The 72,089-nt window shown below is 40.2% G+C and overlaps 1 protein-coding gene and 1 pseudogene across 2 annotated transcripts; both read left to right on the plus strand.

Moving 5' to 3' along the window:
* Positions 1-338: 338 nt before the first annotated feature.
* Positions 339-31,241, plus strand: FAAP100 (FA core complex associated protein 100). 2 transcript variants are annotated; one of them, XM_056817339.1, is made up of 11 exons: positions 339-491; positions 2,068-2,262; positions 3,016-3,134; positions 4,705-5,663; positions 7,664-7,820; positions 8,936-9,729; positions 10,415-10,551; positions 12,530-12,646; positions 20,635-20,721; positions 29,265-29,408; positions 30,201-31,241. In XM_056817339.1, exons 2-10 carry the CDS (start codon positions 2,098-2,100, stop codon positions 29,394-29,396), a joined length of 2,667 nt encoding a protein of 888 aa, XP_056673317.1. In that variant the 5' UTR covers positions 339-491; positions 2,068-2,097; the 3' UTR covers positions 29,397-29,408; positions 30,201-31,241. The 2 variants fall into 2 exon arrangements, with proteins under 2 accessions (XP_056673317.1, XP_056673318.1); XM_056817340.1 differs by lacking the exons at positions 20,635-20,721; positions 29,265-29,408; positions 30,201-31,241 and having other exon boundaries at positions 359-491; positions 10,415-10,562.
* A 25,043-nt stretch (positions 31,242-56,284) lies between these two features.
* On the plus strand, positions 56,285-61,906 carry LOC103102159 (ligand-dependent nuclear receptor corepressor-like protein; annotated as a pseudogene).
* Positions 61,907-72,089: the final 10,183 nt, after the last annotated feature.

Genomic DNA, 72,089 nt, shown 5'->3' on the forward strand with positions numbered 1-72,089 from the left:
TCCCTCATTTTGCAAATGATGAAACTGAGGCCAAGAAAAGTCTTGTCAAGAGTCATACCAATGGTAAACAAGATTTGAATTCAGGTCCTCTAAGCCTGAAGAGACAGGTACCCTTTTCAATTTTGAGCTAAGTTCATAAGGTCCCAATCTAGCTGTGTGACCTTAGGGTAAAAAGCAGAGGCCTGACTGCATGACTTCATACAGTCCAGCTGTGTAGAGCTTTTAGAAGCCCAGGGAAGGGTGGGGGTGGGAGGGAGAAACTCCGGGGAAGGGGCGGGGCTTGTTCCTCCCACCTGCTGTGGCTATGACCCCGCCCCCGCCCCCGCCCCCAACGCTTTACGGCCCGCTCTAACTCCCGCGAAAAAAGATTCTTGTCGTAAAGAGGCGCCTCCCTTCTCCCCATCCTCTCCCTCATTCCCCCTCCCTCCTTCCAGCCGCCCCGCTCCGCCTGCGCGGCCCCGCCCGCTCCTCTTCTTCCTCCTCCTCCTCAGGTAATGGCCCCAGCTGCAGCCTCGAGCCTGGCCAGCGGTGGGCGGGCGGGGGGGAGAAGGTGGCGCGGGGGAGCGCTAGTCAGGGGGGCGGAGGAGTGCCGGGCGGGAGGCGCGAGGTACGAGGCGAGCTGCCTCCCGGGCCAGCCTCGCGAGGGGTGAGGGTGGGTGGGGGCACCTGGAGCGAAGTCCTTCTGCCTGGGACTGCGGGACCTCCCGCCAGCCGCGCCTGCTGCTCTCGTCCATCCCTGAGCCCCAGCTTCGCCCTCCCTCTTCTCTCAGCTCTGGACCTCCCCTTCATCTCCTATCTCCTCATCCCCCATCTCTCGTCCTTATCGTCCCCTGATCCCCTTCTTCCCTTTCTCCTCGTCCCCTAAATCTTTTCATCCCTATTCCGCTTCCTTTATCCCCCATTCCCAATCTTAAACTCCTAAATTCCCTTTTCATCCCCTGCCCCCTTCCCTTCACCCCCTGTTTTTATCACAACCCTCTTCCCCCAAACCACCCTCTTTCTTTCGTATTCTCTTGCCCTTCATCCCCCATTCTCATCCCTCTTCCTCATTCTTCTAAGCCCCTAAACCTCCCTCTTCATTTCCAGCCCCTTTTCCTTCATTCCTCCATTATCACAACTCCCTTGCCCCCTTGTCCCATATCTTCCCTTCATCCCCCATTCCCCTTCCAACCCTCTTGACCCCCTCAGTCCCTCAAACCTTTCTCTTCTTTCATAGCTGTTCCCTTGTCCCCATTCCCATCCTTCTACCCCCATTGCCTAATTCTGCTATCCTCATCCCTCTTTCTTCTCCCTTCATCCTCCCTCTTCATTCTTTTCAACTTTCCCCTCATCCCCTTCTCATCCCTATTCCTTTCTCTTCACCTTTCTATCTCCATCCTTCTCTGCTGTATTCCTCCTTCCCACATTCCTTAATGCTTCCCTTCCTCCTTCCACTCCATCCTTCACTCTTCATTCCGTTATCTCCCTCTTCATTCTTCACCCCCTTTTGACCCCCCATTCTTTGCCTCCTCCTTTATTACCTTCCTCACCCCTTCTTCCTTCATCTAATCCTTCTTTATCTTCCCATTCCTCTCTTGATTCCTTAATCCTTTTCCCTCACCCCTATCCCTTCCTTCCTTCCATTCTCCTCATTCCCATCTCTCTCTCTTCATTCTCTAAACCCCCTTTTTATCCTCAAATCCCCATCTTATTCCTTCACCCCATTCCTTTCCCCTTACTTATTTATCCCTTTTTCTTCAACCACCATACCCATCCTTAGCCATTCCTGAATCCCCCTACTCATCCCCTCATTCCTTTATTAATCCTGTTCCCTTGATTCTCCCTCATCTCACTCCCTTTATTCATCCCCTATATCCCCCCCCCCTTTTTCTCTTTTTCTCTCCCCTTCTTCCTCAACCTCTCCAGCTCTAGCTCCTGCCTCAATAGGAAAAGCTGGCTTTTTATGCCAAGAGATGCCTGAACAAAGCCCAGCCCCTGAGCACTTGCACCAGCAGCCACAGAAAATATAGGAGACAGCCGCCACTGACACCTCATGTCCCATGCTTGTGCTTTCCCTTCTTTCCCTAGGTTAGCATCAGGCAGCTGTATGGCAGGAGGATGGCAGAGGACAACCAAAGGGTGGATTATCTGGCTGGGTTTTGCTGCCCAGTTGGGGGTCTGGCTGCAGGCAAACCCCGGGTGCTGTGCCATGAGTCAGAAATCTACCTCTCCAATGGGAGTGAATTTGTCTATATCTACAACCAAGAGGGAAAATTGCTAAATGTAAGTATCCCAAAAGTTCTCATGCATCTTCAGGGCTGATTATGTGTTCTTTATAGAAGCTTAGATTTAGAGATGGAGGGGAACTCAGAGTCTGTCAAATTTAACCCACCCATTTTATAGATGAGGAAATTAAGGCCCAGCGAGGTTAAGTATTTTGCCCAAGGTCATCAACTAGTCAATGTCTGAAGCAGGATTTGAACCTACATTTTCTTACTTAAATTTGATGTTTTTCTCCATTGTACCTTGCTGCCTTTCAGTGACTTTGGGAAATATGGGTAAAGTTTCCATGTTTATATAGTGTAAAGATGAATATGGCTTTCCTGGTCATTGCTGGATTAATATCTTTCTACTAGTGAGTCATAAAGTTATCTTAACTCCTTCTGTCCCTGTGACCAACTGCATTCCTAACTCATGTGGCCCCTAGAGGTGCATTGAATGCATGTTTTGTTTTTGTGCAAGCATCTGTGGCATGTCTGACTTTAAACATTGGTGCTCTTAACTCTTTCAAAGAGGAAAAATTCAAAGTAGGTTTTGTTTTTTTTTTGTGGAGGAGGGAATTTTTGTCTTATCAAACATTGTTAGAAGAATGACTTAACCTAATTTCTTGCCTTAGAGGATAACAGGAGAGAGTTGTATTGAACTTCAAAGTTAATAAGGTAGATTTTGGGGGGGGACTGAAAAACCATTCAAGAGTTTCAAGTCTGGTTATTTGTGCTATACATTGTCTAATGGGCTCGTTCTCTTCACCTCCAGGCTGTGTATAGGTTTCCTGATCAAGTCTGGCATCTGGAGCTTCTCGCCTTACGTAGGGAGCTCTATGTCCTGTGTGCTCGAAATGGCATTTACTGTTTGTCATTGGACCCTCAAAGCAGGTGAGGTATAGGTGTATTCCAGGAGTCATAATGGTCTCTGACCTAGCCAGAGAATTTAATAGCAGAGGTTGATTTTTCTGATATACACCTTATAGCATGTTTGAAATGATATATGATATCATTCACCCAACTGAGATAATGATTGATTTGCCCTCTCTAACTCAGAAACATGACTTAGTCACTTAGGATCACCAGTGGACTCCATATTAGATCCTCTCTGCTCTGACATCTTTAACTCCTACTTTTTGCAGATATTCTGCCTTCCCTCACGATATGGCTCAGATTAAGAACTACATTGGGCACTCTCAGGAAAACTTATTTTTTACTCTTGAGCACCAGTCCAAATCTCAAGTGTTTTCAGCCTCTGCCCACCTGACTATCTGTACATATTTATGTAGAACTTTTCCCACTCCTACCTTCTGGGCCACCTGTGACAGGGGCAGCTCTTTTGGTTTTCCAAGGTACCTTTATTCTACCCAAGAAGTTTAGGAAGTGTCATTCAGTTCAGTAGAGGCTGGAGAAGGTGAACAACTTCATAGCTGCATCAGACTTCTCTGTCTTTGGCCTGATGGTTTCTTTACTTCTCTGGAATTAGTCTGATGACTGTATGATATGTCTTCAGCAAAATGGGGTATGTAATTAAAAAAAACAAACTTCTTGCAGCTTTTGTAGTCTGGTAAGTCTTGTTGTGAGAACTGAGGCCCTGACATGGGAAGACAAAAACCATCGACTTAAAAAAAAAATTGAATCTTTGATATCTGAATTGTTTGAGAAGAAGATGAGCTATTTACCAATCTGCCATTTATAGGATAACATATTCTCTGAGGAATCAATGTGGGAGAATGGAAATACTTTCTTATTGTCATAAACAATTGATATGCCTCGAATTTTTTTATGGCTAATTTAATTGAACATTTTCTTTGTGGGTACATGTTTTGTGGAGTTGATAATCATGAGAGAAAAGGTAGCAGGGAGCTATTTTTTTTTAACCTTACCCTTCCCTTCCCTTTTAGAATCAATACTGTGTATTGACTCCAAGGCAGAAGAATGGTTAGGGCTAGTCAATGGGAGTTAAGTGACACTTGCCCAGGATCACACAGTCTGGAAGTTTCTAAGGTCAGATTTGAACTCAAGACCTTCCAACTCTAGGCTTGACTCTGAATCCACTGGACCACCTAGCTTCAGGGTCTATTTCTTCTTAATAAATAGGTAAACTGTCATTGACATCAAAGGTTAGCTATAAATTCAGTTTCCTGAACATTTGCCCACCCACATGTAACATGTCCATTAATGAGCCCATAGTTCTACTGATTTCAAGGAGAAATGGGAAGCTAGTTTGACAGAGCTGCTCATGGGGTTGTCATGCTTCCAGAAAAGGTTGCTCTATTGCCACTGTTTCACCCAAAAGACTCATTCAGAAGGGTTCTCTTCATAAAGAGTCCCATACCTAGACGTGATTGATAAGGCATTTCCAAGTACTGCGCTTTCCTCCTAGCTTGTTAAGAAAGTGTGCAGGCTGCACACTTCAGTCCTTTGTCTTGACTGAAAGTTTTTCCCTGTTTGCTTGAAGGTTGATGAACCAGGCTGATGGTGAGGACAAAGAAGGTGATTTCCCTTCAAGTGTGTTTCCTGTGGATTCAGACTCCTGTGTCTTCCCTGATGCTACTCTGTGTGCATTCACGGTGCTGAATGACATCATCATCACTCTGGCTCAGGGCCCATCCAAATGGAAGATGAGACTATTTGAGCAGCCCCAAGGCTCAGATGAGGACCCCAGGCCAGGGAGCCAGTTCAGTGAGGTGGAGTTCTCTACCTGCATCTTGCCATCAGGGAGCAATGGGAAACCCCTGGCCTCTCGCTTTCTCCCAGTCCTGTGCTGTGCATCCCCTTCAGGGACCAGTGTTCCTCACATACCTTGGCATAGTTCTGGAGGTTTTGTGCTAGAGGAGCCCCTCTTTGGTTTGCTTTTTGGAGCAGATGCTGCCCTCCTAGAGTCTCCCATGATCCTTTGTGGTTTTCCAGATGGTCAGCTGTGCTGCGTACCTTTGAAGGCTCTGTTGTCTCCTGAAGTGGCTCTTGGTGGCCCAGAAACTCCAGTCAAGATACTTCATCACTTAGAAGAGCCTGTGGTCTTCATTGGAGCTCTCAGAACAGAACCAAGAATTCTAGAAGACATGGATGAGAAACCACTAAATGAAGACACAAGCTGTGACTGTATGGTAGCTGTTGGTCACTACGGCAAAATGATGGCCGTTAAGTCCAGTCAAGAAGAAGGAGGAAACTTGGTTCCAGAACTCAGAGAATACTACATTAGGGGACCTATCCTTTGTGCTGCCTGTGGTGTTGGAAGCCGCATGTATTACAGCACCCATTCTGATCTCTCTGTGGTTGACCTGGCTTGTAACAGCAATCCCTCAGACCCTGAGAAGATAGATAATGCCCAGGGGGTCCTACCTTCAGTTCTTACTCCAGCCAGTTTAAGTATCTGTAGCGTTGTGACCCTTTCTGTATCTTCTAGGGCACCTAAAGGTACTGGCAACTATTTAAAGATAATCCAAAAATCTTGGACCCTAATCTACAATTTTACTATCTCCTCAGTGAAGTTGTTGGTAGATCTATCTTTCACTTGCTCATTCTATTCCATTCCTTCCTGAAGCTCCAATTTTAACACCACCATCTTTCACACCTTTGTTGTTAACTCACTTTTGTTACCTGAGACAGTGCTGACTTATAAGATTAAAGAAAAGTCTGGTTGCATTAAGTATAGAGTTTGAATAATGTTAACGAACTCCTGCAAAACACTTTTCTATGTGTTTTAATTCTCCTTTTTGTTGTAGGAGAAGGGGCTTTCTTTGCCTGATACTGACTTTTGGCCACTTGACAAGTTACTCACCAGGTTGTTGTGCAACAAATAGTTTAGGTTAAATTCAATTTGGCCTAATCAAAGCTTTTAGTTTTCTTTTGAGAGTTGGAGAAGCAACTGGTCTAGGCATCAAATGACCTGCCAGTAAGCCATTCTGAAGTAAAGACTATGGAAATGAGGACTTCCAGCTTTATGGATATTTTTTATACTAGACAAAGCTGGAGAACTATGCTTTGAACTATGCTTTCCTGATGTGAGGGGGGAAGGGAATAGAGTGATCATTTCCATTGTCACATTTTCATTAAGGTACCTCCTGGGTATGCTAATAAATTCCACCCTGGAAAGCATTTTATATGAAGAATACTCCTTTAGAGATAAAAGCCAAAATTGTCTCTACTACAGGGAGAGGAAAATGAATGGCTAGAGAAGAGAATACTAAACTAGTGAAGATATATGTATTTGTAATCTGTTAGTATACCTTTTTTACCTTTTTAACAATGAAAAATAAGGCTGCTAAAGATACAGCAAAACAGCCTTGCTATAATACGCTGTTTGCTTGAGGAAATATGCAAAATGTAATTTATGAACTGAAAGCTTAAGTATACAGAGGGATACTTCTGGAAAACTCAGAAAAATAATCTATTTGAAAATGTCTTCTTCCTATTGACTTCTTGAAGAAGTCTCAATCAAAAGTTTCCTGTTCCCTTTGACCTTCTTTGACAGCTATCTTCCTTGGCATTCCTGTGTCTTATACCACAACCATCAAATGAGATTTAGGGCTGGAAGTAGAAAGAGGGCCAGGGGACCAGCAATTTCTTCAAAAGGAACAAGATCTTATTTGCCCCAAAGCATCCCTGACAGACAGTAAAGGCAATTGAAAAGGAAGCAGAACTATACTAAAGAGACAGAGCAGCTTTCAGAAAGTCACCTGCCCCTGACTACAAAGGCTGATGGGAGGCCCTCAGCAGGACTCCCTGCTGTGTCTTCTCTATTTCTCTTTGGAAATGCTGCAACATTGTTCTCTATAGCCTGTCCTACATTGCATAGCACTGTCACTATGTTGTGTTGTATGTTATTGTTTTCCTTGTGACTTTTCTTATCTGTTTTTTTTTCTGTGCATGGTAGCTAGATTAACATCCTTATTTCTATTCCTCTACTAGAGTGGCTTTAACTTTTCATGTGGGAGGGTGCATCTATAATTTCTAGAAATTTCTCTGAATTTCTTTTCAGCAAGGATTGTTTGCATAACAGAAATCTATACCTAGTATATATCTAGCATTCTGCCTGGGGGTGGGAAATGTTTCTTCCTTTCTCTAGGCAAGATACCCTTCTCTGTCCCAGAAGAATGGCCTCCCTTTCATATTAACTTATTTGTCTCCACCTCCCTAACCCCAAATCCTTTCCTTCTGTCTTAGAATCAATGCTATATATTGGTTTCCAGGCATAAGAGTGGTAAGGGCTAGACAGTGGGGGTTAAGTGACTTGCTACATTTGAACCCAGGACCTTTTGTTTCTAGTCCTGGCTCTTAATTCACCGAGCTGCCTAGCCACTTGAACTTATTGGTATTTGGTTAGCATGTATCCTGGTGGTCAAGAATTTTGGGTGTCTGAGATGTTGCTTCCTGTCTGCTTATCAGGTCCTAACCATGTGCATGTCATATGTCAGGTGAAGCAGAACTATTGGCCCTGTCTGCCAAGGGCCGACTAATGACCTGCAGCTTGGATCTGGGTTCTGAGGATTCTCGACCAGTAAGGATGAACACAGGAAAAGTGGGTCAAAAAATTAAGGAATTACTCTCTGGAATTGGCAATGTCTCTGAGAGGTAAACATGCTATCTCCTTAGATACTGATGCAGATATGAATGTTAGTCTATTAAAATGTATCCTAGGACTCATATTTATCATTTAGGCCTGTTTTAACGCACATCAGTTTTGCCTGTGGCTTAGTGTTTAGAATATTGAGCATGGCTGGACAAAATGCTGCATAAATTTGTAGTTTGAGTAGTTGGGAAATCAAACTATCTCAGGAAGACAAGAATTCTTCTCCCTTTCATAGATAATAGCCACACATCCTTCCCTTGGTAGGAAAGAAGGGAACACTCTTAAACCCAGCTAGTATTTCCTAGCAATTCTTTCATCTGGTTTGCAGGTGACTTGCTAAAGGAATATGTGCTTTAGATGAATTTCCTTATCTGTGACTATTTGCATATCTCCCTTCCTAGTTTTGCCAGGGTATTAGACTAAACAAACCACAGATGTAATTGTTTTGAATTATTTCCATATCTTCTCATTACTTTCTTTTTAAAAAGCTCCAAAACCTTTCCTTTTTTTTATTATGAAGTTAAAATATCAACAAAAATGAACATTTCTATTTACAAAAAAAAGCAAAAAGATTTGTACTCTATATGAAACTGAAGTTCTGTTATGTACAATTTTTTCCCCCCATATTATATACAAATTGTTGGATTTTTAAAATATAATTCAAATTTAACATGGTAGTTTCAATACTGCCCTGTTTGTCTGTGTCTGTTTCTAAACTTCCTTCCCACTACTTTCAGTGTTGCTACTTGTACAGCTTCAAAAAGTAAATGGGCCAATTGGGAACATTTTGGTGAACATCAGGGTGGAGGATGAAACATAATTTCATCCCCATTGAAGGTGTTAATTAACATCAGAGTTGCTAGTTAACTGGCCGTACATGGGGGTGGTGGTGGGGGTGTGTGTAAAATTTGAACTCGGCAAATCTGGCAGTAAGTGCTGAATAGTCAGAGCAAAAACACCAGGCTCCCTGGTTGTTGTTTTCAATTATGTTTTGTATGGGGACTTTCACTATCCTTGTTTAGGAGAAGAGGACATCTTATGTGGGAGTTGAGAGCTTTTTTTGGTAAATTGATTAGAAAGACTTTGTGTAACAAACGAAGTATTTTTTTCCCTACAGAGTGTCTTTCCTGAAGAAGGCAGTTGATCAGCGGAACCGTGCCCTGACGTGCCTCAATGAAGCCATGAATGTGAGCTGTGCCCTGCTGTCCAATCGGGAAGGACCAAAGCCCATTAGTTGTACCACCACTACTGCCTGGAGCTGCTTTCAACTCCGGGATGTGCTGACAGCCACTTGTTTGCTTGAGAATAGTAGTGACTACAATCTAGACCAGGGGTGGACCTTTTGCATTCAGGTGTTTACTAGTTCCTGTGCCTTAGAAGTGGACTCTGTTGGTTCTGCCATCACTTATACCATTCCAGTTGATCAGCTCACTCCTGGCAGTAAAAGGGAAGTGACATTACCACTTGGTTCCAATGAAAATGGCAAACTAGACCTACCTGTGACCATATCCTGTGCACTATTTTACAGCTTGAAGGAGATTCTGGGCAGTGCTTTAACCTCTTCAGATTCTCTGGATGCCCCCTTTTTTGATGAATGCCCCCCTGATATCCTGCCTGACCGGGATGGTATCTTCTTGCCCCTGGGTGAATACACTGTGGACATGCTACAGTGCCTTCGTTTCCCTAGCCTTGCGGTGGCTGAAGTGCAAGTTCCAGGCCTGCCCAGTCCTACCAGTGACCCAGTGAACACTTTTTTAGAAGCCTCCAGAGGACAAGTAGAGCCTGAACATATGAAAAATATCGAGCCAATAGGACCAGATTTCCTTAGAGCCAAATACCTTCCACCATCAGTGGCCTCAGTCAAGGTATCATCTGAGCTGCTCAAAACTGCCCTGAAGGAATATTGTTCAGGTGGGTGATAGTGACTGGTAGCTCTCTCCCTAACTCTGAAAGAACTTCAAAGCCTAGGAAAATTAGATCCATTTAGTCTGTCATCTTTTCTCACCACATCTTTTCACACCACATCATTCTTTATTTAAAAAAAAAGTCTTACCTTCTGTTTTAGAATCAATACTAAGTATTGGTTCTAAAGCAGAAGAATGGTAAGGCAATTGGGATAAAGTAATTTGTCCAGGGTCACACTACTAGGCAGTATCGAGGCCAGATTTGAGCCCAGGACCTCCTGGATCTTTAGGTATGGCTCTCTATCAACTGAGCCACCTGTCTCCCCATCATTCTTTATTGCAGCAATTGCTGCTCCTCTGGTGTGATTAAGGGTTGGACTGCTTCAGAGTATTTTATCTAAACCCTTTCACAGACAGAACTCTATGCCTTATTTCTCTCATCCTGAGCACTCCCAATATCAAAACACTTTCTAAAAAGTATATTTTACTGTTTAAATACTCTGTCTTCCATTTTGAAGGAAGGTTTTTAAACTTCTAAAATTTCTCCAAGTCTTAGCATGACTAATAGGACAGTAGCAAAGAGAGAAGGTTTTGACTTTGTAAGCTATCCTTGGTAGATATTGGCCAGTAAAGCAATGGGGAATATATATCCTTCTCTAAAGTGATAGGTATTCTTTTTTCTATCTTTCCAGAAATCCCCCTGTGTTGTGCTACTCTGCAGTGGCTATTGGCTGAGAATTCCATAGTGGACATAGTGAAGACACAAGTGCTGACAGAAGTCCAGGGGGTGGCCCCAGATGGAAATGACATCCACCTCCTCGTCCGAGAGGCAAGGAATGGGTTAGCTCACCTGTTTCTGCAGGGAAACCTTTACCAGCCCCCCTCCCTTACCCTGTTCCACCCTAATTTATCTTTATAATCTCTCAGTCAAATCATGGAACAGCTGGGGAGAAGCCCTAGGTGGGGCCTAGTATCAATAGCTCATGCCTTGATTGTATGTGAGGCATGGTGCTAAGCCTTGTGGTTACAGATAGTTTGAGAATCACAATAACATACTTCTCTAATGCATGGACCACTGATATGAGTTCTTTACTTCATCTACTTCCACTTGCCAACATGAAATAACTCACTGACAGAATAACAGTGCTTTTCATGAATGAAATGATGCCTTTTTAAATTAATTATTGTAAGTAAACTATTAATGCCAGAAAAAAATGTAGGCCACTTTTATTAGGAGAGGCAAACCTTCAGATTTCCCAGAGGGCTCTTATAGATTATCCTTTGAGAATAAATCATTTGTTTTTTACTCCCCTTTTGATGCCAGCCAAAAGCTAAAATGTGATGGTAAGTCTAACAGCTTTCTCTTGGGAACATCTAACACATGTCCTTGCAGAATTAAAAGCCTGACAATGCTTTTATACAACCGTTCTACCTTGCTTTCTTCATTCCTTCTCAACTAGCAGTGCTGTATACAACAAGATGAGAGCAAAGGGTATTTGTGTTCTTTCTCTGGCCTCTTTACCCTTCTTTGAGAAAAGGGCAGATTATATGAGGTCAAGCCATCTTTTCTGAACTCAGATCTAGAGAACTTTTAGGAGACTTTGGTGGTTTTGAAATATTGATCTTATCAGGGAGACCTCAGAAGCCTGCCTCAACTGGTTTAGCTCTTGGAGATCTCCTGGGATCCCTAGATTGTTTCAGTCTAAAGTAAACTTGAGACTGGACCAAAAGCAGCATAGCTTCTAGGTGCTGTTGTGGTATTGAGAACTTAAAGAAACAACTAATAATAGTCCAGTCAGGACCATTGGTCATTTGGATGTCCAGCAACATGCACTTCCCGTAAGATCCAATAGAAGGAGCTAATGGTCTCAGAAGGAGCAAAATTCTAATTAAAAGCCCTGTCCTGGAGGGTGGCCTGTCCTGTGTGCTAATTACAAAGGACAAACCATACTTCCCTGGCTCTTTGTGTTTCCTCAGTTTTGCTTGATTGTCTCTCTTCTTGAAAGTACAAAAGGAAAGTCATAGCTACTTCTACTGCATTCTTAAAAAGATTGGATAAAACTTCCTGGAGAGGTGACTGACCAATCAGAAGATATAACTTTCCTTCAGCCTTTCATGCCTGAAAACACTAATACCAACAATGTGATTACTGGCAGCTTTAGTACAGCCCAGGACTCAGCCTTCTGGATTAAGTCTATCAGTGCAGCCATGCACCTGTTGTTCAGTGTTGGGATATAGGTCTGTCTCATTAACATGCTTTTGGTGGCAGTGGACTGACAAGGTTGGAGACTTATAGTTTCCATGGAGGCCTGATTAAACTAGTCACCTCAGATTCTTCTGTTGGAGATAAATCTGGCTTAAGGCCCCGGAGTGATTTCAGCAGGTCTTGATTTTAAGGGGACAAATGTTCCACATTATCAAACTCATCCTATATTGTTGGGCCCCACTGGAAAGATCTATTTAGAAAATAACTAGCATTGATTTCTGACAGGTAGCTGGTCTGTCAGGCTTAGAACTAATGCTGTTAGTACAGTAGCCTATGCCACAGTGATTATACTCTATGTTCAAGCTCTGCTGGCTTCTAGCAAATAAGTAGCATGGTGATATTAAGCCAGGTGATATGGGGATTCCTGCCATGTACATGGCTTTTGGCTCATGCCAAAAGATTTCATTAGAGATAACCTCAGTGAGTGAGGGAGTGACTACATCAGAGGTTTTGAAGAAGGCCTGAGTAGAGTCCCTTCATCCCCTTTAATGAAATTCAATGATACGCAAAGTTTGCAGTAAGGATCTCTTTTTTGTTGCAGGTGGCTGTGACTGAGCTGTGCCCTGCGGGACCCATCCAGGCTGTGGAAATCCAGATGGAGAGCCCCTCTCTGGCTAACATGTGCAGGGTGCATCATGCAGTGATCAGACGCATCCAGGTATTTAAAAACTCATCAGTGAGGCAGCAAGACCCATTAATCTATGAGGCATTCTGCTGAGAGCCCCACCAGCACAGCCCCAAACAGAAAGGAGCAGGAGTGGTTTTAAATAGCTCTATGGGGTCCCTGTGTATTCAGTTTAGTTGCTTATAGCTGAGCTACAGTTACCATGCCAGGATGTTGCAGGAAAATCTATCTCAGTCTTGTCTATTCTGCTTCTAAATGCATCTGAAACCGTGCTAAGTTTCTCTGTAGCCAAAAAGAGTCTGGTATTGTGTGCTCTTGTTTACCATGGAAACAGCCATCTCTCACAGCAAGCAGCCAGGCCTCTTTCCTTTCAGATGCCATTCTTTCCTGGTGTGTGTCCTTGAGCTACCTCTGTGAGGTCATTTGGGTGTTGGGAACGGTATATAATTCCTTATGGCTTTCAGATAAAAGAAATAAGTAGTATTAGTCATACTAACTACACAAGAAGGTTCTGTAGTTCACCTACCATAATTAGAATTTAAATTTCCAACTTTTGCTACGTCCTTATTCAAGGTCCCCCAGCTCCCATCCCAGACATGCAATGAACACCTGATCTATAGTGTATAATATGCCATTGGGGGTGTTGGAAAATTGGTTTGAAGCAGAATAGAAAGGAGAAATCCAGTGGTTTGTATATTGTTAATTTAAAATTGGTTAGTGGTTTTCTGATATGCAGAGACTATTTCTGAAATGGGTATTAACATTCCTAATGCCTATTGGATAGGCTTTGGTTTATGGAAAGTTTCCTCAACTTCCCATTTCCAAAATCTTTTTGGATCATACATTTGGATCATATATATGGAGTCAGTATAATATAAGAGAAAGAGCATTGGCCTGGAGTCAAGTGACCTGCATTCAAATCCTGCCTCTGACACAATTACCTTTGGCAAGTCATTTAATTTCCCTCAAAGTCCACCCTGTCATTCATGTCATGGATGGGGGACAAGCTGCTACAGTAGTGTAAAGGGATGTTAGCCAGGGTGGAATACTCAGAGTGTCTTGAGACTTCTATAATAGCTGCGAAGACATGACAAGAACCCTGAAATTCTGTCCGGTTAGGTACCTCTGATTGGATTTACACCCAAACAGTGTGATAAAACTATTCCTATGAATCTAAGAAATAGGCATAGGGTTGCCAGGCTGGCATTACTCAAAACCATGATGATCCTCTTGGCATGAAGGGCAGTAGAAGCAGTTGTGTTCCTTCATGTTCTGAAATCACAAGATGGCAAAATATGTCAGAACAAACCAGAAATACCAATATCCACCTGTTTGAAATGATTTAATGCAGCTAGTACTGACTATGAAAGCAGGCAAATGTTAAATGTGCACAAAGTGAACTAAAGATATGAATATTTTTATTTTGTACCAGTGCTGAATAGCATTATAGAATTGGAAGCATAACTAGACAACATACTGCTGATTTGTGCGAAGATAATAAAAAATAATTTATCATTAAGGCTACGATAGATGAAATAAGAGCTGAAATTGAGAGACTACTTAAATCTGAAGAGGGAAAGTTGATGACATTGAGGTCATTGACAATCTGTACTTAATAAAAGATTCTAGAAATTATATCTAAAACAAATGATGAAACATTCTACCTGACTCTTGCCTGAAAGGTGATGGACTTAGGTTGCAGTATGGACCACGGGACATGGTATTATGAAAATTTGTTTTGTTTGAGTATGCATATTTGTTGTAAGGGTTTTTTAAAAGGGGAACTAGGGCAGTTGAGAGGATAAAAACACATTAAGACAATTCCTTCATATTATGGAATCCTTACCTAGCAAGATATATCCAGTTAGCTAGAATTATACGTCAGAAGCTTGCTATTTTTAATGGACTGACTAGATGACAAATTTCTATGCTACAAATACAGAATTCTGTTGTCAATTATATATATATATATATTTTTTTTTTAAGCCCTTACCTTCCGTCTTGGAATCAGTACTGTGTATTGGTTCCAAGGCAGAAGAGTGGTAAGGGCTAGGCAATGGGGGGTCAAGTGACTTGCCCAGGGTCACACAGCGGGAAGTGTCTGAGGTCAGATTTGAACCTAGGACATTCCATCTCTAGACCTGGCTCTCAATCCACTGAGCCACCCAGCTGCCCCCATCAATGATCTAAATTGAAACCAGATCATTACAACAGCCTGAACTACTGCCCCATAATAACCTGAACATCATGATCATGAATCTGTAAAAACTGAAGAACAACATTCTTATAGATGTCACTATACTAAAAACATATCTCCAACCTGCATGGAACAAAAAGCTTTCAATTTTGAGGTGTTGTTCAGTTGTGTCTGACTCTTCATGATCTCATTTGGGGCTTTCTTGGCAAAGATACTGGAGTGGTTTGCCATTTTCTTCTCCAACTCATTTTACAGATGAGGAAGCTGAGGAAAATGATTAAGTAACTTGCCCAGGATCACACAGCTAATAAGTATCTGGGGCCAGATTTGAATGCAGAAAAATGAATTTTCTTGACACTAGGCCCAGTACTCTATCCACTGTGCCATCTAGCTCCCCTAACAGAAATAAAAAACACATTTAATCAGGTTGTCAACAGGATAGGACCTGTTGTCTTATCTGCTACTGGAGTGTCAGAAATGTGCACCAGAATTGCTTTCAGTGAGCCTACAAGAGATATCCCAACATTCTTTTAAACTAAAAGGGCAGTTATTTTTTTCCTTCTACACAAGAGTCTGTAGAAGATTCACTATGAAAAAATAATAGAGAACTGCTTCTATCTCAATTTCATTGAAAAAAACATTTTAAAAAGGAAATAATAAGTGAGTGACAGTTATATATGACCCTAAGGTTTACAAAGTATTTAAGTACATTATTATAACCTTAAAACCTTTTTATTTTATGGATGAGGAAACTGAAGAAATGATTTGCCTAAAAGTATACATGTAGTAAATAGTAGAATTGAAATCTGATACTTTTCCCCCCATTACACTAGAAAACTGTCTTACTGAAGAATTATTTTTTAAGTTTCGTTTGGGATCTGTTGAGCCTATTTAAATAGTATAGGAAAGTGAAAAATCAGTAGAGCATTAAGATCAGGGAACAAGTTGCATCAAGATTTGAGTTAGGGTTCAGGGATGTGGACAGCAACTGCCTATGATGTGGTCCAGTAGTTCTGGTGGTTTGTAGTTTGTAGTTTGTCACTCAATGTTCACAAAGCTGAGTGCTTCAGGAAATTCCTGTCCTTGGCCCTTAACTGGTGCCATATCTCAGAAGTCTTATAAACTGGGACCCATAATTCTACATTTTTGGATCTCAGAACAAGGCTTCTCCATATAGCAAGGGGCAACTGACCAGGTTGGGAAGGTGTCTAAAAAAAAAAAAAAAGGAGCAGAGAGCATCTGAAAAGCGATAGGCAAAATGATAATAAGACTCTCATAGTTCCATTCTATGGAGCTAGTTTGCATGAAATTCTAGAACTGTTTGCATTAAAAAGAATGACAAAGTCTGGGAAAGGTTTGTTTTAATTGGTTTAAGATCTAAAATGAGTTTTGCTGATGGCAATGATAGAAGAGAAGCTGTATTGGCCACGTCAGTTCAACAGATATATTACTATTGAATCAGTGTGAGTTCAGCATCTCATATTTATCTTTGACTTCCTTCCTCTTTATCCCTCATATCCAGGCAATTGCCTAGTCTTGTCAATCTGCCTATGAAACATCTCTCATATCTATTTCCTCTTTTACTCACTACCACCATCATAATTCAAGCCATCACAATTTTACCTGAAATTTTGTTCTTAATATCTGACTGGTTTTCTTGACTTTATTTTTTTCCTTCTCTAATCTGTAGTTCATAGGATTGGCAAAGTGGTTTCCTCTTCCTAATGCATTGGGATGGTCACTTCATTCCTATATTCAGAAATCTTCAGTGATTTCCGTGAGGCCATTATCAGTGATCTTCAAAGGGATTTTGTGTCATTATCAGTAAAAAGTTTCTGAGTATATACCGTCAATAATAAATGTTTGTTTATAAATTATATGCTACACATAATAAGAGATTCTGTACATTGTCAAATGTATTCAAAAATAGACATAAAGATAAAATATTTTCATTTTATTAATGGCACAGAAATTTTTGGCTCTAAAAAGTTGTTAATATTTTTTCAGGCATTATTATTTAATATGCTTCATTTGAAAAATAAATCTTAACTTTGTGCTGTAGAAATGCTTCTAAGTTCACTTCATTTTGATGTTCAGTCTTACTGGCTGTCACAGCTGACAAAGATACATCACAAAGACATGTTCCAAAAGGGAAAAGTGCATCTTTGGCTGTACTTGCTAAATCATAATGGCTAATACCATCCACCAATTATGCAAAGGTTTTTCTGATAACTTGGGTAGTAAATTTTTATCTTTCCTGCAGCCATTCACTTGTTTTTATAAACTAATTGGAAAGTGTTGCCTTTTTTACATTTTTAGCAAGTGGGTTCAAAATCCACTGAAATTCTTTGGAAGATTTTTAAAGAGGTTAGAAAATTCTGATTCCAAGTTGCATAAGGGTGTATATATGAGTTCTTATAGGTGACATGCATAGTTTTCAGCAACAAAAATTTATTTTTTAAATGCCTTGCTAATCATGGTGGCTTCTTGTTTTCATTAGCTAGTATCTCTATTATATTGTTAACCATAATAAATAAAAATCCATATTCAGCTAATCTTGACAAATTCAGATTTTTTTTTACCTACTTCATGTCAGATCTGATCAGTTTATCACTTTTTATGCCTATAATGTAGTTAACAAAATACTCATGTGAAGGGTAGATGCATCATTCCTGCCATTTTCTTCTTTTTCACTTGTGTAGCATTATTAGTATTATTGTCAGTCCATGGTTTCTTTGCAGGAATCTTTTTGAGCCACTTGACCATTTTGAGAATTAGTTAAATTAAAACCAGATAACATAATCTATAAATCCACTTAAGGATGCTGACACAAAATGTAATACTTTGAAATTTGCCGAAAGGGGAGAAATGAATGAGAGTGGCATTGTCAATTTGTGAAACTCAGACTTCTCTTTCAGTTACCTCATGTTCCATATCTCCTTCTTAACCATTTCACATATGGATCAAGTAGTAAGGGCAGCAGCAGCAGCTTAGATATTAAATAATAGCGAAGCCTAATTTCTTTCTTTTTTTAATATAAAAAAATATAAAAAGAAGTTCTAAGATTTTCTTCCTGTACTTGCACCCCAGTGGATCTTCTTGTATACCCTTTGTGGGGCACATAACCCATTTTGGAGACAACTGACCTATAGGAAAAAATACAAAATCCTTATCAGCTATATTAAAATGTAAGTTCGTTGAGGTAAGGGACTCTCTTTGTTTTTGTATTTGTTTTCCCAGTGCTTAGCACAGGACTTGGCTTGTAGTTAGCATTTAATAAATGCTATTTCATTCATTAAGTCATTCAAAGCCTTCCACAATCTGGCTTCAGCATACCATTGTAGCTTTATTTTGCACTCCTGTTATTCATGTGCTCTGTTCCAGAAAAATAGGACTACTAGCTTTCGAGCTCTCTTTCTTCTCCATGCCTAAGTGGTTGCCTCATGCCTGAAATATACTGCCTCTACATCTGCCTGTTGACATTCTTCCCTTCAAGGTTTAGCTCTGGTGCCACCTCCTCTGTGATCCCTTTCACTAGCCCCACCTCAGAATTGATCAAGCAATAAACATTTAAGTACTCATTGTGTGCCAAGCACTATTCTAGGCCTTGGGAATTCAAACACAAGAATGAAGCAATCCCTACTCACAAGGAACTTATATTTTAGTGGGGAAGACAACAAGTATTTATATAAATTTATATGGAATAAATATAATGAGAAAAAACTCCATTGGTCCCAGTATTCTTTTATTATACCTTATACCAAATCCATAATACCCCTATATATTCTGATCTTGTGACATTCATTTCCTCAACACTGGGCATTTTTACTGGCTGCCTCTCATGCCTGGAATTCTCTCCCTCCTCATTTCTACCTCCTGCCTTCCCTGGCTACCAAGTCCCAACTAAAATCCCACTTTCCATGCAAAGCCTTTTCTGAGTCCCCTTAATGCTAATGCCTCCCTCTGTTGATTATTTCTTATTTCTCCTAGATATAAGTTGTTTATACAGTTGTTTGCATGTTGTGTCTTCCATTATTTTGTGAATTCCTTGAGGGCAGAGACTGTCTTTTGTCTTTCTTTGTATCTCCAGTGCTTAATAGAATGCCTGGCATATAGTTGGTGCCTAATAAATATTTACCAATTGGCTGACTAAATACAATTAAATATCAAGTTAAACATAAGGTAATTTTGGTAGAAGAATGCTAGTACTTGGGGAGTTATGTAGAAAGAAAGGTGTTATGTAGAAGGTGGTACCTGGTGGAGATGAGAAGATATCTACTCTTTCCCCATCCTCTCATGCTCTCTGACCTCTTAGTTATTGTAGCATAGTTATTTTTCTCTCCCTTTTTTATATCTTTTTCTCCAAGGCTGAACATACTGCTTTGCCCATAGTAAATATTTAATATGTGCTTGTTGAAATTGAATTGAATGCCATATGTGTGTTAATTTGTTTGAAGGTGTTTTCTCTCTCTCTCTTTCTCTCTCTCTCCCTCCTTTCCTCTCTCTCCCTCTCCCTCCCTGTCTCCCTTTCCTCTCTCTCTCTACCTGATATACACACATCCACACTCATACACATAGAAAATGGAGCATAGGGAAATGGAAGATGGTTCTTGAAGTGCCTAAATTGATTTGGGTAGCAGTGCCTCATATATCTAATGCTCATCCAGCTATAGTCCCAGCTGATGAGTCTCCCTAGATCTCTTTGGACTCACATCATAGTTAGGTAAGCAGATTGGGGTTTTGTGAAACTTTCAGAAAGCAAGAAGCCTGGGAGGTGTATGTGTGTGTGTGTGTGCGTGCGTGCATGTGCGCGCGTGTGTTAACACTACAACCATAAATTAGACCAAGTGGAGTGAATAAATGGGACACTTCATTGGAGGCTTCAGCATGAGACAACTTCAGGGGATTGAAGGCAAGAGCAGGTCTCACCAGTGTCCTTATCTGGAAGACCGTGGGATTAGAGTTGCTCAGATGGGAAATGTCTGAACAACTAAAATTAGAATTAGGCCCAAAGGTGAGAATAGGAGAAAAAGAGAAGGGATAAAGAAGATGAGCATGGTGGAGCAGAAGTTTCTGAAGGGAAATGGGGGAGATAGGAAGATTAGTGGTTGAGAAAGGACACCATGAAATTTGTTTCAGAGTCAATAATCATTGCCCTCTAGGTTTCTATGTAAGAGTATCAGCAAGAGTCCTAACCACACAAGGAACAGAGAAAATAGTTCATGTGGATGAACAGGAAAGGAGAAAACCCAGTGAAGAATGAGCAGGAGAAAGGTCTGAGAGAGGCATAAAACAGCAGGTACTACAGAGGCTTGGGAAAAATACAGAATGGAATTAATAGAGTGTGAAAGTGGGGAGGGAGACTGTAAAGATGAAGATCTGAAAAAAGATTGCAGAAGATAAAAGGAAAAAATGTCAAGCTCACATCCACAGAGAACCAGTGAAGAGATGAGTTTGAACAGGGTTCATTTCTTTATTCTAAGAAGGAGCTGAGGAACAGATGCCTGAAATGAATCTGTAGTCCCTCCTGGGAGAAACACATCATCCCCAGAGATTCTAGGTATACATCAGGACAGCTGTTGGAAAAGTAAACATGGCTGATAACTATCAGAGGATAGGTAAAGGCTAGTACAAGCTCAGAGCAGGAAAGGAAATGGTTAAGGTGTCCAAGAAAGCAGCTTAGAGTTCTTTTAGAAAACAAATAGTAAAACTCTTTGAAAGATTTCTTCAGGCCACTCTAGGAAAGGATAATAGAACTTGACCACTAGTTTTTAAATCTGTTTTGATTTTTATTTCCTCCTCTACTTTGCTCTCTCTTGTGTAGGTAATGATCATGGACCAGGCTGCTCAGGGTTCTAACCCACCTGATCTCCGGGTGCAGTATCTTCGTCAGATCCATGCCAATCATGAGGTGAGTGACAGCCTGCAACCTCCCCTCTAGAAAACCTGGTATTGTGTCATAGTACTAGGTTTTAACTGGCCTAGGGATGAAGTGATAATTTGGGAGGTACATTGCATTCTTGTCTATGTCACTTTAATAAATGTTTCTGTTTAGTTAGGAATGCCAGCAAGTAATCTTAGATACACATTCATTATATAAGCACGTAACTAGAAGGGAGGAAGGGTTTATAGCTATCCCTTTATGGTGCTACAGATGTTTCCTTCCTTTATTCCAAGAACTGCTCAGTGCTAATGCTTATCCCAGTGGGGCAGGCTGCTCTGCTCCTGGAGTTGAAGCCTGGTTGATGTCTGGCCACCAAATGAATCAGGCACACACTTTCAAGCCAGGCAGAGCCCAAGATTCCAGATTATTTGTTCTACATAGTTTAAGATTTAACCAAAATTGGAAGGGGCAAGTTAGCTGATTGCATATGTACATAATATCAATGAGAACAGGTAACAGAAGGAATGCAAAAGGTGACATGATCTTAGAAGAATAACATAAAAAGTACTAAAGCCCAGAATGCAGAGGATATTCAAGAAAGCTGAAGAAATTGACAAGTTTTTTTTTTAGTTATATTGGGGGGAAAGAGGCATCAAAGAAGGAATGGACCCACTACTTAGAGTAAATGAGAGAGAATGGTAGACAGTGGAGGAAAGTCAGAGCTACTTAATCTTTACTTTGTTTCTGTTTTCTCTACCAAGGAGAATAACCCTTGAACTAGAAGGGAGAGAATAAAAATGACTAACGGAGTTGATAAACTGAGTTTGAGGCATAATAGGAAATTATCTCATTGCTCGATGATTCAAGTAATTGAGCTCAAATGAATTACATTTCTGGGTACCACATTGATAAGTTGGGAAATGTCTAGAAGAAGGTAACCAGGATTATGAAGGGACTTGAGATCATGATATATATATATATGGAACAATTATAAGAAACTAGGGGTGAATATTCGATATAAAAGAAGACTTGTGTTCAAGTATTTGAAGGGGTGTCAAAGGAATTGGGCTTTCTGCTTAGCTCCAAAGGATAGAGGACTAGGAGCAAGGGATGGAAATTACAGAAAGACAAATTCAAGCTTGATATAATAAAAAAGATTTCCTGATAATTAGTTGTCTAAGAGTGGAATAAATTGCTTTGGGAAGTAGTGGAGTACCCCCTTGAAAGGTCCTCAGGCAAAGACTGGAAGACCATTTGTTATGTTGTATGAAAAATTTTTCTTCAGGGATGTGTTGGAGTAGATCAGTCATAGTGAACCTTTTAGAGATGGAGTGCCTGGCCCCACCCCCCAGAGTGTGCCTTCCCCATCCCATACTGGGAATGTCCTGCCCCCACCTTCAAACACAGGGGAGGGAGGAAGTGCTCCCATTGGTCTTCTGGGCAAAAGGGTGGGTGAAGTGGAAAAAAAGGTCCTTAGTGAAGAGGGGGAGGGGAGTGGCCCAAGTGTTCTGCTGCCTATGAGTGGCCCACTTTACCCCCTGTATCCTCCCATTGGGCTGCTGGACAGAGGGCGGGGGATATGAAAAAAATTTCATGGGGCAGTAGGGAACAGCTCTGCTGGAGTCCCTCTGCCTTTGTAGTAATGAACTCTGGGGTTGAGAAGGGAGGGTGGCTGAGTGCCCCCACAGAGGGTACTCTGCATGCCATCTTTGGCACCCATTCCATAGGTTCACCATCACTGAAATAGATGGTCTTGAGGTCTTTTTGGCTATGAGATTCAGTAATCATGGGCTTCATTTCTAGTCTGGGACATTTGGTTTCACTGAGAAACTGCCACCTTTACCTCTAGCTAGCTTTTTTCCAAGTGGTAACAAGAATGACCAGGTGAATGTGTAAAGATATCACCAATACTTGGAAAACCACTCACAAGTGCTTTGCCCTACTGATAATGAGTATCAGGCTTTCTCTTATCTGGTGTTTTTGCTTTTGTGTTCCATCTCTTCTTCCATTAGGCTTATTCTACTTGGCTCTAAAGACAAACATAACTCTTGTACCTGCTATATACTAATGCTTCTGATACATTGGGAGAATGTTACATTCCCAGAATTTTCCTTTGGGGAATCAGTGTTCCCTCCTCTCCTTTCAAACTACACTTGAGGCTTATCTCTTCCATGAAGCCTTTCCAGACAGCCCATGCCCTTCAATCTTCTAATCACTCTTTATTCCTAATAAAAACAGCTAGGGTTTATACAAAAAGTGTTTTGCAGCATACAAAGAATTCTTCTTACTGGTTCAACACTTTGTCCTGCTATTGTTGGTTGTATATGTGTTTTTAAAAAACATTTATTATTGTGCTTGGATCACTATTCCTATTAAATTTAAAGGTTTTAGTTCCTAGACTATATCTAGGAAGGTGTGTAAAGGGTGAAATTATGGTTGAGACTGAAAAAAATCAAAATTTAAGTGGTCTTTAAGGAAAATCCCAAATAATAAAATACCCAAGTCAGCTGCCAAATTTTATGATGATTTAATTGATATAGTAGAGAAGATTTTAAGAAGAAGGAGGAAGGAAGGGGCTAGTACCGGGCAGGAAGATAGGAGATCTAGAAAGTAAGGTTTTGAGTGTGAAGGAGGAAAGAATCAGCTTGACCTCCAAAGAGGCTTAGCTAAGGTGCCTGAACCTGAAATCAGCTCCAGGGCAAACTCACCACCCAACACTCCAAGATGTCTGAATGCTTAGCATGCTGCCAGCCATAGTCGTCTCTCCAGGAAAAGAGAAAGAGGCAGAAACTGATGTGCCTTATATGTATGTTTTTACATCACTTTTCTGCATCTCATTGGTACCAATGAGGACTTAGCTTGACTTAGGACAGCCCAGAGGTCTGTCCTTTTTTTTGCACATGTATGTTGAAGGCCATCTCCTCAGATAATTAAATCTTAAGTTTGATGCAGACCTTTCAAAATCTTGTTAAACTGAGTAGTGTAGAGAATGTGGAGTTTCCAAGACCTGATTCTGTTATTCCAAGTATCTCCATTGTTACTGATCAGGAAATAGCTAAATCAGATCTTCTAAAGAATGGTCTGATTAGGGTGGAATAGTTCTAAAATTCACAGGTGATAGTCCTGCTCTACTCTACCCTGGTTAGTCAGTCAGTAAATATTTATTAAGGGGCTGCTATGTACTAGACACTGTTATGCACTGACAATTCAAAGAAAGGCAAAAGACTCTTTAATGGAGGAGACAACATGCAAACAGCTATGTACAGATAAGCTATGCAGAAGATAAACAGGAGATGATCAATTCAGAGAAGATACTAACATTAATGAGGATCAGGAAAAGCTTCTCACAGAAGATAGTATTTAGCTTGGACTTAGAGAAAGCCAGGTCAGACTGGAAGTAAGGGTGAGGAGGGAGAGAATTCCAGGTCTGGGGATAGCCAGTCAAAATATTCAGAGTCTGGAGATGGAGCACCTCGTTCAAGGATAGCAAGGAACTCAGTATCAAAGAGTACATGGTAAGGGGGTGGGGTAATAAGGTATAAGAAGCTTGGAGATTATAGGGAACCACTGGGGTTATTGAATAATGGGGATGACATGGCTAGCTCTGCTCTGAGAAGATTAATCTGATAGATGAGTGGAAGATGGAGTGGAGTGGTAAGAAACATGAGGCAGGGAGGCCAACCTGCAAGCTATTGCAGTAGTTTAAGTCAAAGATGACAAGGGCCTGCACCAGGTTGGTGGCAGTGTCAGAGGAAAGAAGGGAGCATATATTAGAGAAGGCACAAGGTAAAGCTGACAGGACTTGGCACCAAGCTGAATATAGAGAATGAGAGTGAGGAGTTAACGAGGACATCTAGGTTTTGTGCCTGGTTGTCTAATGCCCTCAACAGTAATAAGGAAGTTAGGAAAAGGAAAGGATTTGGGGATGATGACAGAGAGTTAAGTTTTGGACATCAGTGTGATACATCTAATAGGCAGTTGGAGAATGTGAGTGGAGGTTAGGAGAATCTTCTGTGTAGAGATGATAATTGAATCCATGAGGAGTTGATAAGATCACCAAGTGATCTTATATAGAGGTATCTGGTATAGAGGGAGAAGAGAAGGGGCTTAGGACAGAGCCCTGGGTCATACTTAAAGTTAGTGGACAGCTAGATGGCTCAGTGGATTGAGAGCCAGGCCTAGAGATGCGAGTTCTAGGTTCAAATGTGACTTCAGATACTTGCTAGCTGTGTGACCCTGGGCAAGTCACTTAACCTCCATTGCCTAGCTCTTACTGCTCTTCTGCCTTAGAACTAATATACAGTATTCATTCTAAGACAGAAGGTAAGGGTCTAAAAAAAAAAAAACTTAGAAGGGATCAAGGGAAAGAAGGTAAATGATAGTATTAGAGTCTGAAGTGAGGGGGCCATGAAGGATAAAGATGAAAAAAGGCCATTAGATATAGCAATTTAAGAGATTATTAGAGCAGTTTCAAATGAATGGTTAAGTTAAAAACTATACTATAGAGGGTTAAGAAGAGTGAGAAGAAAGGAATTGGAGGCATTGTGTATGGACATTCTTTTCAAGGAGTTTCCACAAAAAAGAAAAGAAAAATGGAATGGTAGCTAGTGAAGAGGATGGATCAAGCGAAGGTTTTTTGAGGATAGGGGAGAAGTGGGCATGCTTATAGGCAGTAGGGAAAGTAGACAGGGATTGACTGAAAATAAATGAGAGTGGGGATGATAAGGCAATCTTCTGGAGAAGACAAGATGGAATACTCTCTGAGGGGGTTTTCCTTGGCCACTTCTTCATGTGAGACAAGAGTAAAGAAGGAAATAATGGCAAAAGGCATTTGGATGATGTGAAATGAGGAGGTGGGAAGAAGAGGGAGAACTCAATGAATGTCCTCATTTTTTTTCCGTGAAATAAGAGGCATGTTTCTCACATGAGAGGGTGGAGATGGAAAAATATGGTGTTTGTTTCTGGGTACCACATTTAGGGATGACATTGAGATGAGTCAGCAGTGTGATGATGGCAACCAAAAATATACCATCTTGAGCTGAATTCAGAGACATACCTTCCAAGAATGAGGAGGTGGAGATCCCACTATACTTTGATGTCAGATCAGAGCTTTGGTCAGTTCTGGGAGCCATGGTTGGAGAAGGACTTTGATAAAGCTGGAGGCTGGCCAGATGTTGGCAAATAGGATGGTAAAGTCCCTTGTTTCCATGCCATTTTGGGATCATTTGAAGAAACTAGAGGAGATTCTGGAAGTGGAGGTAGAGGTGGGGTATGTAAGGGACCAGACATAATTGATGACTTTATATGTTTGGAAGGCTGCCCATGGAAGATGGATTAGATTTTTCCTGTTTTGCCACAGAGGTTAGAATCCAGAGCAATGAACAGAAGTTGCAAAGAGACAATTAGACTTGATGTTAGGAAATTTTTTCTTAACGGTTAAAGCTGTCCTAAAATGTCATGAGCTGCCTCAGGAACTAAGGACTCCCCCCTCTTTGTAGGTCTCTGAACAGATGAAGACTTTTCAGGCATGGTAGAGTTGGGGTTCTCTTTGTTCTTGGCTGCCAAGGTCCTTTCCAGCTCTCAAAATTCTGTGATAATCTGGAGAGTACTAGAGAAAGGTAACCAGGTAAAGATGCCTCTATATGAAGATCTTTTGAAGACACTGGGATTATTTAGACTGGAGAAGAGAAGACTTGGGATAAATAAGAGCTCTTATTTGAAGAATTGGCACCCAAAATTAGACTTGTTCTTGATCCCAATAAACAGAACAAGTAGTTTGTGTAGAAGTTGCAAAGGGGCCAATTTAGGCTTCATTGAAGTAAAACCTTCCTACCAGTTCTCTGAAAGTGAAATGGGTGACCTTAGGGGATGGTGGGTTTTCAAGCAAAGGAAGTAGCATGTTGTAGTGGGAAACAGTGATTTGGGAGTCAGATGATTTGTGTTCACATTCCAAGTTAGCCAGATATTTTGGGACTTTGAGCAAGCCCTGATAGGATTTGGTGATTTTGTAGCTCTTACTCATAGGATGTTAGTAAAATGATGTGCTGTGGAGGCATTCTGATTCCCCTGCTTTCCTTTGAGATGGGAGAACTCTCCATGGTAACATTTGCAAAAGCCAGCCCTTTCCTTTTAGGAACAAACAATTACTTTTAAAATTATTGATATCTTTTGTTTTCACATCACCTTCATTTCAATTTCTAAATATGTTCTTTCCTCCCACCCTGTAGCAAGCTATTCCTTGTAGTGAAGAATTAAAGAAAGGGGGAGAAAAGCAATTCAACAAAACTAACCAGTAGTCTAGTGGCCATAGTCTCTGGAATGGAGAAAGAGAAATGTATTTTCTCAGCTCTTCCCTAGGGTCAAGCTTGGTTTTTATAATTACCTCATAAAGTCCATATGTCCAAAACAAAATTCATTACCTTTACTCTCAAACATGTTCTTCTTCCCAAACTTCCCAAACCTATTACTGCTGAGTATACCATAGTCTTCTTGGTCACCCTGTCTTGCAACCACAATGTCAACCTCAACTCCATACTTGTACTCAACCCCTACATCCAGTCTGCTGTCAGATTTTGTCATTTCTGCTTTTACATCCATCATATATATATATATATACATATATATATATATATATATTATTGTTCTCTCCCCTCATATAAATGCCCTTATCACCTTTCACGTGCTCTATTACAAAAATCCCATTGGTCTTTCGACCTCAAGTCTCTCCTCTACTTTCTGTCTTTCCAAGAGCTGTCAAAGTGACTTTAGATGGAAGGTCTAGAGTTGAGAGAACCTCTATTCAATTCTAGCCTCAGTCTTGTCCTAGCTGTGTGACCCTGGGCAAATCACTTAACCCTAGTTGTCTAGACCTTGCTGCTCTTCTTAGAATTGATATTTAGCATCTATCAGATAAGATTTTGTTTCATTTTTTTAAAGTAATGTTCCTGGGGGCAGCTGGGTAGCTCAGTGGATTGAGAACCAGGCCTAGAGATGGGAGGTCCTAGGATCAAATCTGGTCTCAGACACTTCCCAGCTGTGTCACTTAACCCCCATTGCCTAGCCCTTACCACTTTTCTGCCTTAGAACCAGTACACAGTTTTGATTCCAAGATTCAAGGTAAGGGTTCAAAAAAATAATAATTAAAAAAATAAAGTAATGTTCATAAAGTGCTGGTTTGACCATGTTGCTGCCTAGCCCCACCCCAATCCCTCAAAAAACAACCCAGAAACAAACTCTTATTAATTATTACTGCTAAAATCAAATATGAAGGTACTTGAAGCTCTTCCTGCCTCCCCTTCATGTCTGCCTGCTAGTCCTCAAGCATAACATTCCATGTGCTGATTTCATCCAAACCTTTGCACTGACTGCTTCCCCCACTTCTCCCTTCCTGGGATATTCTCCCTCTTCACTTCCACTCTTGGCTTCCATGGTTTCCTTCAAGACTCCACTCAAATTCTACCTTCTTGAGCAGGCCTTTCTCAGTCCCCACCTTCTAAGATATCCATTCTGTCTATATTTTGTATGTAATAGTACTTTGTTAGTCCTACCTATTGTTTTCTTGGTTCTATATTCTTCACTTTTAATTGGTTCATCTCCTTATGCATTTCTAAATTCTTCATGCTCATCATTTCTTTTTTTTTAAACCCTCACCTTCTATTTTAGAATCAACACTGAGTATTGGTTCCAAGGCAGAAGAGTAGTAAGGGCTAGGCAATGGGAGTTAAGTTGCACAGGGCCACACAGCTAGAAAGTGTCTGAGGCCAGATTTGAATCCAGAGTCTTCCATCTCTTAGGCCTATATCCACTGAGCCACTCAGGCTTGGATCCCATATTCATCATTTCTTACAATATAGAACATGATAGTTTTGGTTTGTTTTTTTTTTACTTAATTTTTGCCTTCAGTTAATGAAAATCTGCTTTCTCTCCCTACCACTCCTCTTTGGGAAAAATAAGTAATATGTAATGATTTCTGTATTATAAATTATTAACATTTCAAGTTATAAAAAATTCATATGGCACTTTAAGGTTTGCAAAGCACTTTACAAATACTTTATTTTATCTTTACAACCACCCTGGGAGATAGGTGCTTTTATTATCCTCATTTTATAGATGAGGAAACTGGGCCCAGAGAATTTTAAGTGACTTACCTAGGATCACACAGTAAGTACCTGAGGCTGGTTTTGAACTCAGATAATAAGTTTCTGATTCCAAGTTTTTCACTTTATCCCAGCTGCTTCACTGATAGCTAGTATTTACATAATGCTTTAAGATTTGCAAAGCCTTTACAGAAAATTACATATGTTAACTCACTTGAGTCTGAAAAAGAAAGAAAAATAAAACCCTTGCAACAGATATGTAGAGTGAAGTATAACAAATTCCTTCATTCATCATGTTCAGGAAAACATTTGTCTGAGTCTTCCCCTTGAGATGTGTCTTGTCTCTCAGGAAGTGAGCATTGTGTTTAATTACGAATCTTCTGGCATCGAGGCTAGTTAGTTACTGCATTGATAAGTGATTTTCTTAGCATTTTAACATTTTTCTCCACCCTGCTTTCTTTACTCCCCTTGTAGATGCTACTCAAGGAGGTTCAGGCACTGAGAGACCGTCTATGTGTTGAAGATGATGCCAGTGCCAGTGCTGCTGCAGAGAAACTCCTACAAGTATACAAACAGCTGCGCAACCCGAGCCTCATCCTGCTGTGACCGCTGGCACGGGTAGGGCCTTACATCAGAGGCTCCCCTTTTCTGAGGGAAAAGAGCTCCAACCCCATCCAGGCTTCCTCTAGGAAAGTCTTCATCTTTTTGAGTAGTTTTCCATTTATTGTCTACTCTTTAAGGCCTGACATTATATTGGCAAGTTTGTAAGATGGACTTGTCACTTTGGGGGCATCTGACTCCAATGTGTACCATATATTCCAGATATTTATTTTCCCTAGATATAATCCATTGAAAACAACATGTCTCTAGTTCAGGTTCTTGCCTAATAGAATATACAGTATAGGTGTACCTTGCTTTCATAATGCTTATGTACCTCCCTTTGCATACCTGAAAAGTAATGTGTAAATCGAATCTTTTTGAAGATACTAGGAAAGCTATTTATGTCTGTGTGTGTGTGCTCATGATGGGAAGGGGACTCACTTTAGGAAATATATGTATAGTTAAATATTAAGTCCAAATGAGCTGTAATTTCATCCTTCCATTGACTTAAATCCCAATTTCTCTGTGCCTTGGTATAAGGCTCCATGAGTTGCTCTGGCCAAAAAAAAAAAAAAGGCCTCCTGGTGGTAGCCTTCTGGTGATAAGCCTCTGCAAATTAAATGAACCAGACCTCTACCAGCAGGCAAATAGTCCATCACCAGGCTGTTCTTAAAGCTTTTCAGCTTGGTGAGACCTTCCTGAGAATTCACTCTGCCAGAATAGCATTTATTGGCATAACCTCAGGACCTAGGCTCAGTTCCATAGAAGTCTGTATATGTTAATTTATTTTTTTTTCTTTTCCTGTTTCAGGTTCTTCTGTTAAACAGCTCTGACATTTTACCTCTTGACTGCTAGAAAATCTTCCACATGATCCCTAAGAGTGGGATTGAAGATATTTCTCCATTGAGAAATAAGCAGTGTGCAGGGATAGAGGCTGTGGAAATCTTCTGACCCCACCTCCCCCAGGATGGGGACGTCTAAGCCTGATAAGGGCCCTTTCATGCCAGAGAAAGGTTTCGAGGGGTGGATCTGTTTTTAACATTTTTGATATTATAGAGCACCAGAGAGTCAGCTAACTGCTCCGGAACAGGAACCTCTTAGCCTGCCTAGAGCAGGACTCATCCTCATTCCCCCTCACACCTCCCATTCCCTGCCCATTTGCTTCCCCTTTGGGTAATTGAGGCTGAAGAGCAGTGAGTGTTTCTGTCATTCTTAGGATAACTGCCCCATGCATGAATGGTTCTTGAGCCTTGTACCCGTGGCATGATGAGAATAGGTGACGTATATTTTGTGTGTTGCCCGTGAGTGCTAGTTTAGCTTCTGATGTTCATAGCTCAGCAGTGGCTTTGTGTTTCACAGTGGAAAGAACCTGTCATTTCAACCCATGTTCACTGTCCCCTGTAAAGATGGCCAGAATACTAAATAACTCCACATTTAGTGATGTAGAAATCTAGGTCTCTAGAACTCAGTCATTTTTCTGGGAGTCTCCTAGGGGCAGTGCTCTGGCCAAGTGAATGACCAGTCTTTGGCCAGTCTCCTCTGCCTCCCTATACTTACTTACTATAAGCCTCAGGCAGAGTACCTGCCTACTATATCCCCTGGCCCTACACACCTCCAGAGTCCTAGGTGCAGTGTGGGGTGTTTTTTTTTAATTAATTACTTAAAATAGAAGGGGTGGGGAATGGAAGGGGGGGGGGGGGGGAAACAGTGTATTACCTTACCTGCATTTTTTTTGCATCTTTCTCTAGTGGTGGTTTCAGTTGGATTCCTGTTTAAAGTGCTGTCTGTAACAAGAAAATTACTGTGGCTGTTAACCTATGATCTGTCATAAGAATGATTCTTTTCCATTGAGTTTCTTGAGATCTTCCTTGCCTTTCCACCTTGTTCTTTTCTTCCCTCTCCCTTCCCTCTACTCCAATATGTGGTATTTGGCTGCTCAGCCTGAATTTCCACTTTCCACCCTCCCTTCTTTTCTCTTAGGCTTCCCTTTGAGTTCTGTGTGACTGGCTGCCTGAAAACTTACCACTCTGCATGAATAATTGAGCCCCTTTGCTCTGTTTTCAGTGGCCCTGGGGGCCATTAGGGAGGCTTCTAGCACTTAAGGATGAAGCCTAGGCAGAGGAAGTGATCACTCCAGTGCCCTCATTGTATTGTGCATTTCATACCCATAACCATAAATATTAGTGTTGAGCTACTTGCCTCCCAAAGTATCTAGTCCCTGGGGCCCTGGCAGATTAATGTTACATGCTTCCCCTACACCCCACAACTCTGAGAATGTTAGTGGGGGTAGAAAAGGTTTGAGGGCAATCTGTGTTCCTGGCTAAGAAGGGCCTGGTACCATAGCTTGAACTGGAGTGAGAAGTTTCTCTCTCATCTCTGTCTCACGCTGGTGGCCAATGCCTCCCCTCTCCAACCCTGTCAGGCTCTCTGTCCAAAACTTTCTCTGCCCAAAAAATGTTTTGGGGGAGTCTTTGAGTAGATATTCACCATCCCCAGCATCTACCTGGTGGTTTAGCATAATGGGGGAGGGGGAAGAAAGGAGCTAGGTCAACTAGAGAGAGACTAGAGTCATCATTCTGACCCAGATGCAATTACAGAATAATGTGGTTCTTCTGATATTTCCTTATTCCACAAATGCTTTGGAGACTGCAGCTGGCAGAGCAGGACTTCCGACTAGTGAAAAGAGCCCTCCCCATTTTTGCATAGGCTCAGCTGCCAGCATTGGCTGGTTTTGATCAGAACCATGGAGGGGCTGTATCTTGCTTCCAAGAGGTTAGGACCATAAGGAGCTTGAACTTTCAAAGTCAACCCATTTCCACTCTGGATTTAGGTTAAGCTTTTCCTTGAGGACAACCTCCTGTTGGCTCAGGTCTCCAGACTGACCACACACTTAATCCCTTCTGTTTGGACATATCAGAAATTTTGCTAAAGAATAGATGTTCTTAACTTTTTTGTGTGTGTGGCAGACTGTTGGGACTGTGGGGAAGCCTTTTCAGAATAATTTTTTTTAATGCTCAAAATAAAATACCCAAGATTATAAAGGAAACCAATTATATTGAAATATGATTATAAAAAGTTTAAAAAGCAAGTTTGTGGACCCAGGTCAAGAAACCCACTATAGAAAGAGAAGAAGCAACCAGGAAGAACTGCCAAAGGAACTCAGTCCCTTAAACGAGGCAGGTGACATCCTCCCACATCTGAAAAGATTAAAAAAGATTAAAATTTGGGGGGCTGCAGTTGGATCTGTCTGTGAGACTTATCCACCTCACTGCCTTTGGTCTCTTCATAATGCATCTACATTTGCCAATTCAGGCAGTTTGGAATCCCAGAGCTGACAAATCTAGGTCTCTGGGTCTTTTCAATCACCCTGCAGGGCTAACCTAATTGGATTTCAGTCAACTGCCAGGCAGATCGGAACTCAAGAGCCTGAGGAGAGACAAGCTACATGGAGCTGCCTAAGATATAATTTGCTGGTGCCTCCTATATGTAAAGTGTTCTGTGCCCTTACAAATGGGCTCTCTCTCTTGTTAGCTGTAGCAGCAGACTCTTATCAACTGGGAGAACATCACACTACTCCCATCAGCAAACTGCACTGCTAATGAAATACTCAACACTGCAGGAGGCTGAGACAAGGGGGAAGGCAATATGATGTGTGAATAATCTGAAGCATTGCATTGCAACCAGAGCAAAGTCCATAGGGTGATCACCTGGTCCTTTGTAATTGCCAAAACAACTTTGGTTTGAGATGGGGGGGGGGTGATTCCCCAGGATGCAACCACACACCAATGAGGTTCAGGAAGTAATTTTCCCCTAAGCCAAGAGGGGGAGCACAAGTGAGAATGAGGTGGCCTCATCAAGCAGGGAAGGAGACTGACTCCCGGCTTCATTGTCGTCCTATCTTCACTACCACCCGACTCCCGCTGGACTGCAATGGGGAGCTTACTTGACAGCTATTTGCCAACCGAATTCCTGTCCAAAGGCAAATGAAATTAAGGGGTCCCCTTAACTCCTGGTTGGTAAGAAAACCCAAGTTAAAAGTCCTGCTTCTGAATATATGTAGTGAATTACTTAAACTCTGTGTTCTAGGCAAGTCTCTTAAGATTCTTAAGTTGTAGAAAAAATGTTGACTCCGGCTAGTAGAGTTTTCTCACCTGGGAATTCCATTCATTTGCTGAAATCATAGGCCAAGACGCTATTCATACAGTGTACTACCATACTAATACTTATTATAAAATGCAAAAAGAAGTTTAAAAAGATGAGATATTGATGAAATAATATATAATCCTAGAGTCAACAGGAAACCACTAGAGTTTGACTAGAGAAATGACAGCTTAATCTCCAGCTGTGGAGCAGCTTGAAAAGAAAAACTAGGGAGGAAGATGAGTTAGGAGACTATTGCAAGAGTTCAAGTGAGAGATGGTGATGAGGGCTTGAGTTAGAGTGGAGGCTCTGTGAATGCTGGGGAAGGAGGCCGGTGAGGAAGATGGAGATGAGTGCCAACACCAATTTTATGCCTGGGTCATTAGAAAGTTGGCCCCTCTTCAGTAATAGGGAGATTGAGAAAAGGGTGGGCTGGCGAGGAAGATAGTATAATGGGATCTGTGGTGCAGCCTGCTCACTGCACACCTTCCTCCATCCCACTGAAAATGGAAGGGTTGAGGAATCTGGTGCCCGCCTCAGCTGGGACTGCAGCCAGGAGGTCATCAGGGGGCACAGTCCTGGGGGAGCAGCCGTTACAGCTGTCATGGACCCCTGGGGCCTGGTGAGGTATAAGAGCCTGGAGGGTCAGTGCCAGGGGGAACCAGGAGTGTGAAGAAGGAGCAGTGGGGCAGTGTTGAGTAGCAATGGGTAAAGGGGTGGTGAGGGGGTAGAGGGAGATACAGAGCCTGGCTCCCTATTGGCTACCACCAGGAGGGCTGCCCATGTCTGACTGGCCAGCCATATTATGCCCCAGAGTTTACTTGGGACACACTGCTGCTTCAGAAGTATTCTGGCAATAAGTGCCTCCTGTCCCCAAAGCCCACCCATCGGAGGGGCTTTGTTAGCCCCCAAAAGGGCAGCGAACTCTAGGCTGAGTTGTTTGATCCTGGTAACAATCTTTTGAATTATGTTCCACAGATATCCCTGCCTTCCTTCCCCACCAATATAGAAGCCATATTAGTTTAACTTTCATGGACAAATACAAGTATTCAAAAGTGTAAATAAGCAAAAGAAATTGGCAGCATCCCCAAATGATTGCCAATGGAAGGACAGGAACAAGTGTCCACCAGGACATGTCTCATGAGGATCTCGTCTTCATTTACAGAGCCAGGGTACATAGATTGTTTTGGTTCTGCTTTGCTATCATTTTATGTTTTCTCATTTCTGTTTTCTTTTCCAGACCTCCCAATATTGTAACTCCTTTCATAGATGTAGATTAATTCATTGGTAGTTTAGGATTGTTCAGTCTGGAAGGAATTTTGGAGGTCATAGAGTCCTACCCCCTCATTTTACAGATGAGGAAAAGAAGGTTCAGGGAGCTCATTTAACTTGCCTGGGCTATGTAAACAGTAGGACTCACAGTTGTAGAGTTTTCCTGGGGGTATTGAGAGGTTGTAGCATCCCTGTGGTTACCCGATTCAGAGGAAGAATTTGAATCCAAGTCTTCCTGACTCCGGCAGAACTTCTATCTACTAATCAAAACTGCTTCTCATATTTCTTGCATTATTCATATTTGCCATTCCTTGTGGCTCATTAATTCATTATATTTATATACCATAATCTGTTCAACTTCCCCAATCAGTGGATAATCTGATTCCAGTACATATGCCATTAGAAATGTTTGGGATGGTTTTATGTCTGTGTGTGTGTGTGTGTGTGTGTCTGTGTGTGTCTGTTGGGAGGGTGTTCTGCCTGTAACCTATATGCATAATGTATAGGTTTCTGTTTCTATGAGGCACTATGGAAAACGTACTAGATTTGAAGTCAGGAAATTTGGGTTTGATACCTGTCTCTGATACTGCTGCCCAGCCCTGAGTAGGACACTTAAGCTCTCTGCGCCTCTTCACTTCTAAATTGAGGGGTTTTAACTACATAACTTCTGAGGAGTCTTCCTGTGATAAAGATAGGATTCTATGACTTTACGGTATCCAACCCTAAACTATGCAAATGCTTTCCTCCTAACAATCTTATTAGGTCGGAGACTCCTAGACTTAAAGCTGGAAACTACTTTAGAGTGTTTGTACATAGTGCCTCCTCTGAGCTCTCAAAGGTGGGGGGGGTGGGGAGGATGTATGCCCCACCCCCACATTTAAAGGACTCTGGGCAGGGCAGCTAAGTGGCTTAATAAGAAGTCAGCCCTAGAGATGAGAGATTCTGGGTTCAACTGTGACCTCAGATACTTCCTAGCTGTATGACCCTGGGAAAGTCACTTAGACCCACTTGCCAAGTTCTTGCTGCTCTTCTACCTGGAGTTATTGATTTTAAGACAGAAGGGGAAGGTTTTTGTTTTTGTTTTTTAAGTACTCTGTGGGTCCAGACTAGTGCCAGGCTACACCCATGCACTTACCTCTTAATAGACACAATTAGCTCAAAACAGGTATTTCCTGAGATAACATCTTAAAAACAACAGTAACAAACCATTCCTGCCATTAACCTGGGGGCAAACTCTCCCAACAGCTCTGCAGGGACAGTAGGACAAGTGGGCACACACAGAGTACACTAATGGAAAAGCACATGTAACTGGAAAATCATGCTTCCGATCCTTTACGACATGATTTGCTTTTTCTCTGCATGGGGCATCTCTGCTGGGCATGCCACTCCTCTGAATCTGCTCATTGCTAATGGGCTCACAGAAATTGCCCCTGATCCTACCAAGAGTTGGGTTCTTCCATAGCTGGCTCTCTTCTCTCCTGCCAGGGCTCACGTTTCTCAGCTTCCTCCTAGATCCAGCACCTTTCCAACCCCCTCCCCCCAACAAACCTGCTTTTTAGGTCTGCAAGGTCAGTTCTTAGGCCAATGGCATATCCATCTTCATGCCATCAAATTTGACAGGAGGACGTTTTTACAGACCATAGAGACAATTTGGGTAGACACTTTAAATTTCATTTAAGACTAAAATACCTTGTTGTCTCTGTTAGCTGCCCCTTACCTTCTGTGGTTGCATCAATGCACCTTGAGGGAAATAAGTTGCCTATGCGTGCTCTGACTAGTTCCTCCCCACCCTCCTGAGACAGTCAAGTTTACAATGTGCCCGGCATTGAACTAAAGGCTGGGGTACAAAGAGTTTATATTCTAAGCTACATACCGGCGAACTAAGGCCCATAGAGATCAAATGGCTTGTCTAAGGCCAAAAAGTAGTAAAGTAGCTGGAGGTCCCCATTTTATGGATGAGAACATGGATTTGATTTTAAGAGAGATCCTGAACCATGTTTTGTGAGTCAATTAGATAAGGCTAACCAAGACAGACAATTACAAAGTAATGAGCGTGGGGTAACTAGGTGGTTCAGTGGTTAATTGGAGGAAAAAATCTTTACATTAAATATCTCATGATATGTAGGGAATTATCATAAAAAAAAAAACAACAAATGACCAAGAGCCACAGCAGTGAGTATAGAGAGCAGTGAAACTGTCCATCTCCTCAACTCACAACCCCTTGGTATCATTCTCAACTATTCATTTATTCCAGTCTAATTAAAAAGTAACCCTTTTCCTCTCCAAGGCCCTCTGCATGAACCTGTGATTTCTTTCCCTCCTGTATTCTCCAGCAGATTATCCCTGCTATTACCACCCTCACTCTCCATCTTCAATCTCTTCATACCGCTGCCTATGAACATATCCAAGTGTTTCCCATGCTTAATGCTCCCTAGATCTACCATCTCTTCAAGCTACCTGCCATCTTGTCTCTGTTTCTCAGATAAATTTCCTGAAGAAACTGCTTACCTTCATTGCCCTCTGTTCCTCTTCTTTTACTTCTCACTCCATCTCACAACTGTAAGGGCTGCCTCCAGAATTACCAAATGTACCAATGTGCCAAAATAACAATCTCACCTTTCTTGGACTTGGTGACACAGGACCCTATTCACCAAGCCTAGATAGCCTCTTTTCTCTTAAAAACTGAAAAAGATGGTACCCTGGCCAGGTAGCCTGTTCCAGGTATTGTATAACAAGAACAGAGCACAACAGGACTTATCACTTCTCTTGTTCTGGACAGCGTGTCTCTGTTAGTGTAACTTTTAACTTAAGATCACATTAGCCTTTTGGGGCTGCAATGTCACACTGTAGATTAATCTTGTAGTCCATTAAAACTCGCAGATCTTTCTTTTGTAAGCTGTTATCTAGTCATGCTTTCTTCCCCTTTCTCATACCCTGTTATTTCTTACTTTTCACAGACCCATTACAAAAAATAAGTTAGCATTTATATAGCATTTTAAGGTTCACAAAGCACTTTACAAACATTTCACTTAATCCTCAATGAAGTGTTATGTTTCCCCCTAACTTTATAGTTGAGGGAACTGAGGCAGACAGAAGTTAAGTGACTTGCCTAGGGTCACCCAGTAAATACCTGAGACTGGCTTTGAACTAAGGTCTTCCTGGCTGCCAGTCCAGCTCTTTGTTCATTTCACCAACTAATGAGAACACAACTCAATCTCTAATCTGGCCCTAAACTTGGTTTCTTGATTGCAGGGCTCTTCATCCACCCATCTAGCCTTCTCTGCTGCAGACATCTCTTCCCTTCTCTCAGGCAGAAGGCCCCTGACTTCAGACTTTGATCTTGGTGGCTGTTATCTACTTCCAAATCTTCCTACTTATTCTAGGAGTTCAGACCCAGGCACATGATCTTTCTTCATCCCAAACACTGTTTTTCTACCTGTGGATGTTCCCTCAAACACCTTGACCTCCTAGGATCGTAATCTACTTAATTTTTAGGACCTATTTCCTTCCTCCACCTCAACTAAACACAAGGAATGGCCATGCCCTTGATCTTGCCTTCATCCACTCATTCCATCTTTCCCTCTGCCTCACTCCTAAACCTATTCTTTGTCCTGATGATGATTTCCAATCCTAATTATTCCTCATTTCTTTTCCAGACAATCATCCTTTTTTGGCTTCACTTTCCTCTATTCCCTGTTAACCAGTCCAATTCAACACTGTCCTCTGCTTTTGAATCCCTTGCTTCCCTGTGTTTGAAACCCTAACTCTGGTTTCTCTTATTATCTTCTTTTTTTTTCTTCTTTCAATCCTTACCTCCTTAGACTCAGTTCTAAAACAGAAGAGCGGCAAGGATTAGGCAACTGGGTTTAAGTGACTTGCCCAAGGTCAGACTGGAAGTATCTGAAGTCAGATTTGAGGCCAGGTCATCTCAACTCCAGGCTTGGTGATCTATCCACTATGCTACCAAGCTGCTCCTCACCATCTTTTTGTCTAATGAAGTGCTACTGAACAGAGCTGGAGAACGTTGGCTCCTCTGCTCTGATAGGGCCCTCACTGAAGCAAGACAATCATTGTACTCCTCTAATTTGATTCTCTCTAGAGTTCCACACTTTCTTTTCACTCCTTCCTCCATACCAATCTTATCCAAACCCTGATCAGTGGTGGATCTCACCTCCTACTTTACTGAGAAAATCAGGGCTTTATGATGAGATGAACTTTTCCTTTAGTAAGACCAATCCCTTGCATTATTTTTAGATGCTTTTTTTCTTTATTCAAAGATACTTTATTTTCCTAATTCCATGTAATAACAATTTGCAACATACTTTTTCTGAAATCATAAGATTCAGCTTTTTGCATTAACATTTTCTCCAACACTTTCTTAAGTTTAGACAATAGACAAAACAAGAAATAAATGTTATTATTCTCATTTTAAGATTGAGGAAACTGAGACGAATAGAGGTTACGTGACTTGCTCAAGTTCACCAATAAATGTCTAAAGTTGGATTTGAACTCAAGTCTTCCTGACTACAGGCCTAGCACTCTATCTGCTGGGTCACCTAACTGCCAATTTAGAAATATGAACTGATGATGTGATTTAATCCTTTAATTCTTGCATTCATCAGACCAGATGGTCTTACTCCTGAAAAATGCACCTTTGTCTCCACCAACTCTTCCTGGCACTCACTGCCCTTTAGCTATTGGCTCCAGTTCATCTTTTCAGTTGTCTTGACAATCCTGTTGTAAAACTATAACTAGAAATTATTTCACCTGGGGTAATATTTCCTGCTGCTAAACATCAGAAAAATAGTTGTGGAGTGCTGCACACCAGATAGTTTGATTTCACATGCATTCCTTGGGGCGAAGGAGTAGTTTGGCCCTTGTTCCCGTTGCAGGTTGGGAAGGAGTATAGTCTAGGAGAGATGCTCCATAGCAATGGGCCTCAAGCACAGAGGTTGGTGGAGGACCCTGAGGTGAGGGAAGTGATTGTCTTGCAGGGAAGGCCATCTCTCCCCCCAAGCCAGTGTTCTTGAAGAAGTCCTGTTTGTTTCATTCTGGTTAAGACTCTGTTTTTTAATCTTAGATGCCCTTCATTCCAACCAAACTGGGCAACAGCTGGAATGGAGATTCCCAAGACAAGCTCCTTTGATTCCCCAATGCCTTGCCTTTGTTCATGCTGATCCCTCCACCTAGAATTTATTCTTCCATCTCTTCCTCTTAACAAAACTCTTTCCTGCCTCTTGTAGGCCCATCTCAAAGGTCACCTCCTTTGTGAAAATGCTCTTTAGCTCCCTTGGCCAGAAGTGATCTCTCACTCCTCTGCTTTCCCAGGGCATTTTGGATTTCTTACAGTACCACAGAATCTGGGGTTAGGGGTGTGTTTGTCATCCCTTACCTATTGCAATGCAGAGCAGAAGAGTGGGGGGTGGGGGGTGGGAGTGGTAGGGGGTGGGGGTAAGCAATGTCACAAATATTGCTGTAGGGATGGAGGTGGACCAGTGGAGGAATCCTATAATCCTTAAGGGTACCAGCTGCCTCAGCTAGCCACTCTTTATCCTAGCTTTCCTGTTACCATGCCATCTTTTACCAAGGGCAGCCTGCTTGGCCCAAGCACTGCCACCATGTGGAATACCCAGGATCCACAGCAAAGGCAGGACACGGGACTGTCACTCACTCAGCTCCAGCCTTCCCCAGGCTCTGTTTAGATGCAGAGAATGATGGATTTGACAGGTCAAGAAGACCCTGATTCAAATACTGGCTCTGACACTTATTAGCTGTGGGACCTTGAGCAAGTGGCTCCAAATTTCCAAGGGCTATTGTGAGACTCAAATGAACCAATGTCCAGGAAGCACTTTGACAACTTTAGGATGAATAGAAAAACATTTATTAATAAAGTGCTTACTGCGTGCTAAGAACTGAGGATAGTAATAGTTAGGCAAAGTCCATATCTTCAAGGCACTCACATTCTGGAATATAATACATATAGGAGACCTTGGGTGAAAGTCCTGTGGTTCTTAGAGTACAATGACAAAACAGATGGTAATGTAGCTTCCTTATTTTTCCTTCTTCTAATCAATATTTCTTATCATATTCCTATTCCTTATTATAATAAATCATTATTAATTTCCATGAATAAATCTTTATTGGGTTCTAATTGTTGAGCCAGTTGACAATGACAAGACTGTTGGTGAGAAATTTTTTCCCAGTGTCTTCAGCAGGAACTACAAAAGAAAAGAAAATTGCCTGGTCATATCACTAAAGGGTTGTTTCCCTGGTAAATGGAGAAAAGGACCAGACTGGGGCAGGGAGGAGGAAGAAGAGGGAAAGGGAGAGAGACAGAGACAGAGACAGAGAGGGAGAGAAATTATGCCTCCCTTGTAGCAGTTGTGGAGGGTTGGAGACAGTCCTGGTAGGTATGGTGTGCCTATTCTCAGGGGTCTTGAGTCCAGGGTTCTGGATTATTCTCTATTCTGATTTGAGAGGAGGTGATAGTTTGATCTGTGTGGCATATGCTGCCTCCTGTCTTTCCTTCAGCAAAGGAGCCTTGTCCCCTCCTCTGCTTTTCCTTTCTCTTTATAAAAAGTTTAATCTGCATTATTACAGTCTGTGCAATTAACAACATAATAAAATTCTGATTTGTAATGTTTATTGATTTCTGAAGTGTAAATATTTACACTGGTTTGATGTGACTTCAGGACATCTCTGATTAAGAGAGTCAAAGTAAGTCTGCCTTTCCTTTGTATCATGTCCTCTTCTGTTGCAACAAATTTCCTTCATGTTCCTTTCATTTTCTGATTCTCATTGAAACCTAGTTTTCTTTTAAAAGATATTAACCTCTCTTGGCACCTCACTCACTTCCTGACACATGGGGCTGGGGATAAGACTTGCTACACTTTCCTTCCCACTTTCATTTTTAGACACTTCCTCTGCCACCATCTTTCAAGCAAGCATTTCTCCTTGAAAGTTCATTCTATCTTGGTCAGATCCTCTCCTTTCTCTCTAGTAAGTTCAGAATCAGACTCACCTTCTTTTCTACCCTCTTCAAGCATCCTGGCCTGCCAGTTTCTCAACCTCAGTTTCCCTGGCTGCTGTTTTAGCTCACCTCAGGCACCAGAGGGTACCTTTGACACTCCCCCACCTCTAGAATTTCTTTGGACTTAACTGGATTATGAACTCCTTGAGTATAGGGACATGATTTGATTTTTTAAAAATGTTTCCTAGCATCTTGTACAGTATCTTGTAATTAGGAAAGACTCAATGTTTGTTGAAAAAATATGGATTTGTTATAAACCTGTGAGGCAGTCAGTAAAGTTTCTGTTATCACTCTGAATCAGAAAACAGGCTGTGAAGTGACTTGCCCAGTCAGAAAGCTGTTGGAAGTATCAGAAGTAGTCCTACTTGATGTGGTTCAAGTAGGTGGCTTTTCTCCTCCCCTCCTCACATTTGAGGGGCTGAGTTGACACTGGGTTAGTGGCTCAGTGAACAGAGCACCAGGCCTGGAGTTAGGAGCTCCTGGGTTCAAATCTGTCAGATACTTCCTAGCTGTGTGACATTACTTAACCCTGTATGCCATGACTTTGCTCTTTTGTCTTAGAGTTGTTACTAAGAAAAAAAAGAGTTTGTTATTTTTATTATTTTTTTTTTGTAAGAATAGGACTTTCCTAAACAAAGACTTCTGACTCCATGTCCACGCTCTTTTCATGACCCCTGACTGAGACTTCAGGGCTCAGTAGATCACAGATGTAGATCATTTTGACCAAACTACCCATAGCCTAGACCCTCCATCTTCCTTTGATCCGCCATGGACCACCCAACCCTTTCTAATTTATTTCTGCCTTTCCAGACTGCTCCCTTCCCTATGTTCTGGTCTCTCCAGGCCGTGTGACTACAGCAGATAGTCTACATCTGGCCCCTCTGAAAATGCATGAAACACTTTTAAGATTAAACTGCATTATTAACATTTTTCCTTCCCTTTTCTTAAGTCCAGACAAACAACAAAGTGATAAATGATTTCTAGTGTTTGCTAGTTTCCAAGGTGGAAATGATCAAAATTGAACAATTGTCCCTCCCTGGTTCCACCTGGCTCCAGCTACTCCCTGATTACAACTCCCACTTCCTGTCCTTGCTATGAGTTGGCATTTCCGTACTATCACCAGGCTACCTTTGGACAGCCTTTCCAAGAAATGAGGTGAGGAGAATCACCTATCTTGAGACAGTTTCTGCCCTTAGAACTCCTTGAGAGGAGTCGACTTGAGCCTCAGCTGTAACCAGCTGGCCAGCAGGGGGAGTTCCATCCTTACAGTGCCAGCCAAGAAGGCAAAGGGAAATGCTCTCTCTCCTCCCCCACTCTCATGCATACCTTGAATAGGAATTGGCTCCTAGGAATTGGCTCCATGTTGGGCCTCTTCTGGCTGCTTCTTGGTTGCCTCTCTTCTTTGCTTTTCTCCTCCCCTCCTCACATTTGAGGGGCTGAGTTGACATTGGTTTATTCCTTAGGGTGGACCTTTCTTGGGATGGGGTACCACCTATATGCCACCATTCACCATGCATGTTCCCTACCCAAAGCTGAGTCCAGCGCTATGTGCATGTCACCTCTGTAGGAACTGGAATGGAGGGATTGGGGAAATAAGGGCAGGGCTTGGATGTGATCATGGGAATAGCTGGGTCACCCCCCCCACACACACACACACACAAAAAGGCTCTCTTAGCCCTTCCTTCCCTCTGGATCCCTTTTCATCCTCTACAGTTTTAGCTTGCAAACAAGAAGTAACTGGGCTACATCTTGAGTGGCTCTACAGGTGGTTGGGATTTCTTTTTGGAAAAGGGAGTGACCTATGTGGCATCTGAAGGTTCCTGCTATTTTCCCTGCTCAGTTCTTGTCTCTCAACCTCTACCCTCATCTCCTAGTGATAATAATAGCTCATATTTAGAAAGAGCTTTATGGTTTGCAAAATACTTTACATATGTAATGGGAATCTGGCACATAGGCAGACCCTTTTACTTTGTTTGACAGATGCAATCTCCATGTGGAAGATGCTAGGGGGAGCTTTCTTCTTTCTTTTCTTTTTATTCTCTCTCTCTCTCTCTCTCTCTCTCTCTCTCTCTCTCTCTCTCTCTCTGTCTCTCTCTCTCTCCCCCTCCCTCCCTCCCTCTCTCCCTCCCTCCTTACCTTCCATTTTAGATTCATTATTGCATATTGGTTCTAAACCAAAAGAGTGCTAAAAGACTGAGCAGTCTTTTTAAGTTTAAGTGACTTGCCCAGGGTCATACAGCTAGGAAGTATCTGTGGTCAGATTTGAACTCCCACCTGTAGGCCTGATTCTTAATCCACTGAGCCACCTTGCTGCCCCCTAGAAAGATTTCTTCTGTCTTATAGTGAAGTGTAAGAGAAGTGCCTTGGAGAGCCTGTGAAGCATGTGTAGACATTCTGCAACTATTTTTAGCTGGTGAACCATGTAGGAATGGGAAGGCTCTTTGGTTGGCTGCAGAGGCATTCAAACAGGCCTGTCAAGTTCTACTCCTTCCACTTTTTTTGCTTCATTTGCTCTTTGGGGAGAGAGAGAAGAAGGGTGGAAATTTCAGTAACTCATTCATGACGTCTGATGAAGGGAGTGGAATCTCTGACCTTGGGAATTTTGAAGGCTGGGAGAGCAAGCCACAGGAATCTAGGAATCAGAGTCCAAACTGAGTTCTGTGTCATCACTGGCCATATAGAATAACCTTTGGGATCCCAGCCCTGTGGAAACTGCAATGAGGTCTTATCTAGGAGTCATTCCACATGTCGACATCAACTTGGTGGGACCAATGCTTTGTTGGAATTGAGCTAATTTCTGAGTTAAAGAGTGACATGGAGTATGGGAGAGTTGGGGAAAGAAATATGATTGTTCTTGATGTACCTTTGAAGAAAATATCCCTTCTTAAAAGCCAATTGATGTTGTGGTTCGGTGAAACTAAGGTGCAGTCACTTTCCCCTAACAATGCAGGGAAAACAATAGTGGAGGCTGGAGCCAAGGCCACTGGAGAAGAAAACAACCCCACAAAACCTTTGAGATGACAGATATAGCCTGCCTGGTCCTGAGACTGAGAGGCTACCACTCACGCATCATCTATGAGTATATATCTGTCATACATAAGCACACGCAAACATTCATTTGATTCTCATAAAATATTTCTATGTAGAATCAGGGTTCAAAGCCTGTTTTATTTTGTTGTGGCTCTAGAAAACTTGACATTACTACAAAGGCCTATGAGTAGAGTAGGTATTGCTAATTTGAAGAAATTATGGGGAAATACTACTTTGAGGCAGGAAAATGGAACGTGCCTACTCAACTCTTGTACTTGTTTCTAGAATATTCCAATCATGACTTAAATTCCCGTACCTCATTAATTATACCTTTCTAGCATGGAAGAACCATTTCTGGGTTATCTCAGGAGTTGGGGATACTCAATCCTCTTGGTTCAGTTCTGGGAAAACCTGCCCCTGAAGAGAGGGATTAGGGGAAGGAGGAAGGAGAAAGGGAATACGAATTTACTTAGTACCTTCTCTGTGCCAGGCATCCTGCTAAATGATTTTTAAACCTATCCCATTAGGTTAACTTTTCTAACACCGGTTGACTTATTAAATTCTTCTCTACCTCTACTCTCTTAGAAAAAAATTACTAAGTCTCACCCAAAATAATAAAATTTTTATTTTAATTAATTATTTTAAAGTAATATTAAAGATAAAAGTAATTTAGTTTGCACCTAAAAGGAATGCTAAACATTAATGAAGATAAATATAAGAGAGGATTCAGTAACTTAACGTATAACTACTGTTAAAATCTGCAGAGAGGTCAATATTTAAGCTATCTGATGTAAAACAGTATTCAATGCTGCTAATTAAGCATTTTACACTTCCTCTTGTCTGGGAGCCTTTCTTACAACTCTGCTGGCAAAATGGGGAGGCTTGGGCCAGTGGCTAACTTCTCTAATGTAGAAGCTACCCCCTACCAAACTTCAACTTGAGGAGATCCAAAGCTTCTTTGCCTCTTGAACTCACAGCTGTTCCCAAGTCTGGACGTGCCCATCTCAGAAGATTCCTTTGTCTAAGATCAGGAAGGAACAAATAAAAGAGAGGCAAAAGCTTGTCTTAAGGTAAGAGCTTGTGCAGGTCATGTGCTCCTAACTGCTTGGAAACAAGGTAGAAGAAAAAAGCAATCAACTCTTCCCTCACTTAACCCTTAGGAAACAATTCAAAATAGCCTTTGTACACTTAAAGCAGAGAAGGGAAGCAGGCAGAGAAATAGACTGAAGTCTTTTATGGCAGGTCCACTGAGTCATTAGCTTCCTCTGGCTCAGCAACTAATTTTTTTTTCATTTTATTTTTATTGTCACTTAACACACACTTCCATACTGGTCACTGTTGTAAGAGCAAACTCATACAAAACCAAAACCCCAAAATAAAACCATAAATACACCGAAGTGAAAGAAAGATGCTTTGATTTGCATCTATCTGACTCTGGAGATGGTTAGCATTCCTCATCATCAGTCTTTCAGGATTGTCCCAGATCCTTGCATGATTCCGTAGCTAATTAAGAGACGATTTCTGGGTAGCTAGGTGGCTCAATGGATAGAGAGCCAGATGTAGAGATGGGAGGTCCTGGGTTCAAATGTGGTTTCAGATACCACCTAGCTGTGAGACCTTGAGCAAGTCACTTAACCTCAATTGCCTAGCTTTTATGGCTCTTCTGCCTTGCAACCTATATACTTAGTATTGATTCTAAGACAGAAGGGTAGGGTTTAAAAAAGATTGACTATTAGAATTGATGGGCAGGAAGGTGCCTTGTTTTTCCTTGCCTATATCTTTCTTCCTCTGGCTTCCTTCCAGATTCAGCTTAGATACCCCCCCCCCCCTTTCTGCAGGATATTTCTGATGATCCTCTCTACTGTTAGTATGTTTGCTCTGAGATTACCTTTTTTCTACTCTGTATATATCTCAAATATTCACAGTTGGTTGGATGTTGGCTCCCCTATTCAATTAATGCTTCAAGGACAGGAAACTATGCTTTGGCCAGGTACCCTCCACACTTAGCATGGCATCTAACACAGTAATTGCTTGGTGGCTGACTAAAACGGGGAATAAAATCTCAGATTATCCACGTTTAGCCATGGCTCTCATTAGTCCTCTCTGAAAGCCATGATGAGTTCCAATCATTATAATTTTAGAAAGTATTTTTTGTTAACCCTTACCTTCTGTCTTAGAATGGATACTAAAGATGGATTCCAAGACAGAAGAGCAAAAAGGGCTAAGCAACTGGAGTTAAGTGACTTGTCCAGGGTTACATAGCTAGGAAATATCTGAACCCAGGATTTCCCATCTGGAGGCCTGGCTCTCTATTCACTGTGCTACCTAGCTGCCCCTAGAAAGTATTATAAAGCTGGGCAAGGAATACTTGGGGATGATTCCTAGAGTATAATACACATTAGCATTAGGGGATTAAACTCTTTTTGATCTGAGTGCTATAATTGCTTAAACATTTGTTTGGGAGACGTGGTGCTCCCTCTAGTCACTGTCTGTAGTCTGGCAAATCAAGAGTTAATTTGGTTAATTTGTTAAACAGTAACAAGAGACCTTAAGAAGTAGAGAAAAAAAATTAAATGCAATTAAATATGCAGCAGGCGCACTAATCATGATCCCAAACTGGTGACTCCCCAACAGCTGGTAGAACAAATGTGACTTTATAGGGGACGAATTAGATAAAAGACAGCTCTCAGGAGGCACAAGTGTCTTTATGAATTTTAAGCCTCCAAATAAATTGACATTAGAAATGAATGGACATTCAGCAGCTCCCTGAACATGGTAATTAAAGAATTGGGTTTAGCCTTTAAAACTTTGGATTAACTACGGCAAAAGGCTACACATATTTTATAAAATATATATGCCTGAGTGCAGCTAGGTGGCATGGAGCTGAGCACCAGGGCTAGAGATGGGAAGTCCTGGGTTCAAATGTGACTTCAGACACTTCCTAGCTATATAACCCTAGGCAAATCACTTAACCCCTGTTGCCTAGTTCTTATCACTCTTTTACCTTGGAACCAATACATAGTTATGATTCTAAATTGGAAGGTAAAGGTTTTAAATATTTATTTATCTATCCATCTATCCTTCCATCCATTCATCCATCTGGCCATCCTTCCATCATTTATCCATCCATCCTTCTATCATTTATTCATCTGATCATCTATCATTCTATCATCTATTCCATCCATCCATTTATCCTTCTATCATCTATTCATCCATCCATTTATCTATCCTTCTATCAGTTATCTACCCATCCATTTATCTATCCTTCTACCATTCATCCATCCATCCATCTATTTATCCTTTCTATCATCTATCCATCCATCTATACGTCTATCATCTATCTATTTATCCTTTCTATCATCTATCCATCCATCTATACGTCTATCATCTGTCTATCATCTATCTATTCTATCATCTATCCATCCATCTATCTATCCTTCTACCATTTATCTACCCATCCATTTATCTATCCTTCTATCATCCAGACATCCATCTATCCTTCTATCATCTATTCATCCATCCATTTATCTATCCTTCTATCAGTTATCTACCCATCCATTTATCTATCCTTCTGCCATCCATCCATCCATCCATCTATCCTTCTATCATCTATCCATCCATCTATCCAAATGTCTATCTTTCTTTCTATTTATATCCTCATATATCTATATATCTATGTGTTTGAACATAACCTTATCTATACATTATGTAATAGTATCTGGCCTCCCAGCTATTCTATCTCTTCACTCTGAACATTCTCTATGTCTCTCCCCCATGCCTGGAATGACCTCCCTAACTTCCTTTAAGTCCAAATTAAAATCGGACCTTCTACAGGAAGTCTTCCCAATAATCTCTTAATTCGAATGCTTTCTTACTTTTAATTTCCTGTTTACCCTGTATATAGCTTGCATTGTATATATTTGTTTGCATGTCATCTCCCCATTAGACTGTAAGCTCCTTTGAGGGCAGAGACTGTCTTTTTGTTTCCACAGCACTTAGCACAGGGCCTTGAACATAGTAGATGATTAATAAATGTTTTCTGATTAATTTAATGACTCCTATCTCTCCATTCCCACTAGAATGGAAGATGGTACATCTACAAGCAATTTTTTAAAGCGCTGTTTGATACTGTGAGTAGAGCCACTTTAAGAGCATTGAAAAATCCTACAGTTCACAAGAACTGGAAATATTTGGAATGTCAACAAAACATTAAACAGTCTGCCTATACAATATTTAAATAATGAATCTGCTTCCTGGAAACTTAAACATGTATTATGCTACAGTTAAAAACAAACCCCACTATCTGCTGGTATTGATGTAAACCGAAAAAATAATTGCACCTCAATCCTCTGCTGTGGTGTTTGTGGCCTCATCATTCAACTGAAACTGTTTTCCCCAAAGTTACCTTTGATCACTTTTTTTTTAAAAAAACCCTTACCTTTCATCTTAGAATCAATACTGTACGTTGGATTCCAAAATAGAAGAGAAGAAAGGACTAAGCATTTGGAGGTTGTTATTTGCCCAGAATCACAGAGCTAGGAAGTGTCTGAGCCCCAAATGGAATCCAGGATCTCCCCATCTCTAGGCCTGGATCACTTAAAAAAAAGTTTTTATTGATTTTTTTTAACATTATCATAATTTCCCCCAGAATTCGTCCCTTGCCTTTCCTGAAAATCCATCCCATGTAACACATTTCATTTTTTAAAGATTAAAAGAGAGAGAGAAATCAGCATGATTAATCAGAATATTGAAAAAAGTCTGAAAATATGTACCATGTACAATACTTGTGGATTTTCTATCTCAGCTGAGGGAAGAGGTACTAGTGTCTTCTCCTAACTTCATGTTAGGCTTGATCTTTAAAGCTTTGCTCTATTCACTTCTGATTCTTTATGGCCGATCTTGCCATTTGTATTGTGGGGGTCATCATATGTTATTTTCTTGGCTCGGCTTACTGTATGCTTGGCATCATTTCCTGAGGATGTTTCAATGCTTCCCTGGATTCATCATATTCATGACATTGGTCATTTCTTGTAGCACAGTAATGTTCCATAACATTCATATGGCACAATTTGCTGGGCCATTCCTTAATCAATGGGCATCTACTTTGTCTCCAATTCCTTGCTATCACACACACACAAAAATGCTATAAATATTTGGACATATTTACATGGAGACTTTCTGTCCCCATCAATGGCCTTTTTACCAATGATCTCTGAATTGCCAAATCTAATGGACTTTTCTCAGACCTCATGCCTCTTCACCTCTCTGCCATCTTTTTAAAAAAAATTAAACTCTTACCTTCTGTCTTGAAATCAATCCTAAGTGTTGGTTCCAAGACAGAAGAGCAGTCAGGGCTAGGCAATGGGGGTTAAGTGACTTGCCCAGGGTCACACAGCTAGGAAGTATCTCGGGTCACATTTGAACCCAGGACTTCCCATCTCCAGGTCTGGCTTTCTATCCACTGAGAATTCTAACTACTTCCCTTGGAATCATTCATAAGTCATTCATATCATCCCACACATTGACAAATATGATCATTTCTCCTTTGTTCAATCCATTGTCAAATATTAGCATTTCTCTTTTCACAACATTTTTCATATTTTATCCTCTTTTCTCTGCTAATACTGCTACAACTCTCAAACAGGCAATCACTCCTTGCCTGGACTATTGCAAAAAACTTCTAAAAGATTTCCCTTCTTTAAGCCTCTTCCCACTCCAAACCATCTTTCACTCAGCTGCCAAAGAGATTTTTGGCAGATCTGACCATATTACCCCCTCCACTCAATAAACTATTGTGGCTCACTATTACCTGCAGGATCAAATAGAAATTCTTCCCATCTTGGCTTCCTTCCTACTTTACCAGTCTTCCTACACTTTACACTGGCTCACAGGTTCTTCCTTAAACAAGACTCTCCATCTCCCAACTCTATGCCTTTGTATTGGCTGTACCCCCAAGCCTGAAATGCTCCTCCTCCTCATCTCCAACTCCCAGCTTCCCTCACTTCCTTTGAGATTTAATTTAAATCCCTTCTTTAGCTGACTTTTCCCAGGCTACTGTCTCTGCTCTCCCACACTCCACCCTCCATCCTTTATTAGTCCCTTCCCTCCAAGATTGCCTTCCATTTATGCATTTGTGCATGCATCGTTATTTACATATTGTTTCCCTCATTAGAATGTGAGTACCTTGAAGGTATGGTCAGTTCTTTGACTTTTCAGTTGTTTGTTTTTTTAACCCTAACTTTCTATCTTAAAATTAATGCTAAGGTAATCATTCCAAGGCAAGAGAGCAGTAAGGGCTAGGCAATGGGGGTTAAGTGACTTGCCCAGGGTCACATGGCAAGGAAGTGTGTAAGCCCAGATTTAACTCAGGACCCCCCATCTCCAGGCCTGGCTCTCAATCCACGGAGCCACCCAGCTGCCCCTTTTGCTTTTCTTTGATTCGTCAGATCTTGGCATGGTGCCTGGCACATAGTAAGTGCCAGTAATGCTTGTTGACTGACTGTTTACTATGTAAAGTGGATCTCTTGGGTCTACAAACTGACTTATTACTAAAGAGCTCACCCAAAACCTGTTAGAGTATTTATGCTGACAAATCAGCAGTTCACTATTCAAAAGAGAAATGCTAATGGCTGTCACTGGTTAGTACTCAATGGAACATCTCTAAATTAGTTCCAGGTGGTTATTGTTATGAATGGAAGGTTTCCTACAAGCTTGCTTATAATCCTTGAATAATGTGAATTGATGATGCATAAAGCAATTCTCTGAAAAAGATTTCTAACCTTTACTCAGGATCAAAAAGAGCTGAGGGAGTATCGCACTTACATACATAAGAAAAGTCAATCTGAGATTTTTAAGATCCAGATCTGCCATTTTCCTGCTCATAAGAGAGAGGCAGCTCAATGGATAGTCAGGCCCAGAGATAGGAGGTCCTGGGTTCAAATGTGGCCTCAGATACTTACTAGCTTTGTGATCCTAAACAAGTCATTTAACCCCCATTGCCTAGTCCTTACTGTTTTTTTGCCTTGGAACCAATACTTAGAATTAATTCTTTTTTTTTTAAACCCTTACCTTCCTTCTTGGAGTCAATACTGTGTATTGGCTCCAAGGCAGAAGAGTGGTAAGGGCTAGGTAAGTGACTTGCCCAGGGTCACACAGCTGGGAAGTGTCTGAGGCCAGATTTGAACCTAGGACTTCCAGTCTCTAGGCCTGGCTCTCAATCCACTGAGCTACCCAGCTGCCCCCCTTAGAATTAATCCTAAAACAGAAGGTAAAGGCTTAAAAAGGATCACAAAAGAATCATTAGAAGGGTCCCCAAAGGTAGATGAAGAAGATAAACCCAGGTAGTAGACATCGGGGATAGAATCTGAAGGTAATTCTTCTGATTCCAGAGCCAGTATTCTTTCTATCATCCCATTCTACCTTAGTCAATAGGCATTTATTAAGCATCTACTTACCTGCAGATTACTTTTTTATAGGCAGTCTAAAATCAGTCGTAGTTAATCCCACTGTAACTTGTCTCATGGGATGAGCACATTAGAGTTTGGTCCACACCTTTATCATTCTCTGTGGTGGAAATGATACCCTAAACCAGGGGTCCCCAAACTACAGCCCGTGGGCCACATGCAGTCCCCTGAGGCCATTTATCCCGCCCCCACCGCCCTTCTGAAAGGGGCACCTCTTTCATTGGTGATCAGTGAGAGGAGCACTGTATGTGGTGGTGCCGCAAAGCGCGACATCACTCATGTACAGTACCACTTCTGGTGACATAATCCTTTGCTTGGCGCCTTGTTCTGAGAGTAACTGAAGGAGAACGAGGTGCCGAGCAAAGGATTATGGGGCTGCACAATGGAAGACTTCAGGATGGTGAGCTGCGATCTGGGGGAGGGGATTCCGCACTGTGTATACTGCTGCCCGGTATAGTGGTGGTGGTGATGGGCCTGTGCAAGGTGTGTCAGGCTCATCACAGCCAACACTGCAGCCTCTGCTATCCCAGACAGCGGTATACAGTTTTGTTCATAGCTTTTTTTTATAGTCCGGCCCTCCAATAGTCTGAGGGACAGTGAACTGGCCCCCCGTGTAAAAAGTTTGGGAACCTCTATCCTAAACAATGGCCTATTCCCTGTCCTAAGTAACAAGTTAGGATAGTTTTTCTTTGAGACTTGATTGGCTTAGGAGATTAAAGGCTCAAGCCGTTGACACCACTTCCCCAATTGCCTGAATATGAAATAGCCACAAGGAGTTCCAGATTTCTTCTCTGATGTTTGCCAGATGGAATTTATGGACAATGCAGGACACCAGCTGGAACTGTGTTCTGTGCTATACTTGGTTTTATTTTTCTCTCAGTTTTTTTTCAGGTATGAGTAGAAACACTTTTTGACAATCCTTTTTTGACTTTAGAATTCATATTTTCTCCCTTCCCCCTCCTACCATCCAAAGTGGTAAAGAGTCTAATATAGGTTATACCTGTACTTTCATATAATACATATTTCCAAATTGCTTATGTCATGATATAAGACATATATCACACATACAATAAAAATATTATGAAGGAAATATAGTAGAAGATGGGATGCTTTGATCTTCACTCAGACTCCAATGGTTCCTTCTTTGACTATGGATAGTATTTTCATCATGAGTCCCTTGGGGTTATCTTAGGGACCTGCTTTGTTGATAATGGTCTCATTCTTCACATTTGATCATCATATAATATTTCTGTGATTCTGTATATCCTTCTCAGAGTCCTGCTCACTTCACTTTGCATCAGTGATTATAAGTCTTTCCAGGTTTTTCTGAACTCATCCTGTTCGTCATTCTTTATGGCACAATAGTGTGCTGGTACAACGATATATTGCAACTTGTTCATCCATTCTCCAAATGAAGGACAACCCTTCACTTTTCATTTCTTTGCCACTACAAAAAGAGCTACTAAAAATATTTTAGTACAATAAGTCCTTTTCTCTTATTTCTGATCTCTTTGGGATACAAACCCAGTAGTAGTATTGCTGGGTCAAAGTGTTCCTGTACTTGTTGAATATTCCCTCCTATGTCTAAGTAAATCTTCCATTTTAGCTAGTTACTATATAAATTATAGTGCTTAAAGACTTTTTGCAAAACACCATACATGTTTTCTTATTTCTTCACAACAACCCTATGAGGTAGGGGCTGTTATTATTCCCACTTCACAGAAGAGAAAACTACAGCTCAAAGGTTAAATGACTTTCCCAGTATCATTCAGCTAATAACTATCTAAGATGAGATTTGAACCCAGGTCTTCCTGTCTCCAATTCCAGTAGCCTATCTACTCTGCATTCTAAACCAGTGCCATCAATGACAGGTTATTAGCTAATATCTCAAAGCACAATATATCCTTATGGCAAAGTTAATTGTTAATAATAGTAAATGCAAATCCCTATTTTTAAAAGAAATTTTACTTATTTTATTTTTTGGATATTTGTTTTCCCAATTATATGTAATAATTTTCAACATATGTTTTCCAAAATTATAAGATCCAAATTATCTCCTCTTCTCTCCCCTGTCCCAGAAATGATAAGCAATTTGATCCAGGTTATACATGTATTATCATGCAAAACTTAACTTCCATATTGGTCATTATTGTAAAAGAATACTATATAAAACCACTCCTTACCCCCCCCCAAAAAAAACAACCCACAAATAAAGTAAAGTAAAAAAATACTATGCTTTGATATTTAGTCTGATTTCAACAGTTCTTTCTCTGGAGGTGGATAGCATTTTTTGTTATAAGTTTTTCAGAATTGTCCTGGATCATTGTATTGCCGAGAGTGGCTAAGTCTTTCACAGTTGAACATTGTACAATATTGCTGTTACTGTGTACAATGTTCTCCTGGTTCTGCTTATTTCATTCTGCATCAGTTCATGTAAGTCTTTCCAGCTTTTTGTAAAATCATTCTGCTCATTATTTCTTATTGTCCCATTATGTCCCATCACCATCAAATACCACAATTTGTTCAGCCATTCCCCAATTTATGGACATCCCCTCATTTTCCAATTTTTTACCACCACAAAAAGAGCTGCTATAAATATTTTTGTATAAGTAGTTCCTTCCTCCCCCACCCCTTTTAAAAACCTCTTTGGGATAAAACCCTATAGTAGTAATATTATAGGTAAACCTATATTTTCAAATAATCTTTTGGATAATTTTTTAATTTTGGGAGGTTAACTAGTCAGACCTGATTAAATAATTGTTTTTTACTTCATATTGTGGCTGACAAAGAGCTTGTACTAGCAGAAATATCAAGCCTTCCATTTTCTCATTTGTTAATACTGGCATCTCTAGTCTTTGGTTTCTTTGTAGTCACTCAGGCAACAAGCATTTATTAGGCATCTACTTTATACCAGGAATCTTGCTAAATTCTGGGAATGCAAAGAAAGGTAAAAATCAGCCTTTGCCCTCAAGGAGATCACAAACTAATGGGCAAGACAACATCCAAACAACTCTATACAAACAAGATATATACTATATAAATCAGAGATAATCCCAGAGGGGAGACAGTAAGATTAAAGGGGGTCTGAATAGGCTTCTTGCAGATGGTGGGATGTTAGCCAAGACTTGAATGAATCTAGAGTGGATAGGAAGAATCTTTTAAAGCCATTTGCCCATTTTATGAGGGTTAGTTTAAAACTAGTTAATATAATCTGTAAATCCACTAAGCGGGGCACCTGTACACTGCAACATATCCTAATACCTGGAAAGCAAAAGTGAAAACAACTCCTCTGTATAGTGAAGTTCTCACAGGAAATCTTAAATACCATATGTGACACTTGGGCATCCTTCATCTGTTCTGATTGACAGTGCTAATATCAATTTGTAAATTAAATACTAGTAAAGCTTAATTTTTTTCTTCTCTTAAAGAAAGTAGCATACAAACAGACAGTCTAATATTTTCTTCCTGAACTTTAATGCTCTATATTGTTCACCCACTAGGTTCACATACCCAACTTTAGATAATGCTGGTTTAGCACAGAATTTTAAGCAGGTTCAGAGCCATCTCATTTTATAAAGGAGGAAATAGTCTCCAAAATGTGGTGACTTTTCTAGGCCATAAAGTTAGTGCCTGGGGCAGGATCTGAAACCAGATTAGATCTCTTGCCACTACTCTACAACCTTGTGGAAACCCATCCAGACCTTTTTTTCCCCTTGCTCCTGGGAAAGTATTCCAGAATCGAACCTCAGAGCTTCCTAGATAAAGTATGCATCTTCTCTTTCTGGTAGGCAGGTATGGAGAAAATATCTTAAGACCCTAAATTAGGCAGGCTAGGCTAGTTTTTTCCTCTTAAGGCATTGGAACTGTCCAAAACTGATTCAGGAAATTTAATGTTCTTTTTTCCCCATTTGAATTAGTTTATTTAGTCAATTTAGAACATTATTCCTTGGTTACAATAATCACATTATTTCCCTCCCTCCCCTCCACCCACTCTTCCCGCAACCAACGTGCAATTTCTTTGGGTATTACTTGTGTCCTTGATCAGAACCTATTTCCATGTTGTTGTTTACACTAGGATATTCATTCAGAGTCTACATCCCCGACCATATCCCTTCGACCCATGTATTCAAGCAGTTGTTTTTCTTCGGTGTTTTTACTCCCCCAGTATTTCCTCTGAATGTGGATAGTGTTTTTTCTTGTAGATTCCTCCAAGTTGTTCAGGGTCACTGCATTGCCACTAATGGAGAAGTCATTTGTACCACAGTGTATCAGTCTCTGTGTACAATGCTTTCCTGGTTCTGCTCCTCTCACTCTGCATCAATTCCTGGAGGTTGTTCCAGTCCCCATGGAATTCCTCCACTTTATTATTCCTTTTAGCACAATAGTATTCCATCACCAACATATACCACAATTTGTTCAGCCATTCCCCAATTGAAGGTCATTCCCTCATTTTCCAATTTTTGGCCACCACAAAGAGTGCAGCTATGAATATTCTTATACAAGTCTTTTTCCTTATTATCTCTTTGGGGTACAAACCCAGCAGTGCTATGGCTGAATCAAGGGGCAGACAGTCTTTTAGCACCCTTTGGGCATAGTTCCAAATTGCTCTCCAGAATGGTTGGATCAATTCACAACTCCACCAGCAATGAATTAATGTCCCAACTTTGCCACATCCTCTCCAGCATTCATTACTTTCCTTTGCTGTCTTGTTAGCCAATCTTCTAGGTGTGAGGTGATACCTCAGAGTTGTTTTGATTTGCATTTCTCTGATTATAAGAGATTTAGAACACTTTTTCATGTGCTTATTAATAGTTTTGATTTCTTTAACTAAAAATTGCCTATTCATGTCCCTTGCCAATTTATCAATTGGAGAATGGCTTGATTTTTTGTACAACTGGTTTAGCTCTTTATAAATTTGAGTAATTAGACCTTTGTCAGAGGTTTTTGTAATGAAGATTGTTTCACAATTTGTTGCTTCCCTTCTAATTTTGGATGCATTAGTTTTATTTGTACAAAAACTTTTTAATTTGATGTAATCAAAATTATTGATTTTACATTTTGTGATTTTTTTTCTAGCTCCTGCTTGGTTTTAAAGTCTTTCCTTTCCCAAAGATCTAACAAGTATACCATTCTGTGTTTGCAAGAAATTTAATGTTCTTGACCACCCGAGTAAACAACAACCACTACAACAGCAAAATTAGCCAGGACAACAAAAGGGGCTAGAGTTCTTCCCTCAAGTGTTCAGAAAGCAGATCAGCAGTATAATCAACCAGAAAACTTCACCAACTGAATCACCTATTCCTCCAATGAACATCCTCTTCATGCTCTGAATATTTTTCTCCTGTTATTAGTTATTAGACTTTTATAAATTAAGAATCTGCTCCTTAGGGGGCAGCTGGGTAGCTCAGTGGATTGAGAGCCAGGCCTAGAGATGGGAGGCCCTAGGTTAGAATCTGGCCTCAGACATTTCCTGTATGTGTAACTCTGGGCAAGTCACTTGACCCCCATTGCCTAGCCCTTACCACTCTTCTGCCTTGGAGCCAATACACAGTATTGTATTGTATACCAAGATGGAAGGTAAGGGTTAAAAAAAAATTGTAAAGCACGGTGCCTGGCACATACTTGGAAAAAAAGGTACAAAATTCACTGAGGAAAGAACTCTTTAGAATTAGCCAAATGGAAAAGAAAGTACAAAAAACTCACTCAAGAAAATCATGCTTTGATGGACAAGAGAAGAGGGAGAATGGCCACTGCTGCTGCTGCCACCGCCTTTAGTGCCGGAGCCCTCGGTGCATCTCAGAGAGGAGAAGATTCCGGTGGGAACTCAATTCTTAGCTCCACCGCCTCATGCACTGTGTAGGTTTTGAAAGTATTTTAGAAAGGCTTTATGGACCAAGGCTAGGAAGAGACCTCAGTTTATTTGGAGGGTTGTACACCCACCAACTCTTGGTTCTTCACAGTCACATCTCAGGGCCAGTCCAACACTGATAAGATTGAATGCCAAGCAGAAAACGATCTAAATGAAGAAAGATCTTCCTCAGAACTGTGATCCTAACATTCCCCTAGTTGCTCAGGAATTAATAAAAAAGATGATACGTCAGTTTGCAATTGAATACATTTCAAAAAGTGGTAAAATTCAAGAGAATAGAAATGGTTCAGTTGGACCAAGTAGACTATGTAAAGGTATCCAAATGAATCAAATAGAAAACTCCCTTCAGGAAGAACAGGAAGGCCCCCTAGACCTACCTCACTGTGAATCGAACTCAAGAACAAAATACCCAACAAGGGAGATGTCTCTACAAAGAAAACCAGCCCAAGATCTGAAGGGTCCTCAACATGTGATCCAGCTTCTGAAAATTCTATGTCTGGGAGACTGACTACATACACAGAGACAGAGAGGACTACGTGGAAAGAAGTGCTGAGTTTGCACATGGTTTGCTCTCGCTAGCTTTGAAAGACATTCAGTCTGGAGCACTGGACATAAATGAAGCAGGCACACTTCATGGCATACCTCAAAAAACTGTACTTCTCCACTTAGAGGCCTTACCAGCAGGAAAGCTGCATCTTTAAAAACAAACCTCGGGATTTCAATGATAGTTACTCATATAAAGACAGTAAAGAAACTTGTGCAAAAGTAGTCTTGTGGGCAAGGGCTCAAGCAGAGTGCACAGAAACACGTCAACTCAATCTACTTAGAGTTCCTCACTTAATTCTAATAGTTTTCTATATAATCCTTGTAGAAATAGGTGAAAAAATTCAGGTTTTCTTTAGTAGTCAATAGCATAAAATGTTATGGAAAACAAATAAATGTCATGTGAAGCAGTATTTTTTATTGGTGAAGGCCCCCCCCCCCCGCCGCCATTCAATTAAACCATCTTATTATGGAAATAAATGATTAATGGTTTTTAAACATTTTACATTACAATATTTACAGTTATTGTAAGCACCTCAAGTAAATCAAAGGAAAATTTTTAAAAAGAAAATAAACTTCTATCCATACAAGGAAAATGGATGCATACAGTATTAGTATACGACACTATATTCTGTAGAACACAAAATACATTAAAAGCATCCATTAATATAAAATTTTAATGTATATTTTAATAGGCAAAACAGAACAATTATAATTTACTGTTGGTTTAGCAAGAAATTGGGGTTTACAAAATATATGCTTAAAAGAACTGGCAAGAATAGTTAACCCCAAGAAGTTCTAGAATCCTTATAAGATGGAATACAAAGGACATATAATAATTTAATTATTAAAATGGCTTAATTTTCTTTTTTAGTTTGAAAAAGCAAGCTAACTTGTAAGGTTAGAGAAGAAAGGTTGAATGCAACTTAGAGCGTGTTTATAATGTGCAGAGAAAAAGTTGGAGAATGGTAATTTTTGTTTTAAACGTGCTGGTTAGTTGATGTTGTGTCTACTTTTAAATCTAATTTAAGGATTGTGTCACACTCCTGCTATTGAAACTTCACTGTAACTTTAAATGTATTTGCTGCTGTGACATTTCAAAACATTTTCAGTTTATCAAAATGAATAACAGATTCTCATTTTGGTGGGCGATGCTTCATTTTGCAGTTTGTTTGGGGTCTTGAATAGAATTGCAAATACTAAACACTGAAGCTGTTTTGAACTTTCATTAATGAAAACCTCTAATTAATTGGGTAGGTAGAAGTTGGGTAGTACATTTTAACTTTTATTAGATACTAGGAGAGACCAGTTACCTTCATGGAGCAGGATTTTTAAAAGTATCCATGTCAAATTTAAAGGAATATGCAGTTTAGGTAGTGTTGTAAAAGCAAATCCCTACATGAAAAGGGTAGAGATTTTCTTATATAACTTCAGTCCTGAGCTAATGTCCTTCTTCTTTGAATAGATTAAGCAGGGCTTTTAAGTGACTTAAAAATATATATATATCTACCGACTCAAATACTTGGGTTTTTTACCCTTGTGTTTGTGAAAGTTAATGCTCACGTGTATGATAATACTTGAGTAGTCAGTCATTAACCTTAAAAACTGCTCATATATTTTAAAGTGAAAAAATGAGAAAACAAATGGCACAATCAAGTTGTCGGTTATTCGGTGTCTTAGGTCTATATTGAACCCTCTTCAACTATTGTTACCTATTGGATAGGTAATAGGATATGAATCCTCACATACTTTTTTAAAGGAAATGCTATACCTAATAGTTTACAAACAGCAGATATTAGGGTCATCTTTCTTTTTAAAGAATTAAGCCATATTTTGTGAGGGCCAGAATGATGATCGATTATTTACTATATCCCTCCCCCCCACCCCATTGCAAAAACAAGTTGAAAGTAAAATAAAAATTTCAATTTTGTGATCTTTTTATATAGAATTTTACTTGCAAAACTTTGTGGACTTGAATGCGTTGCCTAATATTTATATTGTGCTGACCTTTTTTATATTCCTCACACTATATTTACATTAAATAAATTGATTGAGAAGTTTATAGTAAAGGGAAGAGATGCAGTACACTTTTTATATCATTTAAAAGATGACCTGACCAAAAATTGACAGGATTTATAAAATCAGGGATCATTTTACTATTGACTTCACAGTGATCAGCAGTTTTATAAGGTAATATTAGAATTAATTTGCAGCATTTTAGTACTTGCATTATTTATTTTTGGTCAGAAATAATATATTAAAATATTTTTGATAGTCTATAGATAATGATCAACCCATAACCATTTTAAAAGAAGCAAAATGTGTTTGCTTCTAATTATTGGGCTAACCTCTGATTTTACAAACAAGGAAAGGCAGGGAAATTTATGGGTTCCCCTTCTCCCTCATATATTCCATTAAAATGTTCTTTATGTTTTACTTTTGAACTACTTTATAATTCAGTTACCAGTCACTACTTATTAATTGACAATTTTCTGAAAAATCCAGTTTCATCAGACTTTTAAATGAAGGTGAAAGCAACCCCTCTGTGCTTTCTACTTATTTGAATGTTTCTCAAGTATTTTATATTAAAAAAGAAAAAACAAAAACAAAAAACGGTGCCTCTGTTTTTAGAACTACTGCTCAGTAAAGTTGTTTAAACCATTTCTGGTAGCTAATGACAATTTTATATTAAATTGTATACTAACTTTAGTGAGACTGATTTTTTTTAGTTGTTTACAGTACAAATACTTGTATTTGTTTTTTAATTGCAGTATTTCCATTGTCGCAGTAATTTAGTAAAACTCTGTGGCTGCCTTGATTTTGACAGATTTTGTTAATATAAACTGATTTTTAGGCAATTAGTTATATTTATGCATAAATCAATTGCACTATAATTCATGAATTATTTATTACAATATTTTCTAATGAATTCCATGTATCTGTCTTGTGTTGTAAATGTACTGTAATTCTGTTCCTTCTTTGTGTTGTTATATACCTAAATCTGATTGTATGAATTTTAATTGTTCAGTTAACATGTTTCTAGGTTGTAATTTGTAGTAAAGCACTTCAATGCCTTTGCACATAAATTTACAACACTGGTGTGTGATTGATTTGCTCATTCAGTAAAAAAGAAGAGAAAAATGACTACATTGTTGTATTTGACTCACTTTTAGGGAAACAATTACTCTAAAGCTAAATAAAAATAAGTAAGAACTAAAAAAAAGAAAAAGAAAAAAAAGAAAATCATGCCTTCTGGGGGCAGCTGGGTGAGTCAATGGATTGAGAGCCAGGCCTAGAGACAAGAGGTCCTAGATTCAAATTTGGCCTCAGACACTTCCTAGCTGTGTGACCCTGGGCAAGTCACTTAACCCCCATTGTCCAACCCCTAAATTTAACAATAACAGTATGGCTGACCACATAGGTTGTGACGAGTCCCCTCAAAAATTTCCTGAATTTTCTTGCCTCTTACTCTACTTCCTCCTCACTCAGTCAGTCCTTTTAACAGTTAACTCAGCTTAAAGACACAGCTGCTAGAACAGGTGAGTATAAAACAATTTTTTTTCCTCTTCTCTTTTCTCCTTAAGTTAAATTGGAAACAGCAGTTTTTTCTTTTTATCCTTAAGGGGCAACTGGGTAGCTCAGTGGATTGAGAGCCAGGCCTAGAGATGGAAGGTCCTAGGTTCAAATCTGATTTCAGATACTTCCCAGTTGTGTGACTCTTGGCCGGGGGAAAAAAAAAATCTAATTAGCTGATCCTTGCTGATTAGCAGTGAGGAAACTCTGGGAAAAGGAGCCCTTGCTTCAATCTCTCACAACAAAAACAGCTAGATCACCAGAGTAAAGATAGTAAGACAACTTAAAGCCCATTTTCCTGCTTTTCAGCCTCTCTAGTTTTAAAAATTTAAGTGGGCTTTGCTCAAAAGAGGATAGCACATGGTCCTAGCAGTTTTAGCCTGAGGGATAAGGGAAGATCACTTGTGACCTCTCCCAAATTTACTCTTAAAAAGAGTCTTAGCCTTAGGCACAAGGCTTTGTTTCAACTACCTTCTTACTTGTGACCTCTCCCAAACTTTTAAAGAGAGCCTCAATCCCAGGAAAAAGGCTTCCTTTTGTCTTCCTTACACACTGAAGAACTGGATAGATTCACACCCCAAAATGTTAAAGCCTGAACAAAAAGAAAGAAAAAGAGAATCTACAACAAAATAAGTCCCTTAGCAGTAAGGACAGTCATCTACTGAAAAGGGGCAAAAGTTACAGGCAACTTAGTGATTGACTTTAGAAAAATGTGGCTACAGCCGATGCATGGCTTACTTAAGAATTGGCTTATGAGCTCCATGACCAAATTTGTAAATGTACTATTCCTTGTCTCTCTAAAATGGCTCATCCCAGAGGATTTATGTCTATACCTGATCACTGCAATACTCCTCCTTGGGATTGTAATTGTTGGAGCTGTAATATTATATCTAATTTTCTCTAAGAGAGCCTTGGAAAATACCAAAAGATGGATATTAAATAGGATTTTGTCAGTCTCCTCATGAAGAACATGTTTTACTATTCAACAATATGCGGAACTAAATACTCGGCTTTAGCTTCTAGAGGAAAATATGGGGAAGATCATAGCTTCTATACAAAGCATTAAAAGAGACTTAAGGTCATCCTGTAATAGGAGTGATTTATCTCTCCATACTCCATCATTCCCTGTCCCAACCCTTTCCCTTCTCTTACCTACCCCATTAAAAATGGAGCAAGAAGCCTAGAAACAGGAACACTAGATAATTTAGATGGAAGTTTATTTCTGTTAAGGGAAGTACCCACCTTTAATAAAGATGGGAACTTGGTGTCTGTAAGACACTATACACCTTTTAACCCTGATGATTTAGATAAATTCAATGTAAATGTTCCATCATTTGAGGCAGAACCAATATTAATTATACAAAAATCAGAGAATATATTCAGAACCTTTGACCCCTCTTTGATAGATGTTGAAAATTTGTTAGATCAATTTCTGACAAAGAGAGAAAAAAATAATGTCATCCCTCTGGCTAATCAGAAGAAAGGTAAAGGAGCACACCATTGGCCAACTACAGATCCACACTGGAACCCCAATGTTGCACCAAATCACACAAAACTAACCCTGGCCAGAGAAGCATTATTGAAATCCATGAGGGATTGCTCTGATCGACCTGAAACATGGGGAAAATTTCAACTGTCCCAACAGGAAATGCATGAGACCCCCTCCCAATTTATGGACAGACTTATTGATGTAGGAAATACATATATGGACCTTGATTTGACAAGAGAAAGGGACATTAGACAAACACCCAGGCAATTCATTAAGAATTGTTGTTCAGTGGTAAAAGACTACTTTAAAACTAGCTGTCCTGATTGGGACTCTATGGACCTCAAAGAACTGAGGAAAGTAGCAACCTATGTCTATAAGGGTCATGCAAAAAGACCTGAGACACACAATATGTCAGTGGAAGACTTAAGAAAAGAAATTGAAATGTTAAAGGGACAATTGAAAAATAAGGGAGAATTAGGGACAATGCAATGTCCCTGAACAATCTGCAGGGATCTAAAAAACACTATCCACAAGCAGAGGATAAACTGGAAGTAAAAACACTGAGGAAAAGCAACTGCTTGACTACAGGGGTGGAGGGGATATGACTGAGGAGAGACTCTAAATGAACACTCTAATGCAAATACCAACAACATGGAATGGGTTCGAGTCAAGAACACATGTGATACCCAGTAGAATCATGCATCAGCTATGGGAGAGGTGGTGGGAGGGGGGGAGGAAAAGAAAATGATTTTTGTTTCCAATGAATAATGTTTGGAAATGACCAAATAAAATAATGTTTATTAAATAAATAAATAAAGATAAGGGAGAGACCATAGCCCCTTTGCAGGAATCCACAGATAAATCATCAATATATATTGTTGTTGGGCATTGTTTTGGGTATTATCATTTTCCTCATTTGGAGCATTGTCATTATTTTGATTGGTATTACGGTTCCTATAGTTTTTATTCCTAAAGTTGTTATTATTTCTTTTTTCCCGTAGCCAACTCCTACAGACCATCATTGCATGGCCTCTCTTCCCACAGAAAAGGCATATTGATGATTTATCTGTGGATTCCTGCAAAGGGGCTATGGTCTCTCCCTTATTTTTATTTATTTATTTATTTATTTATTTATTTATTTATTTATTTATTTATTTATTCATTCATTCATTTATTTGTTTGTTTGTTTATTCATTTATTTATTTATTTGATGAACATTATTTTATTTGGTCATTTCCAAACATTATTCATTGGAAACAAAAATCATTTTCTTTTCCTCCCCGCCTCCCACCACCTCTATACTCTGGGTGAATACCCCCAACAGCGTGGAGGGTCCCAAAAAACTGCCCAAGCATCTTTATGAAGGTGTGAAGGGTGGGGGTCAGGGCCTTGGAATCAAAGAGTGAAGCCTTTGATATTCCAGAACCTGATATTTTAATGCCAATAATCCCTATACATTCCCCCACCCCAAATAGTAAGGAACCTCATGTTACTTTAAAGGTGGGAAATTCATACTATGATTGTCTTTTGGACACTGGGGCATCTAGGTCAGTTTTGGTAAGCAAACCAGATGAAAAATGTGACTCTATTGGCTCTCTCAATGTAGTAGGTGTATCAGGAACACCATTAAAGGTCCGAAAACTTTCTCCTCGTATGGTATGCATGGGACCCCTAACTGTTGAACATTCTTTTCTTGTAATGCCTGGATCCCCCACAAACATACTGGGGAGAGACTTACTATGCAAATTAAAAGTCACAATAATGTGCACCCCAGATGGCTCTAAGTCCTTGGAAGTGCCTGAGGAATCCTTAAATTTCCTCCCTGTACTTCTCTCAGAGAGCCAGGAGGCAAAAGAGCCTCCCACCTTTGAAATACCTACAAATATACCGAAGTCTCTTTGGGCCACATCTTCTTCTGATGTAGGCTTACTTAAATCAGCTGTTCCTGTGCAAATTAAAACTAAATCCAGCCCACCTCCTTCCATTCCCCAGTATCCTCTCTCAAAGGAGGCAACAGAGGGCATTACCCCAGTAATTAACTCATTAACTGACCAGGGAATAATAATCCCTTGTAAATCTGAATACAACATGCCAATCCTGCCCGTTAAAAAAACAAAAAAGGGACCCGATGGCAAGCACCTCTATAGACTTGTACAGGATTTGAGGGCTGTGAACAATAACATTATAAAGAGACACTCAGTAGTTTCCAACATCAATACTGTTATTTCCTCTATTCCTAGCACAGCTACATACTTTACAGTAGTGGACTTGTGCTCAGCCTTCTTTTCCATACCCATACATGAGAACTCTAGGCATATCTTTGCTTTTACCTGGAAGGGCTCTCAATACTCTTGGAGTTGGTTACCATAAGGTTTTGTAGAAAGCCCGAGCTTATTTGCACAAATTTTGAGCCAAGATACAGATAATATAAAATTTAAAAACAGCAAATTAATCAAATACAAAGATGATCTACTTTTGGCTTCAACAGATGCAGAAGCATGTCAGGAAGATACTAAATACCTTCTTTTGGAATTACACAAAAGAGGGCATAAGATCTCAAAGTTCAGCGATGTCCCCCCAAAGTAGAATATTTGGGGTTCATTCTGACAGCTGGTGCCCGTTCTATTTCTCCCAAGTGAATTGAAGATATTAAAAAATTGAGTGCTCCTACCACTAAGAAACAGTTAAGAGCAATTCTGGGAGCAACAGGGTTTTGCAGACAATAGATCCCTTGCTATGGGGAAATTACCAAGCCCCTTATAGCACTAACAAGAGATTCAGTAGCTGAACAACTTAAACTAGAGCCAGAACACCTGTCAGCTCTATCAGACCTAAAAGAGGCTATCCTGTCTGCCCCTGCTCTAGACATCCCAGATTACAACAAGTGTTACAGTTAAAAGCATGGTTGCCTTAAACTGTGACCATGAAAATATGGTTTCAAGACAGTGTCTTGATTTTATATTAATATATATGTATATATATATATATATATATATATATATATATATATATATATATATATTTTAAAATGGTCACCATGGGGAAAATTCCCAAATATGAAATACCCAAGTCAGCTGGGTTTTATGGAGATTTTAATTAATACAAATTAAGGAATTAAAGAAAGGGAGAGAGAGAGTAAGAGGAAATAATGGGAAAAGGGCTAAGCCAGCCTAGACTTAAGCCTTAAGAGATAGATCAGTCAGTCTTTAATCCACTCACCACAAGATCCTTCCAAGCAAAACTCTAGTGTTCAGAGAGACCCTCCAGTATAGTTCAGGAAGCTCCACTTCAGTTTCCAAGGCTGAATTCCCTTTCAGCCATCAAGACAGAGATCAGCCTCCAATTCAGCTCCAGAGTTGAATTACCTTCAGAGGCCTTTCTGACCTCCTTTTAAAGAAAAATTTCTCCTATGTCACCTCCCCTAAGTTTTCACATCTACCAATCACAGTAGACATTTTCACCGGACTGACCATTCTTAATTCACACCTGAGTGGACTAAAACTTTTGAGTAATTCACACCTAAGTAGACTAAAACTTCACACCTCTTTTGTTAAGCTTGTCCCTTGCAAAGTTTGCAAGTTGTCTGACCTTTTAGTGATTAATTTGACCTTCATAGGTACTTAGCGCCTTTTTGTATTAGATCTAAAAATAGACCCAGCTTAAGGGTTTTAGCTTTACTTTAAGTATGGGTTAAGTACTTTCCATTGTTCAGTATGGAGTTCACAACTTTATCTTCCCCTAATGTATGCTTAAGTATGGGTGGAGTAATGTTAGAGTTCTCACATTCCTGATCAAGTGCCTTCATTGTTTAAAATGGGGAATGGTCTTAACCAAATGTTCTAAGGTAGAGTCTGAGAATTTTTAACATTTACAAGTCTGAGAAATTTTAAGATTCACACAAGCCATTTACTTTGTATGTACATGAGCGAAAAGGGGTAGCTTCAGGTGCTTTAACTCAGACTTTGGGACCTTCTCAGCACCCGGTTGCTTATTATTCAGCCCAGCTGGACCCAGTAGCTTCAGGAGCACCACCATGTCTTAGAGGTGTGGCTGCTACAGCTTTACTAGTGACAAAAACTGTTGATTTAGTATTAGGATGCCCATTAACAATTATGTGTTCACATGAGGTAGAAGCATTGTTGCTAAAGCATAGAACACAGGCATTCTCCAATCAGAGAATTAAAGATATGAAATAACCTTGTTAAATAGTGAAAACATTACCTTGAAATGCTGTACAACCCTTAACCCTGTCACCTTGCTTCCAGATTTACCAACTTCAGGAGAACCATTACACAGTTGTGAAACACTAGTGTCCATGGCAGAAAAGCCTCAAGATGATCTCTTGGACACTCCCTTAAACAACTCAGACCTGGTCTTATTTACTGATGGTTCTACTTTTATGAGGGATGGCATACGCTACACTGGAGCTACTGTTGTCACAGAATTTGCCACTGAGTGGTCAGCTTCACTGCCCTCTAATATTAGCACTCGAGGGGCAGAACTCATAGCTCTGAAACATGCCTGTATAATTGCCAAAGGTAAAAAGGCAACAATTTATACTGATTCTAGATATGCTTTTGGCATTTGTCACTCAGTAGGGATGATATGGCTCCAGAGAGGATTTTTAACCTCAGCTGGAAAATCCATAGCTAATGCAGAAATTATTAATGAAGTTCTTTCTGCTCTCCAGCTGCCTGAAGCCCTAGCTGTAGCTCATTGCTCTGCCTATACAGGTGGCACTGACCCTGTTTCTAGGGGAAATTATTGGGCAGATACTGCTGCAAAGCTAGCAGCCATAGAAGGGCCTGCCTGAATCAATTTTAACATTAACAACCACTGATAATTTAAATTTATCACTTTCCTATAGTGAAAAGGAAGTGGAAAAATGGAAACAAAAATTCAAAGCAAAACAGATTAATAGAGTGTGGGTGTCATCTGAAGGAAAACCCCTGCTCCCTAGAAGTTTCTATCACCAAATTTGCCAATCTGTTCATAAAGATGGTCACTTTGGTATCCAGGGCATCGTGGACTCTGTTGTATTTTAATTTAAAATCAAGATTTTTGATTTTTTTGTTTGAGATTGTATTTTTATAAAAATATAAGATTTTGATTTTATTTGAGAAAAGATATTCAAGGAAGAAGCTTGCTAACTCCTAAATCCAGAGAATATCCAGAGAATGAACTATTGCAGAAAGAAGCTGGAAAATCCACACTACATCAAAAAAATCAAGAATGAACTTTGGATATGGTTGATTGAACTGAAGTTTGATTGAACATTTATTGTAAATATACATTTTTATGCCAAAAGGGACTGCCCCTAATTTGGCTTTCTGTGAATGCACCTAGCAAAACATTGGTTTTGCTTTCTTTCTTTTCTATTTCCTCCCTCACCACTCTAATTTCCTCTTAGAAAATTGAATATTATATATATATATCTGTAGTTAGAAGTGCATTTAGGACTATAAGATGATTGTGTTAAATGATCAATGGGGAGACTAGTCTCCCAATGATCATCAGGGGGATTGTGAATCTTGAAAATTTCTCAGACTTGTGAATCTTAAAAATTCTCAGACTCTACTTCAGAAGATTTTATTAAGCTAAACCCATTTTAAAACAATGAAGAGACTTTGGTCAGGAAGGTGGGAACTCTAACTCCACCCATACTTAGGCATACTTTAGGGGAAGATAAAGTTGTAAACTCCTTACTGAACAATGAAAAGTACTTAACCCATACTTAAAGTAAAGCTAAAACCCTTAAGCTGGGTCTATTTTTAGATCTAATACAAAAGAGTGCTAAGTACCTATAAAGGTCAAATTAATCACTAAAAGTTCAAACAAGCTTAACAAAAGAGGTGTGAAGTTTTAGTCTACCCAGAGAAGGTGAGAACTAAAAAAGATGTGAATTAAGAATGGTCAGTCCTGTGGAAAACATCTACTGTGATTGGTAGATGTGAAAACTTAGGGGAGGTGACACAGGAGAAAATTCTCTTTAAAAGGAGGCCAGAAAGGCCTTTGAAAAAATTTCAGCTCTGGAGATGAATTGGAGGCTAGTCTCTGTCTCGGTGGCTGAAAGATAATTCAGCCTTGGAAACTGAAGTGGAGCTCAGGAGCTGAACTGGAGGGTCTCTCTGAACACTAGAATCTTGCTTGGGACAAATCTTGTGGTGAGTAAATTAAAGACTGACTGGTCTCTCTCTTAAGGTGCAGGCTATATTTCTCTTATTCTCTCTCCTTTTTCTTAATTCCTTCATTGTATTAATTAAAATCTCCATAAAACCCAGCTGACTTGGGTATATTTAATATTTGGGAATTTTTCCCATGGCAACCACTTTATTTTGGTATAAAATCAAGACACAAAAATTATCTTTATGTTTTGGGCATTTCACAGTTGTGAAACCACATTTTCACAGTCACAGTTTAAGGCAACCACTCTTTTGTCTGTAACACTGTTAAGAGAGTATGGATAGCCCCTGGTATAACTACCATAGCCTCTAAAGTGTGTTCAGCCTGCTCTACCTGCCAGGCATATAACCAACACACCTTTTGTGGAAAAGCCGTTGGTGGGTGTCCTTGGGCTTACACATCTTTTGAGCACCTGCAGATAGATTTTATAATCTTTTTTTTTTTAATAAAAAATTTTTTATAACAATACCAAAGGCTGGACAATATAAATTTTGTCTAGTCATAGTAGACCAACTGACCAGATGGCCAGAAGCATTTCCTATGGCCCGAGCCACAGAGGCTTTCATTACTAAGGTGCTTTTAAAAGAAATTATTCCTCGCTTTGGCCTGCCAGCATATATTGATTCCAATAGAGGAAGTCATTTTACTGATTCTGTTCTAAATCATATATATTCTTGCTTGGGGATAACTCCAAAATTCCATGTTCCATATCATCCCCGGAGCCCAGGCCAAGTGGAAAGGATGAATAGAGAACTTAAAAGTATGATTGGCAAATTATGCACTGAGACACATTTAAAATGGCCTGAAATTCTCCCTCTGACACTATTTTATCTTAGAAGCAGGCCCAGGGGAGACCTACACATCTCACCATTTGAGATGCTTTTTGGACATCCGCCTATACAGGCTAAGCCTTTCTCCATGGTATATACGTTGCTATTAGGGGGAGATACTACTATTGCTTCCTATATGCAGGAATTACAGCACAAACTGCATGAACTCCATGAATCCAGAGCTACAGTACAAGCCGGACCACTAGACTTTTCACTTCATGACCTGAACCCAGGAGACAAGGTGTATATAAAGAACTTCCAATGTACGGGAGCAATTCAGCCTTCCTGGGAAGGGCCATTCCAAACATTGTTAACTACTCCAACATCTGTAAAAATTGGAGAGAAGGACTCTTGGATTCATTGCTCACATATAAAGAGACCATCTTCTATTGAAACTGATTGACTGTATCCTATACATGCATTGGAGATAATAACCCATTGACAAGTGGATGCTGTTTTTTTTTTAACACATTGAATTCCTGGATTTATTTTTTTCTCTTTTCTCTTTTTCTTATTCTATTATTTTTTTCTTTTATTTTTATTAAAATATTTGATTTTTCCCTTTTCTCATTTCTATGTACTTCAGGTACATACAATCAATATTAATTTTATTCTACTATAAGTTTAAATATATGTATTTGCTATAATATTAATACATATCCAAACAGCTTTAGACTGTGGGAACCTGCCATTTATTGATAATTGTTATGGGACTGTGATTAATATTTGTGTCTGATTCTAGTAAATGGGATCAAAAAGGAGCACAGAGATAACCTGAATAGTGCCAAAAGAGCAGACAGGTCATCAGAGAAAAAACCAATCCAGGTAGGATTGATGCACTTCTAAGCCAATACAAAGGACTTGAACCGAGTGTGAGACTCGAGGTTGCGATGCTTGACATACGTTAAGACATAGGCCTTCCTTGTATCCACACTCTTTGTGATAATACTTACAGACAAGTACCAAAGGTTGGTTATCATCCTGGCTCCCTCTACCCCTGATAATGAAGGTAAAATCAGACCAGGGAATGACACTTCCCTATAAAAATAAAAATCTGGTCCTTTTTTCTCTCATATAGTATGGCAACTTCCTGTAACCTTGGCTGCAAATGGGTAAGTGAAATATCACTGCATTCTGTCTTACAGACTTGTGGGATTAGAAATTACCTAATTGAACCCTAATACAAGGGTCTGTGAGAAATTTATTCTTGCATTCTCAAAATTTTGTATACAGATTTTTGATATTTTGATACTGATTTTTAATTTATCTTTAAAATA

Source organism: Monodelphis domestica, chromosome 2 (assembly GCF_027887165.1).
Source record: "Monodelphis domestica isolate mMonDom1 chromosome 2, mMonDom1.pri, whole genome shotgun sequence".
In the NCBI taxonomy this organism is placed as follows: Eukaryota; Metazoa; Chordata; class Mammalia; order Didelphimorphia; family Didelphidae; genus Monodelphis; species Monodelphis domestica.

Bases quoted from the DNA above. Each gene is read 5' to 3' on its own strand.
- FAAP100 (XM_056817339.1), top strand. From the start codon at position 2,098: ATGGCAGAGGACAACCAAAGGGTGGATTATCTGGCTGGGTTTTGCTGC. The intron at 7,821-8,935 runs GTAAACATGCTA...TTTTCCCTACAG, and splicing joins ATTGGCAATGTCTCTGAGAG to AGTGTCTTTCCTGAAGAAGG. The intron at 9,730-10,414 runs GTGGGTGATAGT...CTATCTTTCCAG, and splicing joins CCTGAAGGAATATTGTTCAG to AAATCCCCCTGTGTTGTGCT.